The sequence below is a fragment of the Epinephelus fuscoguttatus genome, linkage group LG19 (assembly GCF_011397635.1).
Source record: "Epinephelus fuscoguttatus linkage group LG19, E.fuscoguttatus.final_Chr_v1".
Lineage (NCBI taxonomy): Eukaryota > Metazoa > Chordata > Actinopteri > Perciformes > Serranidae > Epinephelus > Epinephelus fuscoguttatus.
Window position 1 is genome coordinate 11,138,862 of NC_064770.1, and position 59,032 is coordinate 11,197,893.

General features: G+C 41.3%; 1 long non-coding RNA gene across 1 annotated transcript; it reads right to left on the reverse strand.

Moving 5' to 3' along the window:
• Nucleotides 1-13,733: 13,733 nt before the first annotated feature.
• LOC125878983 (uncharacterized) lies at nucleotides 13,734-45,996 on the reverse strand. The gene is made up of 5 exons (XR_007447821.1): nucleotides 45,802-45,996; nucleotides 23,838-23,942; nucleotides 17,592-17,675; nucleotides 16,368-16,495; nucleotides 13,734-16,261 (listed from the first exon to the last, which is right to left on the reverse strand). It is a non-coding gene; the product is annotated as an uncharacterized LOC125878983 (long non-coding RNA).
• Nucleotides 45,997-59,032: the final 13,036 nt, after the last annotated feature.

Sequence of the window (59,032 nt, forward strand, 5' to 3'; positions counted from 1 at the left end):
AAGCCTCAGTATGTAAAACTGGTGAGTAACAGTGACATCAGTGGTCAAATTCTAGATTGCAGTGCTCACTCGCGCTCACTCACTTACCCCTCCCGCCGGGTAAGTGACGGTGGCCTGGTGTAAACTTTTTCAGGAGTATCTAGCGACAAGGTGAATATTTATTTAGGAATCTAAACCATGTTACGATATGTTATAGCTTACCAGTGAGATATAGGTTATCTGTGAGATATATGTTAGGAGTGTTTTATTTCTAATTGTTTTATGAGAACCGTCACCTTAGCGTGGTGGAGGAGTTTGAGTGCCCTAATGACCCTAGGAGCTATGCTGTCGGGGGCATTTTGCCCCTGGTAGGGTTTCCCAGAGCAGATTGGTTCTGGGCGAAGGGTCAGACGAAGAACGGTTCAAAAGATCCTTCATGATAGATAAAAACAAGGATTCGTGTACCCGGCCCGGAGGGTTACCGGGGACCCACCCTGGAGCCAGGCCTGGGGTTGGGGCCCGTGGGCGAGCGCCTGGTGGCCGGGCCTTTGCCCATGAGGTCCGGCTGGACCCAGCCCGAACCGGCTACATGGGCTCGTCCCCCTGCAGGCCCACCACCCGCAGAGGGATCCAGAAGGGTTCAGTGCTATGTGGATTGGGCAGCAGACCAAGGCAGGGGCCTTGGTGGTCCGATCCTCGGCTACAGAAGTTGGCTCTTGGGACATGGAATGTCACCTGTCTGGCGGGGAAGGAGCCGGAGCTTGTGGAAGAGGGTGAGCACTACCCGCTAGATATAGTCGGCCTCACCTTGACACATAGTTCCGGCTCTGGAACCCAAGTCCTTGAGAGGGGTTGGACTCTCTCCTTCACTGGAGTTGCTCTGGGTGAGAGGCGGAGGGCCGGGGTGGGCTTTCTGATAGCCCCCAGACTCTCTGCCTGCACGCTTGGGTTTACCCCGGTGGACGAAAGGGTTGCTTCCCTGCGCCTTCGGGTCGGGGAACGGGTCCTGACTGTCTGCGCTTATGCACCGAACAACAGTTCAGAGTACCCGCCCTTTTTGGAGTCCCTGGGACAGGTGCTGGACAGTGCCCCGACCGGGGACTCCATTGTTCTGCTGGGGGACTTCAACGGTCACGTGGGCAATGACAGCGGGACCTGGAGGGGCGTGATTGGGAGGAACGGCCTGCCCGATCTGAACCCAAGTGGTGTTCAGTTATTGGACTTCTGTGCGGGTCGCAATTTGGCCATAACTAACACCATGTTCAAACATAAGGATGTCCATCGGTGCACGTGGCACCAGGACAGCCTAGGTCACAGGTCAGTGATTGACTCTGTAGTCGTATCATTTGACCCGCGGCCATATGTTCTGGACAATCGGGTGAAGAGAGGAGCAGAACTGTCAACTGATCACCACCTGGTGGTGAGTTGGATCAGATGGCGGGGGAAGACGCCACGCAGACCTGGCAGGCCCAAACGAACAGTGAGGGTCTGCTGGGAACGCCTGGCGGAAGAACCTGTCCAGATGATCTTCAACTCCCACCTCCGGGAGAGCTTCGGAGGAGGACATTGAGTGCGAATGGGCCTTGTTCTGCTCTGCCATTGTCGAGGCAGCGTTTGCGAGCTGTGGCCACAAGGCCGCTGGGGCCAGTCACGGCGGTAATCCCTGAACCCACTAGTGGATACCAGAGGTGAGGGGAGCTGTCAGGCTGAAGAAGGAGGAGTCCTACAGGGCATGGTTGGCCTGTGGGTCTCCAGAAGCAGCTGATGGGTACCGGCGGGCCAAGTGGAGCTCAGCGGCGGCAGTCGTGGAGGCAAAAACTCGGGCGTGGGAGGAGTTCGGTGAGGCCATGGAGGAAGACTATCAATCGGCTCCAAAGAGGTTCTGGCAAACCGTCCGGCGCCTTGGGGGGGAAGGCGGCAACTTGCTCACACTGTTTACAGTGGGAGCAGGGAGCTGCTGACATCAACTGAAGCCATTGTCGGGCGGTGGAAGGAATACTTTGAGGAGCTCCTCAATCCCACCAACACGTATTCCAGTGAGGAAACAGAGACAGGGGTCTCGGGGGCGAGTCGTCCAATTTCTGGGGCAGAAGTTGCCGAGGTAGTGAAACAACTCCGAGGCAGCGGAGCCCCGGGGGTGGATGAGATTCGTCCTGGATATCTCAAGGCTCTGGATGTTGTAGGGCTGTCCTGGCTGACCAGTCTACTGCTGGAGAAGAGGGTCTGGTCGATAGTTGAACCTCAGATTGAGGAGGAGCAATGTGGTTTTCGTCCCGGACGCAGAACCGTGGACCAGCTCTTTACCCTCGCCAGGGTGTTGGAGGGGGCATGGGAGTTTGCCCAACCAGTCCACATGTGTTTTGTGGATTTGGAGAAGGCTTACGACCGTGTCCCCAGGGGCATCCTGTGGGGGTTGCTCCGGGAGTATGGGGTTGGTGGCCCCTTGCTAAGGGCCATGCAGTCCCTGTACCGAAGGAGCATGAGTCTGGTTCGCGTGGCTGGCAGTAAGTCAGACCTGTTCCTGGTGAGGGTTGGACTCCGCCAGGGCTGCCCTTTGTCACCGGTCCTGTTCATAACATTTATGGACAGAATTTCTAGGCGCAGCCGAGTGGTGGAGGGTGTCAGGTTCGTTGACGGGAGGATCTCGTCCCTGCTTTTTGGAGATGACGTGGTCCTCCTAGCTCCATCGAACAGTGATCTCCAGCTCTTGCTGGGACGGTTCGCAGCCGAGTGTGAAGCGGCTGGGATGAGAATCAGCACCTCCAAGTCTGAGGCCATGGTCCTCAGCTGGAAAAGGGTGGATTGCCCAATCCAGGTCGGGGGGGGAGGTCCCTCCTCAGGTGGAGGGGTTTAAGTATCTCAGGATCTTGTTCACTACTAAGGGTAGGATGGAGTGGGAGATTGACAGGCGGATTGGGGCGGCGTCAGCAGTGATGCAGGCGCTTAACTGGTCCATTGTGGTGAAGAGGGAGCTTAGCCAAAAAGCTAAGCTCTCGATTTATCTACGTTCCAACCCTCACCTATGGTCACGAGCTTTGGGTAGTGACCGAAAGAATGCGATCGCGAGTACAAGTGGCCGAAATGAGTTTCCTCTGCAGGGTGGCTGGGCTCAGCCTTAGGGATAGGGTGAGGAGCTCGGACATCCGGGAAGGACTCAGAGTAGAGCCGCTGCTCCTCCACATCGAGAGGAGCCAATTGAGGTGGTTCGGGCATCTGGTAAGGATGCCTTCCGGACACCTCCCTTGGGAGGTGTTTCAGGCGTGTCCAACTGGGAGGAGACCTCGGGGCCGCCCCAGAACACGCTGGAGGGACTACAGGGAGATGAGGGAGAGGGAGAGGAGGAAGACCAGGGAGAGGAAGGGGGTGAGGGGGTAGAGGCAGTGCAGGAACGGCCAGGTGAGGAGGTAACGTTAGTGTCTCGGCTACCCAGAAGGAAGAGGAGGAGAGAGCGGCAGCCTTCGCAGCAGCTCAGATCAGGCTGTAGGCTAGGCTAACCATTTAGCTGTAGCTCTGGGATAACGTTAGCTAAGGCTAAGATAACGTTAGCACGTAAACGTAGCCGTCACTCGAACTTAGACAAGAGGGAAAAGTAGTTGCAAACATGAAGCCACAATGATTCTAAAATAGCAGATTGAATTACCTGTCTAGCATCATTCTAAGCCTATGAGAAAGCTTCCATTTGTATGTGAATTGCATTACACTTTAGTAAATATATATTTATGAAAGCAATAGTTGATATTTGCTAATAAACCACGTAAATTACACATTGTAACTTTAATCTAAATACTCATGCTTGTTTTGATGGTGCTGTTGATTTTTACTATTGCTGCATGCAATAGTCATGCAGCACACAAAGGAAATGAAGGGAACTAATTGTGGAAGATTGCAGACAATAAGGTATTAAATACATTTTGTTTTCCTTTTTTGACATTTTATTAGCAAGTGCATTTCAAGCTCACACTCTGGGGTTTTATGTTTGTGTTTTGTTATCTTCATTGTAGAAATCTTCATTTACAGTAAGTGGCAAAACAGAATGTAAGGCATCATAGTGAACAGGCATCTCTCAATAGGACGACAGGGTCAACATGGCAGCAGGACAATCCCAGTCATATCAACATAGCAGGATGGTTAGCATGGCGGCCATGAGTTGAAACGTGGAGCTGTTTAAAATATAAAACTATAATTTATATAATATATAAAAATAGGCCAAAACGACGTTGTCAAACTAATGAGTGTGACTGACTTTATGGTCCCACTGACATGTGCTGTCACCACAAACACTAACAAAAATCACATATTTTGTCAAATAACATGACCATGGCAAACAGTTCAGTGTCCTTTCTTCTCATTTTATTTCTATGGATGGCGACCCCTAGTGGCCGTAGTAATTATTACAGGGGAAAATGAGGAAGTCAGGCAATGTAGTTTAAAGAGTGACAAAGTCCGCTAGGATGGGAGCTGGGTGGGTAAAGCAAGCACCAGATTTTCATCCTGGAAACTGGTGTCCGTGTCCAATGTGGAACCAAAAATAAGTGTAGAGTCAAAACGTAGTATGTCAACATGCGTGAGGTGACAAATGTCATGTGAGTAATTTTGTGTGACATATTTTACACGAGATATATAATGTTACCTTCAAAACAAACATACTTAATTCAAGCCAAACCATTTTTTTTAACCTAACCATGTAGTTTTGGTGCAACTGCAACTATGACTGTTTCGTAACATTGCTGCCGTGTTTACTGCTCTATAATTTAGGAAACGCTCCTGTGGCTCATTTTCAGCTATGAACATACAACTTATGTGCTCAAATAGGTTGGAGGACTTGTTGGAGAGAGGTCACAGTTTGTTTGATGCTTGTCAGTGCTTATGTTTTCTGTAAGTACAAACAGAATTTGTTCATACAGTACACTACTTGAATTATGGACACATCTAACCTTGCTGGTCTGCTTTTACACCTGCTAACTCAAATGCTGTTTCCTTTACAGATTTGGATTTGGTTGTGTTTACCTACTGTATCCAGTCAATGGGTATGAGAGTCGGGTTCACACGGCTGGTGAACAATAACACAAAGCATCAGGAAACATTTCTGCTAAAGAGCTCAATGGTTAAAGAAAAATAATCTGACCTTATGGAACAAGTTTGTTTTGGTCTCACTCCCTCTAATTTCAGCTGTTTGTTTTTTCTTTCTTGACTTCCTTTTCTCTTCTCATGTGCTGAACTGGGGAACTGCTCTTTGGTCCGACAGCCCATTGGTTCGACATCCCATTGTTCCGACCATATTAAACTCATTGTTCCGAAGTCCGTTCCGAAATCATCATGATGCCCTGTGGTTAAGGTCTGGTTAGGTTTAGGCACAAAAACCACTTGGTTAGGGTCAGGAAAAGATCATGGTGTGGGTTAAAATGAAAAAGAAAGTGACAAACTCATAAGCCGTGAGCCTGCTCCACCTCAAGCCGGTCACGGCGCACCATACGCCCACCACGAGCCATTCAGCACCGCGGACAGTCGGACTAATGGGATGTCGAACCAATGGGCTGTCAAACCAATGACATGGACCCCTGACCTGAACCACCAATCAGTGATTTCATTCACCAGCAGGCTCTGCCATCTCCCACTCAGAATCAACATGCTGAAAAAAAAAGCAGACGAGGGCCGATGAGGGCCAGTGGTGCAGGACACATCACAAAGACTAGGGTGACAGACACTTACGGACGGCCAACATCTGTCGACCCAGTCTTCATGGTGTTGATCGGCAGTTCAGCTCAGAAAATGAGAAGAGGAACGGAAGTGAAGAAAGAAAGTAAACAGCTAAAGTCAGGAGGGCATGAGATGAAAACAAATTTGTTATTATTAGGTAAGATTTTTTTTTTTTAATCCATTGAGCTCTTTAGCAGAAACCTTTCCTCGTGGTTTGTGTTATTGTTCTCAGGTGCATATAAATATGCTCTGTTCTTTCAACATTGGATTGTGGAGTTAAATAAACCCTAAGCCTATTTTATAGGCCTCTGCTCGAAAATTGCATATCAAAGCAGGAAAAGCTAACACCAACGTTAACTTAATTGCCTCGTTCACTCTTTGTAAACCTTGACAGGAACAAAATGAATCTCACTGTCTCAGTTAGTCTTGTTAGTTATCTACCAACAATCACCAGTTCTTGTTAGGCTGAAATAAATATTTAATTCACGAAGCTGGTTTAATTCCCAGAAGAATATACATGGGCGAGTGATATCCCAGTTGGCTAGCACATATGGAAACAAGATGGGTCCCAACTGGGCCATAGCCTATTGTGAAATGAGCTGTAAATTAAATTGTTTTAGGTAAAATAATATTGTTATATACTGCTGTATTATTGACACTTAAGGTGTCATCAAAATGTTTTGGTATTTAAGCCACTATAATGTGAGGTAAAAGAAAAAAAGGGAAAAACCTGAATAAAATCAACCACAGCCGTAGATAGTCTATCTGCTGTTTAAAATAGTCATTGCATTTTTTTTATAAACAGTGTGTGTGCGTGGCAGGGGTTGTCATGGAAATGAGAGAAAGTAATCTCCCAATAACCAGCGATGACTCATTCATTCTGGAGTTGCCGCTCAGGATCAGCGCCTAAAATATTTCAGTGGTTGAAGAGGAGTTTTGAGTTGGGCCAAACAGTGTCGAAGATAAGTCCTGACTAACAAACAACACTAAAAAACTATAAACTATAAAACTGAAAAAACCACTGTGTAAACCTAAAAGTTTGTTCAACTACTTTTTTTTCCCTTTAGCGATGTTCTTGGCTGGCTAAACATCCGTTAGCTAGCATGCTATGACTCAAATGAGTTTAACATGTAATGTCCTAACTTGCCAATGTAGACTCACTAATTATGTTAGAACTATGCAACTGTCAGACGATCGACACTCATATCTAGAGGTTTTTTGACAACAATTAATTTTCATGTAGTCACAAAGAAGTACTACATTACCCATAATCCCAACATCTGCCAGCAGGGTCTGATTGGCTAAACTCTTTTTTTTACCCGCGAACGGTGTTTCCGTTTCCACTAGGAGGCTCGCATGTTGGCTAATGTCATGACGATTCATAATGCATTTTATGGCACAGTGAGTATGATTTCTTATGCTATATGTACACAGACATAGAACAACACATACTATAACACAGTGCCACGCATGCATTAGCAATGTAGATGTGCCATCATAATGCCGAACGTTTACCTTTGTGACAGTTAGTGAGCAACTCTGTATGTTGAATCCGTGTATGGTTCGTTCTTTCATTATTCCATTTCAAAACAAAATCAGAAAAATAAGCAAATGGGTCTGTTTTTACGTCTTGAAACCAAAATGGAAAAACTGAAAATGAAAAAACGGCGTTTTTCTGTAGGAGAACAGAGTGGAGACTAGCAGAGTCACAAGCAGCTGCAGTTTTCACAGTGGGACTGTTGAGTCACATTATTAACATTTAACATTTTTTCAGGCGAAAAAGCAACCATGTAGATTCCCCATATGCGGTCAGTTTATCCAAATAACGCCTGTTTGTAAATCTGCTGCGACGTTTTCAGACATATGAAAAGCCATGACCAGCCTGAGTTTCAGGTTAACAGGTGACTGGTTCATGTACGCATGTTGTCATGGCAACGGCAGAAACAACTGCGCTAGCTGTCCAACATGCGGAGTCTGAAGCGTAATTAACACCATAAACTTACCCATCTCCAAATAAACATTCCATAAACATCATCATTTCATTTCCTATATTGTTTCCCCCGTCTTCCGTCTATATCTAAAAATCCAAGTTAATAACAAACTGACACGGTTGTGGGTTAGATCATTTAATTAATTACTGAGAAGTGAATATGTGCACGGAACATTTCTAATGCTATTTATTTATTCTCAACACAACATCAGTGTTGTTTTGAGCACATTGTTCATTGATCATCAGTGTCATAAAGCAACTGCGTTGGGAACACTTAAAGGAGCTATATGTAAGAAATCTAAAGCAAATAGTCGGAAAATCCTCCTAATATGTCACAGAGATTAAGGAATAATGTTCATATAACATACTGATCTCACTGACAACAATAGTACAGCCAGAATATTCGTATTTAAAAAAAAAATTACAGTCTGCAAATCATGTTTATGTTTTGAATTTGTGTTTTGGCCTGTTGTGCCACCCACCGCCGTCTACCAGTCACGCAGTCAGTAGAGTCTCAGCATCAGTTACAGTTACGACTGAGCTACAGCAGCACGGCAAGCAGCATTAGCAGTGTCCCAGTACATAGCATTAGCAGCCGGCTCCTCCTCAGCTGTATCCCGGCAGCAGCGTTAGCAGAAGAGAAGCCAGACTTGCTCGAACAGTCCGCTGGAAAACCGAAGATCAAGGACGCGGCGACGCGGCCCTGCCACAGCAGCCGCCCGTGGGCAAACAAATCAGTCTCCAGCGTGCCGCTGTCCAGCAACCTGGAAGCTGTAGGGGAGGAGGGGCGGACACAACTCGTGGCAGTATTTTGAATTTGAGTGCAGTACCTGTTTTGGCCACATTCTTACATACAGCGCCTTTTACACTCGCTCCTGAATATAATCTTGTGCCGCTTTGATTTTTAATGATAAAATAGCAAAGACAGCTTTGAGTAGCTTGATCTTCATTTCTGATCCATCACCTAATAAGTTCACCTTAACAAAGTGCCTCGAATTAGACAATAACAAGCTTCACTCTTATGCTCTTTCTGGATGTCACTTACAGGGAGTTTGAAAAAATATTCCCTAACCAAAGACATAACAAGGAAGGATGCAGAAAAGGCAGTGCCAAAATGGCTGATTGGTGCCAGGGACAGGGGATGCAACCGTGCCATGAGAGCACATGGAGGAGAGCAAAACCAGTAAGTCACAAAATATGCAAGATATAAATGACAGACACAGTGCTCAGGGGCCTACTAAAAGTTGACTTGCGCCCAAAAGCTGAAAATGGCGTGCGCCAAAAAATAATCGGATTTATAAAACCGTGCGCACGCACACTTGCACGCAATGTCCTCGTTATAAGTCACAGACCTCCTGGAGTTGTGCGCACCCAGATCCGCCTCATATTCCACCCTCTACACGCCCTAGTTCAACCATAAATGGTCATGCAAATCACCTCATGAATGCGATCTGCATATAAAAAAGCCGGCATGCGACGGGTGAGAAACAAACCAAAAAACACAATTTCACCGAGAATGAGCTAGAAACCCTTGAACAGGAGGTGGAGGACTGAATAAAGATTTTATTTGGTGGCCACAGAAGCGGGATCACGAATAAAAGAAAGCGAAAAAAAGTGGCAACACATCAACGCTGCTGATGCTGTCAGCTGTGTCTGTGGGAATGCACGGACAGTGACAGAACCAAAAAAAAAAAAAGTGGTCTGATCTAAAGGTAGACCAAATATTTCTACTCCTTTACCAACATGTAGTTAATGTGTTGCTTTTAAATTTGAGGATGTTTGACATGGATGTGCAACATAAAGAATCACATTTTTTAAAGGTGGAGGCAAAAAGGAGTATGTGCCAGTGCCATCTTGCGCAATTACGCACGAGGGTCACCGCAGTATTTATATGTTTATGGCAATTAGTCTGATCAGACACCCGGCCTGAATTACAGCATGAACCAGTGGTATCCCTGTCCCAAAATACAATGTGTAATTTGAAATACAATTCAAAGATGAAAGTGTAATAGGCGAACACGTTTCTTCATGCCGGTTTTGTCATGAACAGCACATGTCTAAGTAGGGCTGATGAAATGAGTGTAACGGTTATGCTTAATGGCTGTATTTCGAGACATGATAAATGCGCTGGAAATATTTAGCTAAATAAATAAATATATTCCATGCAGTCGCGCCATCCTCTCCCCCTCCCGCACTCACAGAGTGGATAGTGAGACGTTAGAGGCAGTGCGGATTAAATACGTATTTAGAAAGAATTTCAATTCAGGATTTGAGTTGGATTTTACAATGTTTTTATGAAACAATTATCACTCACTCCAAGCGCAAAATAAGGCTGCTGGATTTATTTTCAATGATAACATGGATCTAAGGTGGATATAGCGTGACATTAAATTTGTGTGAGACATCAATAAAAATCTGACTCCACTTCTCCACCTCACCATCGGCGTCGCCACTTCCCAGTGTCTCCAAAATGTGCGCACACATGACTCAGAATTTGCTTACAGGTGCACACATTCTCCCGCCAAGTTTATTTTTATAAATCACAACCTTTGCGTGGTAAGTGGCGTACGCCACTTTCAAGCCCTGTTTTGTGCGTAAGCAAGCTTTATAAATGAGGCCCCAGTGCTTTTTCTACACTCTTTACTTTTTATTTTTTTATAGCGTTTGCTGTGTTCATGATCATGGTGTGAATTTTGGCATGAAAACAAATACAGCACTTAAAGGTTTAAAAAATATAAAAATTAAGGAATATTTTTTATTTATAGTTAGGAATCATGTTTGTTACATGTATGATCACCCCAACCCCTTCCTATCTGTTGTTTTGCCATTTTGGGTTTAAATTTCATGACAATTTAGCTGTAATAGATTCATATCACTATATAGGGTCTATAAAAGTCGTAAATTCAATTTGGAGCACCTTTGAGATACTTAATAGATCACAGTAATCAGCTATCTCAAAGTACTATTAAATGTGCTAAGGTCTGGCTTCATCTTTTTTTTCTTTTCAAAGGGTCATTGGAACAGGATGGACACAGGAGTAGGCCAAGTACAAGAAGACCATCCACACATGCACACCCACACAACATTCTGTGCATTACTCCGTTTTTGTTATATTTACAGTTGTTGAATAAACTGTTTTCCTTAGAAATTTGTTTAGCCCCCCCCCCCCTTTTTTTTTTTTTTACAACCTTTGACCCAAGGCTCCTATATTAGCTTTTTAGTCTTCTAATCACTGTTTTACTCTTCAATTAGACGTCATAATGTATCATCACCCCTATTTAATACCAATCTCATTACCATTGCTACTGTATTGAAAAAAACATCAACTGTCTCTGTTCATTGAATATATAAAAACATTTTAGTTTTACTTTTACACACCTTTCTTTACTAAACTAAATATAATATGTAACACATGTATTCATATATATATATATATATATATATATAAACATGTATGTATTTGTAATTAGGAATCCACGTGAATGTGATTTAGTCCATATGCATCTGCTGTGGTCCACACAAGCACTACATAAAACTGAGTTGGGTCCTATCACCAACCCATGAAAAACTCCATAGCCTCCACATGGGAGAAACTTGTTTTGCCCACATGGGACCTGTATGAAGCCCAACAAGGGCCCATCATCAACCCATGTAAGGGAAAATCTGTGGGACCCACATGGGGAAAAACAGTTCTGCTCATGTGGGACCCGCATGAAGCCCAGCAAGGGCCCATCATCAGCCCATCAGGGCTAACACATGTGGGGCCTCCATGGAAACTGAGGACAAATTTAGCTGGGCCCCAATTGGGCAGCCAGACTGGGCCCCACATATCAGCCCTGGTGGAGCCCATCTGGGCCCCACATTAGTGTACTGACTGGGGAAGCAGGAAAAGCTAACACCAACGTTGGCTTAATTGCCTCGTTCACGCTTTGTAAAACTTGACAGGAACAAAATGAATCTCACTGTCTCAGTTAGTCTTGTTAGTTATCTACCAACAATCACCAGTTCTTCTTAGGTTGAAATAATTCACAAAGCTGGTTTGTAAGTTAACTTACTACAAAGGTACACCAACTCATGGCCGCCACACTAACCATCCTGCTATGTTGATATGACTGGGAATATTCATTTTACTGTCATTTTATTTCTATGTTGCGACCTAACAGAAAACCAAACTACAGGTTGTAATTTCTGCTTGTTAAAATGCTGTGTGGTTGATTGGATTTTGGAGGAGGACAGCCTCCTTTTTTTTTCTTTTTTTTTCTTTTTAATATAGTGTTTTTTACCCCTTTTGACTGTATTACATTTAACATATGTCCTGCTGCCATGTTGACCCTGTCGTCCTATTGAGAGATGCCTGTTCACTATGATGCCTTACATTCTGTTTTGCCACTTACTGTAAATGAAGATTTCTACAATGAAGATAACAAAACACAAACATAAAACCCCAGAGTGTGAGCTTGAAATGCACTTGCTAATAAAATGTCAAAAAAGGAAAACAAAATGTATTTAATACCTTTTATTGTCTGCAATCTTCCACAATTAGTTCCCTCATTTCCTTGGCTCTGATTGTAAGTATAGTATAAGCATAGTCAACTTATTTATTATTATTATTTATGTATTTCTACGTTTCTACATTTATTCATTTATTTATTTCTGTATTTATTTATTTATTTATTTATGTCTACATTTATTTATGTATTTCTACATATATTTATTTATTTATTTATTTCTACAAGGATAATACATAAGTATAAATAAATAAATATGTAAATAAATTAATGATGAAATAAATAATTAAATACATGAATAAAAGAATAAATAAATATATTTACATTTATTTATTTACGCATTTTTACATTTATTTATTTAATTCCACATTATTTATTTATGTATTTTCTTTTTTTTTTATTTCTGCATTTCTACATTTGATTCTGTATTTATTTCTGTATTTCCACATTTCCACATTTATTTATTTCTACATTTCTGTGTATGTATGGTAATGAGGTGGGTGGTCCTAACATCAGTCTAAAGCTTGATTGGTCACATCAATGTGCTCTACTAGTGCTGTCTTCACTGTTGCTACTAGCCACTTAGCTAGGCTGACGTTGGTAACACTGTGGAGTAATGGAGAGTTGTGTCCGGGCCATTGCCAATGATTTAAGATCATTAGCTGACAGTGTCGAGAACAGTGAAGCTAAGGACTATATTGAGTTTCGTCTGGGGAGAATAATGGAGGATTTATGCCAACTGTCTGCTGATATGGATGTTGAAGTTGACCTATCAGTGCTAAACGGTCTGCAAGAAGTCGCCCGCCAGTTTCACTTAATCTCTTAGACAGAGGAAGCATCGGCTGGACACCCTCCCTACATTTTACCTCCAGATGAAATCCAAGCTCGGCTCCTTTTGGCGCTCACAGCTCGAGATATTGCGGATTTGTTTGGGGTGAGCGAGAGAACCATTCGTCAGAGAATGGAACAATATGATATTAGGTAATTTTAATCAAATTTTGGCTTGTCCTGTCTTGTATTTGTGTGTAAAACTTTATTTTGGTAAAAGTCATAGACTGTATAGCAAAAGTCTACCATCCTTTTTGCAAATTTGACATTTTTGAGATTTTTGTTTGACTTATTTATGAAATGTTTTGATGTGTTTGGGGAACATTTTGTGAAAATTTTCAACTTTTTATAAAGAAATTTTACTTTTTGTGAATTTTTGGCCGAAAATTTTCAACTGTTTGACTTCTTTTGGTGAAATTTTATGATTTAGAACTTTTCTGAAATTCAAAACATTACTTAAGTGTAAGAATGTAAGTATTATCAACCAAATGTACTTCAAAGTATCAAAAGTAAAAGAACTCATTGTGCAGTAAAATTATCCCTGTCAGTGTTTTACTGAATTAATATTACTGCTGCATTAATGTGTATGTTGCATTTTACTGCTGCAGATGTTTAATATTGAGCAAATTTGAACTACTTTACACACTATTGTGTAGTGTATAGTATACAACAGGCCAGTTAGGGTTTGTTCAACCTTTATTTAAGTCTTAAAGATCATTGAGGTTTCCCTCATTTACCATGATGTTGAGATACAGTTGCAAAGACACAAGAAACACAAGGTTAAAAACAAGAGAATATTCATTCCAAACATTTACACACTTCACTGAGGTGAATATGTTCTTAGTGTTGTTGTCCTGTGAGAACCGTGCATCTCTAAAAAGTCAACAAGCTGTTTTCAACTTTGTGATGATGCATTTTCCAGCTGAGCCATGAGGGGTTTTAAATAGTTCATTCAGCTTAAGAAGTTTGGAGCATTTTCTAAACCCATGAAGAAACACGTTGATCCTTCAATTTATCACAAACATTCAAAATCAACATATTTGGAGATAATATGATTTTCACTGGACAGGAAAGGTATGAAGAATTGTCATCTCAAAATGAAGTAAAACTGTCAAATAAATGTAGTGTAGTAGAAAGTACAATAGTTCCCTCTGAAATGTAGTGGAGTGGAAGTATAAAGTAGCATAAAATGGAAATATTCAAGTAAAGTATAAGTACCTCAAATTTGTACTTAATTACAGTACTTGAGTAAATGTACTTGGTTACTATCCACCACTGGTTTTGGTTGTACTGTGGTTATATCTGTGTCATATTAACTGTTTGTTTTTTATTATCAGAGTCCACAATCTACTTACTCCATTGGACGACAATGATCTGGATAAAGGTGTGACCCAGATTCTGCGGAACCATCCCAACTGTGGATACAAAATGATGGTTGGGCACTTGAATGCACAAGGCATCCGCATACAGCGTAAGGAATTTTAGTCATTACCTATTTATAGCATCTGGGGATAATTTACCAACAGGTTGGGATTTGAGCTACTTGCTGATCTACTACTGACAACAGGGCTTAAAGCAAGGAAAAAATTTGTGCCTTAAATGTTTTTGGGATTTATTTCTGTGTCTGAAGTGCTTTCAGGATTTTTTCTGGGGCCATTACTGATTATTAGTGACCAAGGAGACAGATAACCAATATTTGGAACGGATACAGGCTTACTTTTGCAGTAAATCTTGGTGTCAAAATGCAGAATAACACAGGGTGTTTTATTTTGAAAACTTTCCACATTTCTCTATGCTGTTTCTGTGTCTGATGCCCTGTCTGCTCGCTGCTCGCTGCTAAGCTCGTTGCTCGCAAAAACAAATAGACCAGAAACAATCGCTGCAGAGTACGAGCTAGCTGTAAGCCGACATGGAGCTGTGCGGCTGGTCTGAAAACTGCTTCTGGCATCCTGTGTCAGTGCCATGCCAGTATTCCGTTGCTGTGCCGGAGAACTTTAAGCCCTGTGATAATGTGCAAAAGAATATGATTTAATTTAGACTGGAATTGGTCTACTTATGAATTTACAGAGAGATTGGGAAAGGGCCAGCTTGGTTTTGTAATACACCTAATTCTGTTAGGTTCTGTTTTAATAGGACAACATGTGCAGGAATCCATGCGGCGTGTGGATCCTCATGGGGTTGTGATGCGCACCCTTCAGCTTAACCCACGGAAGCGCAGGAACTACTCTGTACCGGCGCCCAACAGTTTATGGCATATTGGCGGAAACCATAAATTGATTAGGTATCTGAAGAATATTAATGATCTCAACTAGTTTTACAAAATATCATATTTTTATTATGTTTTGGCCCTTGCTGCTCCTTAACTCTTACACTCTCTCAAAAATGTCTTACCTGGTAAGCCATGTTTGGGCATTAATATCTTGAAAAGACTTAGTCCTAGCCTCACCAAACTTTAAAGGATAGAAGACAAACCTATTATCAGTATGACTAACCCATTAAGTTTGTACTGCATGCCTACTGATTTTCTATAAGGCGCCACATGTGGAACCTTGCTCCTCCCACTCTGCTGGTGGGTTCTGGCCATCCAGCTCACTGGCTGCTGTAGCAGAGTATTTATCTATGAAGGGAACACAGTAGCATATTGGCACGTGCTACAATAAATGATACATATATTAAGCTATTTTCATGTTCCTGCAAGCAACCACAAAATGAAAATGTAACCATGCTATTTTATTTTTATTTTTCATCGTCATCCTATCTAGCTTATTCTTTAAACTCTTTCTCAGCGGTGTGAGAACTCTTCATGCAGCCTGCACAACTAACTGTTCATTTTGTATGCGAATGTCAACACACCAAAACCCCTGTAGACATCTTTAATCTTCAGTCTGATACTCAGACTAACATTTTAGAGCTGTAACCGCAAAACCGTGTTATTTTTGTTTACGATTACCATACCGCCAGAATCTCATGCTTATGTCTTATATTTTTATTGTGTCCTGCTTGTGGATGGATGACAGATTGTGAGATGGAGAAGCAAGACAAATTTTTGTGCAAATAGACAAAGTATTATCTTATCTTATCATACCGGCATGCCGACACATGCAATGTGCTTAAAAATGTGATACTTCAGCTCTGTTGAGCAATACCTCATGCATTCGTCACTGTGAGCTTTGATACTGGAAAAATGAAATTCTTCTCCGCATGCCACACATTTCTGCGGCAGTCCAACCAGCTCACCACTGCATCCTGGTTGACATATCTGTTGAGGAGATCATTTGAAAATTCAGCATAGAAAATAATGATGAGACTCATTCATAATCTGTAAATTTAAGAATGGAACAACAGTTTTAAAGTGAGAAACTTACAGGCTCCAGATCGAGGTTCCTTTGAAGTGGATGAATAAAAATGGTGGCATGACCAATCTGTGTTTGTGGGTCGCTGCCTAGACATTGGTCTTCTTCGCCATGTGAGTAGGGACCAAAGAGTCTTGACACTTCCGGTGGGATGAAGTGATGAAAACAGGCAATAATCAATTTTAGGAAATTAAAATAACATCAAAACAGAATAAACCCGTCATCACCATCAATAGTACATATCAGTCTACAGAACAGATCAACTGCCAGTGGTGGACAGTAACAAAGTACTTTTACTTGAGTACTGTACTTGAGTAATTTTTTTTAGTATCTGTACTTTACTTGAGCATTTGTTTTTTGTGTGGAAACTTCTGACTTTCACTGCATTTCAAAATCAAATCTTGGTCTTTTGACTCCACTACATTTCTAGGAAAGTTGTCGATACTATTAGTGTACTTTTAGTCTAAGCAGAGCTTTCTAAAAAGGCAATTGGCCACACACTTTGTTCCTCACAGAGGGAAACCAACCACAGTAGCTGTTCTCAACTGGGATTGATGTAAAAGCAGAAATACATCAGGCTTTGTGTAGCATAGTGCTTTTACATGCAAGTCAGCGACTTCATTAGGTGATTTCACAGAGTTACAAGCTTCTGAAAATGACTTGTCAAAATAATACAGCAATGTATTGATATTAGAAACTATACTTTGTAAATTGTGCTATTTAATAACATACTGAAGTATTTCTGAAAGCATGTACTTTTGAATGCTTAAATATTTTAAAAGCAAGTACTCAAGTACTTTAACTCGAGTAAAATTTTGACTGAGCAGCTTTCACTTGCAATTGAGTAATATTTGACGAGGATTATCTATACTTTGATTTAAGTACTGTGGTTGAGTACTTTGTCCACCACTGTAGCTCGGAAACATCTTGGTCACAAATCATTTTAATCAAATAGCATGTGGCTGTCATTATATGACAACCGTGGCCAATGAGCTGTGGCATTGTGCCATATTGTGTGACAAAAATGTTTTGAGAACACTATGAATATGTAGTTTGTAATCAATTACCTAAACTACATGATGAAAAGTAGTTCAATACTGAAGATGTCACTGATATTTGAATATAGTCAAACTACCACCAACTACTGTAAAGTGTAGGTGAATTAGTAATTGAACTACATGTAGTTAACCACTGTTACTCCCCAACATTGACCATATGTTCACTGCAGAAACCTACCGTCCACTGGGTGTCTGTGTTTAACTTGTGATGATGTCGATGGAGCAGGAGGATGTGGTGAACTTGGAGACATGGCACCTGATGCTGCACAAAACAACACAAAACATTACGTAGGGCCCTATAAAATCTGTTTTATTTTTTCCAAATTACGTTCCGTTTTTATTTTTGGGAACTCCATTTTTTGCCTTTTATGCTTATTATAGTGTGCTATTAATGTGTACAAATAAGATATAAACAATTTAATTAGAACTATATGTAAATTTAATAATTTTACACAACATGCCACTGTTTTTCATTCAAACCAAATGCTGCATAATGCAACACAACATTGCACTATTTCTTGCTTCAAGTAAACACAAACAAGATATTGCTTGTAAGTAGGGATGCATTTAACATTTTGGCTCATACCAATATCTGATATTAACACTGCTGTTATAGCCAATAGCCAATGTTTACTGATCCCGTAATGATGCATATAGTACATGTTTTTATGATAATCAAACTTTGTACATACTGAAAAACACATGTAAACATTTAATTTGAAAAAAAATGTCTTTCTTTATTTCCAAAACATTAGGAAAAGCTCATAAATAGCCCATAAATTTTTTTTTAAATGTTTGTAGCACGAGTTGATTAAGTTAAATCGAAAATTAGCATCAGGGATAGAGGACATTTTAGCTACATGCTAAGTTAGAAGTTGACATTGTTGCTTTGAGATGTGCACACACTGTGTGACAGTGTGTACAGTTTAGACTATTTGACAGCGAATACACTCCTCAGGACCTAAGCCAAGTTCAGCAGCACATCACGCACACACGCAAGCCCGCACGCGCTCGGGTGTACCAGTGTGTCCCCATCGTTAGCATCATGGCTAGTGGACATTTTCTCCAATTAACTGTCTAGTTAATAGTAGAAGTTGACTCTTTTGCTATAGGATAAGGAAGCGACGCACACATTGCACTCACAGCTGTACTGTTAACTTCATATAGTAAGTTCATTCATTCATTCATCTTCTAACCGCTTCATCCTCTTGAGGGTCGCGGGGGGGCTGGAGCCTATCCCAGCTGACATCGGGCGAGAGGCAGGGTACACCCTGGACAGGTCGCCAGACTATCGCAGGGCTGACACATAGAGACAAACAACCATTCACGCTTACATTCACACCTACGGACAATTTAGAGTTATCAGTTAACCTAGTCCCCAATCTGCATGTCTTTGGACTGTGGGAGGAAGCCGGAGTGCCCGGAGAGAACCCACGCTGACACGGGGAGAACATGCAAACTCCTCCCACGCCCGGGATCGAACCGGCAACCCTCTCGCTGTGAGGCAAGAGTGCTAACCACCACACCACCGTGCCGCCCTCATATAGTAAGTTATTAATTAAAATCATGCAACATATCGCTTCCAAAAAAACAACTGAAGATGGACTCAGCCAATGGCCAACATATTGGCCTACCCTATATTAGCGAGCGAGGTGAAATTGCTTTCATATTAGACATTCGCTCGTTTTTACCATGTTTAACCTCAATAACTTCATGAAAACCGCCAAAGTTATTGATGTTGACATGGTAAAAACGAGCGAATGTTGAATATGAAACCAACTTCACTCCGCCATATTAGCGCAAAAAAGACGTGATCGGGGCATACCTAACTAATACAGTAGATGATACATCAGTTTTTCATTTAGCTAAATATCTGCTCTTCTCATTGACCCTCCAAATAAAAGTAGTAGAAACTTACTGTTTTCAAGCTGTTCGGCAACATCTTATTTAAGTTTAAGTTAATTTCAGAGGCATAATTACTCAACTTGTTTTGAGAAAAGCCACAATAAACGCATTAGAAATGCCTAGAAACTTGCATCTGTTTAGAGATTTACATTCTTGTGAAGCATTGTAGCAGAGATAAAATGAGTGTCACTTATTGAATGACCACATAAATATATGATGACAAGAGAAATTCAAACTGAAACTATCTTCATCCTGATTTTCACTCTTTGTAATAAGAAAAACGTCACCCATATTTGATGTACATTGCCACTAGTCATTCTTGGTAATACAGGTTGAACATGTTAAAAACTTTTAGGGCTACTGTATTGAGAAGGGATGCTGTTCTAAACATTATTATAATTATTAAATACATTTGACCATGCCGGTTCCAATTAAATGTGTTACAACAGTAAATTTGACTGCAACTTTGTTGGTCCCCCCCAAAAATTGCTGTTGAGAAATATTTCTCTTTATTGTCCCCCCAACAACTAACCCCAGATTAAAGTGCTTGGTTAAGGTTAGGAAAATGCTACTGTCATGGATAAAAGAGACCAATGTTGACTGTTGGTGCAAGGGCCGTCGTGACCTCCGTCAAAGTCGAACACTCTGGTGACCCAACCATCCACCTCAACCTCCTCCCTGGAGATGTTTTGCAATGGTGTGGCATCATGTGACTTCTGCCCTTGCAGCTGAGAGAGGACAGCTGTTACACTCCCAACTGCAAGAGGTTACATGTCAGGAAAACGCAGTCCTGCTGTCATGGTGTTTGTCAAGTACATGTCAGATTATTCCAACCTGTCCACACCAGAAACTGTCATATCTTTTGCATGGAAATTAAATCTAACAGTATTGAATACTTGTAAAGAAAGTATCAATCCACTGACATCTTCAGGTCAAAGCTACTGGGTATTGGTCGAAAACCAAAGTGTCACTACAGCACAGATCAATTAAGTCAAAAGGTCTTCGGTATGTGTCGAGCTGATGAGCAGAGGGAGGGCTGAAGTTTGATGGGGTCAATGTGATAACTAAAGCAAAGCTCACATCACCCAGACGATCCAAAGCCAAGTGAATATTCATTAAATTCTCCACAATAAGAGAGAATTTAATCTGCCAATTTAATTATGAGGCCGGCGCACAGGAAGGCTTTGGTCTAGATTCTGTTTCCCCGGGAGATTCGCCCTCTATCCCTGACTCCCACAATGAGAAAGACAGAGAGAGAGGAAGAGAGAGCAGCCATTTGACCAGCAATGAAGGTAGACATGGCCTCGCTGCACATACCTGAGAAAGAATAATGAGTGAAGGATGAGAGGAGAAGGAATGCAACTACACAGCAGTGTGGCCATTACTCCTCTGCATGGCCTATTATACTGAGAAAACAAGCAATATCCCCACACCCCAAATTAGGACACCAGAGAAACAGGAAGTTATTGAGGATGGGAAATGATATTCCTGAGCGGGATGCAGTGTCAGTAATAGCATTCAAATAGACTTTTTACAACATGGGTTCATCTCAGCTTCTTTGCTCTATAATGTGTAGTGAGTGGTTGGACAATAAGAGGGGAGGCTGGCTCTGAAGCAGGCCAAAAGGGACTGAAGTACAGCGCTGTTGCTGCTTTGAGAATGTGTAAACATATGTAGCAAACAAATTATGCAGCAGCAATCTGTCTTGCCAAGTCTCATACAAATAAAGGTAACATAAAAACGAGAAGTAAAAGTACATGTGTGAAATGAGGCAATTTTACTACTCAAAATTTACTGCGAAGGAATGTGAAAGTAGTTCAGGAAAAAAAAAACCCACCATGACCCTTTAGGGGCTCCGTAGGGATCAGATAAAAGCTTCAGCAGCTCAGTGCAGCTTCTGTATGATTAAATGTGTTGAAACCGCTGGAGCTGCTTTTCTCTCTGTCTCAAGTGACAGAATGAGCAACGGCTAATTTCAGTGTTTAACTTTAGCTGTCAGCTATCACTGCAGATAGACCCTGTAGAGGCTGTCCACAGACCCCTGACTGACACAGTGGTGAGGATTGTGCGCCAACATGTTCTCAAATACGGCTGCTTGGTCAGTACACCTCTAACATCAGTTTTGGACGGGTCAGTTTCCGTGTTAATTTTCACTTGTTAAGTGCAAAATTGTCAAAATAAACCTCCATCTGCACCATAGACTGTAGAAAATAATGATCATAGCTACCATGACCTCACCCCCTGGTTTATGGACTCCCATTTCGAAGCCTCGACTTAGGCACTTGTTTTTTTGGAGCCAGAAGTGACCATTTTTGGACGAGAGGGTGGACTGTGGGTGAGTGAGGGGGAGTAAAGAGTGGATTTGGCACGTTGGCTGTAGCAACGCCTCACAGACTGCCTGTCACTCAAGCAGACATGCCCCATAAATATGTATAACTTTAAGCCTTAATAAAATGTAAATGAGGGGGGAAATTAACTTTAGAGAGCAAAACTGTTTTTGTACCAGGCTATACATGTGTTATGTCTTTTCAAAATACACTTCCATTTTCACAGGAAATGTACAGTTTCTGCTTTTTAGATGCATACAGTCTTTTTCAAAGGACTTTCGCTGGTAAAACACCTCGTATTTATTTTTATTTCCTTTTGTTACAAAAGCACGTGGTTAGGTTTAGGAAAAAACATCACGGTGTGGCTCAACATTCATACAGGAAGCAAACACCGGGCTCCTGGATGAAATCCGCCTCCTTTCCTGCCCACCCTATAGAGACTTTCCAGCTCCTTCAATTCTGTAATTATCCGGCAGCATTTCAAATTGATGCTGTCCAGCAGTGTTATACACTGATGCTGCGTGGTGGCATATCATACCAATGTGAAAGGATGCCTTTTTGCGTCTGTGTCTGACACCGAAATCGCTGACCAAGCAGCGGTATTTGATGACTTCAGAATAAGAAATGGGTTGCATTTTAACATGGGGTCTACGTGAATGGACTTGATTCTGGAGCCAGCCTCAAGTGGCCTGTCAAGGCACTGCAGTTTTTGGTACATCTACGTTGGCTAACTTAACAAGTACATCACTTGACGTTTATGTCACACCAGTAACTACATTACGTGCCTGAATAAACTTAAGTTCACTTCTGGTTTCACACAGGACGTGAACACAGTCTCCTAGATGAAAGTCAAGTGTGTTCAACCTACACACTGTATATAAAGATTAACAACATGACAGCACCTTGGAAGTGAAGCCCAAGGAGTTTGATGTCATGACTGATAGCTGTGTGTGCCAATTAGTGTGTTCGTGATCAATGGTTGATCAGTTGATTGGTTAGATGAGTATATGGGTGGAAACTCGATATTGTGGAGATTACTACAGTGCAGACTCTGACTTAGACGGCAGTGGACATGTGTGGGATATTTTGGTTTCATTTTTGTACAGATGGAGAAAGTAGAGACATGTCGTCCAACTTAATATTATGTCCGACTTTACTTTTTAGTCTATGGTTTGATCCATCCCCCATTCGTCGCTCCTGCCGTAGTCAGACTTTCTCATTCTTGTTATTATGCTACTGCAGCGAATGGGATGACTTTGGAGAAAGTTGAAATCCCAGTGCATCTCAAACCGACACTGTAAGGTGCCTTTTGTGTTAGTAACAAAAGCCAAGGGTCACTGACCAGGCTGCTGTATTTGAATGAGAAGGGGTTGTGTGTGTATCTTGGAGAGATAGCCAGTCTGGCTCATATGCTTATTGGATACACCAAAGATGCAAGACTTGGCTACAATGAAGTCTCTCAGGCAGCACAGTACATTCTGATAAATATGGGTACGAAATAAAATAGACATTATGACACAGCATCACATCACTGAATCCTTAGTTAAGTATATAATTACTACAAAGTGAAAATAAAATCCTGCTGAGTAGAAAAGGCATCAAAGATTTTTGAATGGGTAGCAGCAGCAAGATCATTCTTGGCTTTTATGTGCCGAATGTTTTTTGCTCATACCTAGACCTCGAATACAAACCCCTAAAACATCTCTACCCACCAGTGGGCCAGTGAGCACTAACTCATGCTGTGCAGCCAAACTTTGTTCAAACACACAGAACTTTGTATTTAATTCACGTGGAGCTCCAAAAGTTTCCAAAGATACCAAATAAGTCAGGCTGAATTATGGAATATTTGATGGAATGATGCAGCCATAACATAACCATAACCAGTCTAGCATGTTGGCTTTTTAATATTTTTCAACGTGCATCTTCATCTCAAGACCAAACATATCTTTCAGTGCCACACAACTAACTGCATGGGGGTGTTTTTTCCTCCACCCTCTCTTCTTCTTCGGTTTGAACTCAGCTTGAAATTTATCTTGAATGTGTCTGTCATATTCAGCCTCCAGTGCACATCCAGGCTTCCTGTGCTTTGAGACACTTCTGTGATTACACTGGACAGGCAATACTCTGCGTGTGCTGAGCTGCTGATTGTGAGAAGCGAGAAGAAGAAGATATTTGTAGCAGAAGTGATTTACTTCAGTTGTCTGTCTCTGTGGATTTCTGTGGAAGTTGTTCTCTCACTTGCTCGTCCTGATCTGCGTCCTCTGCAGGAGTCCAATCAGTGATTCCAATCAAGGGCCCTATACAGCAAAACACAGGGCATTATATTGTATACACACACTGTCATTACACTTACAGCATCACCTTGGGAATTTAAGACACAGTGGAGATGTAATGCTCAATACATAGCAGAAAACTTTGTTGTTCTCCTGTTCTTATCATTAGTATGGCAAAATATGTAAAGTTTGAGTAAAGTTGCATCATGCAAATGTATTTATAGAGTGCATTTAAAAATATCTAACACTGACCAAAGTGCTGTTATAAAAACACATTTATAAGACTAGAGAGGCTATAGTCATGCTAGCAGCCCTGTGAGACTGTTTTTAGGCACAGTGGTGCTAAAAGTTAAATGCTAACATCAGCATGCTAACATGAAGGTACAAACTCTACCATCGTCACCATCTTAGTTGCTTTTGCTAATTAGCATTAAATGCAAAGTGCAAATGAGACTGATGGGAATGTTATTAGTCATGGTGGAATCTGGTCATAAACTACTTGAGTGAAATTGATGATGGCACTCGATGAAGACTGCAGCCCTGTCGCCAGAAGGAAATGTTGGCATCGTACATTTCTGCAAACCCCAAATAGGTTACATTTCTACGTTACATACCTAGCATATTAACATTTCTTAAGTGGCATAATATATACGCTGACTTAGTCTTTGGGAGGTGGAGGAGATGGTGGATGGGGTGACACCCAGGTGCAGGGGCGGAAATCCCGGGGGGGACAAGAGGGACATGACTCCCCCTTCAGTAAAGTTGTACCCCCCCAGAATCATTTGAGACACAATTAATAATTTTTGAACAATGCAGTAGTATTTATTGAAAGCACAATGTAAGAGGTGCTCATTATAATCGCGCAATAATGTGCTATTTAAATCTTAAAAGATTTAGTCCCCCTCTCCCATTCCTAGTAGTGGTATATCCCACACTCTTTCCAACTGGCGGGGCTGCTTGCTAGCAGTAGCAGTGTGTGGCTGGACCCGCTGTCCACATTGTGTATCGCAGGGTAAGATGTTCACTCACACAGACACAGTTTAACTTACACAAGTTACAACACATCCCATTTACTGTTACAACAAGCCCCAGGCCCAGGCTGATAATATAAACTGTCTGCAACATTTCTCCTGCATTGTTCAAAAGCCTACTCAATTACGAGTGCTGCTAAGCTAAAAGCTAATGATTAAGCTCAGAGTTTAGTGATAGTCAGAGAGGACAGGAGAGAAAGAAGAGGGAGAGGACTGGACAAGAGCAGTCAGTGGTGGAGCGGCTCGTAGATAATGGATACCTGTCTGTAGGCTCTCCACCTGTCAGTGAGACAAACATGAGAGACGTGCAGTCTAACTGTGGTAATTACGCGCGGCTATTACGCACGGTTGTGGCGGCTCGTAGCTATGGGTACCTGTCTGTAGGCTCTCCACCTGTCAGTTAGACAAACATGAGAGACGTGCAGTCTAACTGACGAGGAGCGGTCATTACGCGCGACTATTACACACGGTTGTGACAGAGCGTAGCTAATGGGTTCCTGTCTGTTGGCTCTCCACCTGTCAGTGAGACAAGCATGAAAGAGGAGCGGTCATTATGCACGACTATTACGCACGGTTGTGAGGTGCGCAGCGGCAGATCTCACAGCACACTGTTTATAAACCAGTTTACCAGTTTAATTGCAGGAAGTGTTTAGTTGTTAAGCCATTTCTCATAAGTAGAGATATTCACTCTGCCTGTTGGAGAAATAGAGAGAAGATTAAAGCGTCAAATTGCGGTAAATGATGTTGTATAAAAGACAGGCTACAACTTTTTTTCCTTGTCCCCCCTGGAATTATTCTCTAAAATTTTACTGTTTATTGTCCCCCCCAACTATGAAATGGGATTTTCGCCCCTGCCCAGATGGGAAGCCTGCCAAGTGGCAGACCCCTGCAGCTGTTATCACCCACAGAGTAGTGCATTCGACAAATGACTGTAAAAAGGAAGATGTCATAATACACACTTATTGACAACAATTCAGTGTTTAACACCTTGGTTCCCTCCAGAATTGTTGTCATAATACACACTTATTGACAACAATTCAGCGTTTAACACCATGGTTCCCTCCAGACTTCTCAAAGCTCAAGGAGCTGGGATTAAACACCTCATTGTGCATGTGGATCCTTGACCTTCTGACAGGCAGACCCCAGGTGCTGAGAATGGGCAGGCATGCCTGTTTAACCCTCATCCTTGACAATGGAGCACCCCAGGGCAGTGTTTTGGGTCATCTGCTGTACTCCCTGTACACACATTACTGTGGAGCCATTTTAGACTTCAATACCGTCTTCAAGTTTGGTGACTGCACAGCTGTGGCTGGCCTGATCACAGATAACAATGAAAAGGCCTACCTGAAAGAAGTAGAGGATGTAACCTGCTGGTGTCAGAACAACAACCCGCTACTGAACATCAGCAAAACTAAGGAGATGATAGTGGACTTTGGGAAGAAGCAGCAAAGGAACTACGCCCCCTTATTATCAATGGGTCCTCGGTGGAAAGGATGGATAGCTTCTAGTGCTTTGGTGTCCCCATTATCATCGGCCTGACTTGGGCGTTGCATACTGACTCAGTGGTGAGAAAGGCAGGGCAGAAACTGTTTCACCTCAGACACCTGAGGAATTTCTACTCCTGCACCATCGACAGTGTTCTGATAGGGAACATGACTGCCCTGGTATGGAAACAGCACTAAACAGGACTGCAAGGCCCCGCAAAGAGTGGTTTGTTCAGCTGAACACACTATAAGCGCTGCTCTACCCTACATAAATATTTTTTACACCAGGTGCTGCAAGAATAAGGCCAGGAGAATCATTAAGTATCCCAGCCACCCAGATAACAGCTTTTTCACCCTGCTGAGATCCAAAGACCGTACCTGTTACACCAAGCCAGCACTAAGAGACTCAGGAAGAATTTCTACACTCAGACACATATTTATTAATATTGCACTGTTATAAATGCACAAACTGGTAATGATATGATTTCATGTGACAAATAAATTGAACTGAATTGAACTGAAATTGATTTGAACTGTAAGAGCTGATCTCATTCAGCTGATGCAAGTGCAGCTTCAGTGAACTAACTCCATGCTTCATTTCTGATCATTAAGCAATCGTTTAAGTCATTACTTGAGCAGAACCAACAGACACTTTAATACCAGCTACTAAAATGCTGCTTTTCTCCGTTTTATATTATTACAAATTGAATATGTTTGGACTTTGGGGCTGTCGGACAAAACAAAAGAGTTGAAAATGTCACCTCTGGGCTGTTTTGATTGATCAGTAAAATACATAAATGAGACATTAATCGATGATATTCATTTTTTCTCTAGAAACCACAATCCCTAGACCAACACTGCTAGTTTGGTTAAAACCACTACACAGATTTATTGTTATCCTATGCAATCTTGTTGTGAAGAAGTGTCAAAATCAGCTCATCTGTCTTCTTCCCATGTGAGAGGCTCGAGCATTAAGAGATGCAGAACGTGTCTATTTCAGCTCATCTTAAGTCTTTACCAAACCTAAGCAGGGCAGCAGAGGAGCTAACGAGCAAAAAAGGAGTTCAGATCCCAGGACGCTAATGCTTCAAACTCTGAGCAAATCAGCATTAAAACTGCATCACTGCTGTTGTGTCTCTGAGCTGTCTTCTCATGATGTATATGTTTTCTGTTGTTGGTGGAAGATTTTAGACGACCTCCTGTCCAGTTTGCTGCTGTGACATCAAATTTAAAGATCTTATCCAGGGTTACTCGCACAATTGTATAAATAGAGCAACTGCAAAGCTATGTAGGCCTACTGGAGGGAAATTAATGTCTCCGCTCGGACAGGCTCAGGTCCCCCAGGTCTGCCTCCACTGTGGCAATCACTGGAAATAATTCATAATAAAAGAAACTATATCAGATCTACAGTTGTTAGGATATCATGCTGATACAGCCCAGATTAGAGAAGGTAACAGGATGACCTACTGTGTGTCTGCTGGCTGTCTCCAGGGATTACACAGGTGAATCTCTCCCTACTGTTTGTCTTCCTCAATTTTAACAGCAGGAGGTGATTTTTTTATTATAGCTGCAAACAACTTACCAAAAGGAGATCATGACAGGCAGCAGAGAGATGAACAACTGACAGTTGGATTATTTCTCCGTCTTCTCTGTCCAGTGTCCATCTCAGCTGTTTTATGGTTTTATTCTGTTTCTCACTGTTTGGTGAATGTGTGATACACCGCTTCAGGGGCAGCGAGGCCAACAACAACAACAACTTGGAGTGTAGCAATATCAAGGGTCTACGATTTGATTTGGATTGTGAGGCAATGAGGCAAAACGATCATATTTGCTCTGTGGCTGTGCAGAGGAAACGGGAGGATTTTAATCAAATGCAATGAAACTGTTTTTTACAGCCTCTGGTTAGGGAAGAACAAATATTTAGAGAAGTGAAAATAACAACCATCTCACTGTATGGAATACCACAACTCTGTATTCTACATCAAACTGAACCTTCTAAATACATTTTTGGATATTTTACATTTATTTATTTATTAACATTTTTTGTTGTTTTGACCATTGCTCTACTTGCATGGAAATAAACCTTAAAAATATTTCTAAAAACATGATTCTAAATGTCAAAATTTTACTAAAAGTAAAATACCAAAATTCAAGACTTGACAGGGAAAGCGAGCTCTGCACAGCTCCTGTTTTTATGCCTCCACACCAGAGATAGCTGTAGTCTGGAGGCATTATGTCTTCAGTTTGTCCATTCGTCCATCCTCATTCTCATAAATGCAATATCTCAAGATTCCTTGAGGGAATTTCTTCAAATTTGGCACAAACATCCACTTGGACTCAACGATGAACTGATTGTGGTTGCCAAAGGTCACTGTGACCTTGTCTGTCCAATTTTTGTGGCACGGTAGTGCAGTGGTTAGCATTGTCGTCTCACAGCAAGAGGACTCCCGGTTCAAACCTAGGGTGGGGGAGCCCTTCTGTGTGGAGTTTGCATCTGGGTACTCAGGCCTCCTCCCACAATCCAGACATGCAGGTTGGTGACTCTAAAATGGTTGTCTGTCTCTATGTGTCAGCCCTGCGGTGGCCTGGCAGCCAGTCCAGGATGTGCCCCGCCTCTCGCCCAATGTCAGCTGGGATATGCTCCAGCCCCCCTGCTATCCTCAAGAGGATAAGCGGTTACAGAAAAAATGAATGAATTAATTTGATAGTCAAAGGTCACTGTCACTTTACAAAACATACTTTTTTGGCATAACTCTTATGAAACTAAGAATTCATGCACTTATTATGACAGCATTTCAAACAGATGTCTAATTGGATAAAATGATGAAGTGGTGAAATTCTATATCCAAAAGGTCAAAAGTCAGCTTCACTGTAACATCATAATGTTCTCTAAAAACACTTTTCCTGTTATTACTCAACATCATATCTCCGAAACAGAAGGGCAGACATTTGGTCACATACTGAATTGGTGACACTTATCGTGGGTATCCACTACCTGTAGATACAACTGTATAGATTGCGTAGCTCTTCTGTGCTGTCAGGTTGCCCATATGTGTGAAGCATCAGCATTTTCACAGACATGGATGTGAACTGTAAGTGCAACTTGACTGGTTCGCAGAGGCATACCACTGTAAGGCAGTAATTTTTGTTTTGATGTTAATTTTATAACTGACTAATTCTAGGAAAAAAACAATCCCATTTAGCATTACGAAAGTACAATGAATGAATGATATCCAAATTTTATCTAAATATCTAAAATCCTGAGTGTTTCTTTAATTAGCACCCCCACTAGTTGGGTTAAGTTTCAGGGGGAAAAAAACACAATTTGGGTTAAGATAAGTGCATTTTTTACGTAACTTAAAGGCGCCATATGTAAGAATGTGGCCAAAACGATTACTGCACTCAAATTCAAAATACTGCTGCGAGTCGTGTCCGCCCCCCCTCCCCTGCAGATTTGAGGCTGCTCGACAGCGGCACGCTGGAGACTGACGGCAAAAATAGAAGTCCTGCATATCTGTTTAGGAGGGCTCTGGAGTGCCGCAGCTGAGACGGAGCCGGAACACAACGCAGCCGCAGCCAGTGGAAACACACACATTGACTAGAATTGAATCCTATCAGCTCCGCTGCCGTGCTGGAGTGCAAACGCAACCAACACACATCTGGTGGAAATTGGGGGTGATTTCTTTGCCCATGGGTGGCTGCCGTGGCAGGGCCACGTCGCCGCGTCCTTGATCTTTGGTCAACCTTGATCCAGCGGACCATTCGAGCAAGTCTGGCTTCTCTGCTGCTAACGCTGCTGCTGGGATACAGCTGAGGAGGAGCCGGTTGCTAATGCTGCTGCTGGGATACAGCGGAGGAGGAGCCGGCTGCTAATGCTATGTACGGGACACTGCTAATGCTGCTTGCCTTGCTGCTAATGTTTGTTTCTCAAAAACAAACAAACAAACAAACTCCTGTATGCAGGAGTCAGTGAAACAGAGATGTGGTCAGTGGTACCACGGTCCTGCAGGGGGAAAGATCTGTGTGCTTTGGGAGCAGAACTATAACATAACATACTCTTATAGATGGCAGACATTCACCTGCTCCTCATCCATTGCTGTCTACATGTTTACATGTTCATGCTGCTGAACACGTGTTGACTAAGTATTGGCTTCTTACTCGCTAAGGGTTAATGTCACTTACGCTAACGAGTGTAGCTGCCATCAACTAATCAAAACACAAACGAAGTGAAGCTTGTAGAAATGAAATAAAGTTTGCAGCGGCAGACACATTGACACGGAAGTGTGGAACACAGCGTTCTTCAGCACACAGCCCCGCCCCTCAAGAATTCCACGTAATCGGAAAAGTCCTACCTCCCTACTAGGTAGCCTACTTTTTCCAGGGTAAGTTTGGGGTTGAGGGAAAGTTTTTTACCCAGGTTATTTCCCCGAGGTTTTTCAAAACCCTGGGTAAATGAGAATAGTTCCTGCGGTGGAGAAGGGGCTATTGAGACTAAACAAGCTCAATCTGAGAGCTAAAATTGACATAACCTGACAATGTAACCTGACGACGTGTTGATGTAAGGTGAGGTAACGTGACGTAACCTTTGTAGACAAGTTAAAATAACTCAATGTTGACTTGTGGTTTCACACAGGGCATGGTCAGTAGTTTCCTAGATCAAAGTCCTGTGTTTGTTTCACCCATTCATCCACCCGACCTCCTCCCTACGCAGACTATGACACTCTTTTTACTATGTCGTCTAATTTCCTCCTTTACTCCCATCATAATTACTACAGCATTGACAACAATAAATTCTAATGTGGGTTGTAATAAACTGCTTGTACAAACAAACTATGGTGCTGTTTGTTGAAGGTGGACAGTTTCGAAATACTGTATGCAATCTCATTTTTGGAGATTTTAATTTCAGGTGTAACTCTTTAAGAAAGATGGTGTATTAAAGTAATTTCATTGCCTGGGAACCAGATGAACCTGCTTTATTTGCCAACTGACCTGGCCCCAGCCGAGCCAATCAAGCCAGGTTTATCTAATATAGGGCGCTGACTGGCGATGACTGACAATTTGCAGAGCCTTCACGCTTAATACATGATGACTACATTTTTGGCTTATGTACCCCCATGCTAGGGACACTATGGGAAGCATAGACATAGCTTCTACAACTACTCAGACGTCTGCAGCTGATGTGAAACTCTGTTCAAGTACTATTTTCAAATTCTAATGGCATGTTGTAGTCTATTTACATTTGTGCATCACTCAGTGCTACATCATGTTTCTTTGCTCTGATTGGTTGCACGTCTGTCCACTTACATCAGGAGGCATTTTGATACAGCCGGTAATGACACCCCTTAAATTGAAAATGAACTGAGATGTGATCTGGCAATGTCAGGCTAGTTATTTCAGGCTGGCATTATCCTGTTTGAATGATGACACCTGATCACAGTCCTCTGCTTTTACAACTAGCCTTAATAATAGTCCCTCAGAGTCAGTTGATCTTCAGCTTGTTCTGTACTCAGATTCAGGAAACCTTATTGTTGAATAAAAAAGTTGAATCACATCCTGTGTAGAAACAGCTCAGTGCTCAAGTGAAATGACTGACATAATGCTAGAAGCAGTCACCTCTGTATCAGTAAATACTGTACAGTATAAAAACAACCTTTAGCCATTCAAAATGACATGTCATGTCCAACTTCAAAATTCAATCAGGCTATGTGTCAGGAAAATAAATGCGTGCAACCCCCAAAAATAGAAGCTTTTTTCTGTCTGCCTTTAACAGGTGTATTCCTCTGAGATGAGAGTGGGTTGATGAAAATGAGAAACTAAATGAATCCCATTTTCATTTTTTATTTGACTGCATTTTCTTTGTCAACGAAAACACCAGTGAATACAGCAACAACCCAGACAGGACACGATTCACAAATGTAAGCTGATGTTCAATTTAAAATCTTTTTTTCTTCCCTGAAGGGGGAATTTGAAGCAAGTAAGAAGTACACATATACAGTTCATTTACTTACATAAAACAAAAGACAATTGAGAAAAAAAAAATATTACAATGCAAGAAAGATTTTTTTTTTGCTTTTTTGAGGACTTGTTCATTATTGAGAAGAAGTTAATAGCCTACATGACGAAAATACCTACTTGCTGATTAATACCCGAGCCTCGCTCAACCAGGGCATTCCATCTAGTGCATGTTATTCTCTGACCACGCCTTAAATGTTTTAGTAGCAGGTTTCTCTCTTTAAAATAACTGCTTGGTATGTATGCAGGAGTCAGCGAAACAGAGATGTGGTCAGTGGTACCACGGTCCTGCAGGGGGAAAGATCTGTGTGCTGTGGGAGCAGAACTATAACATAACATACTCTTGTAGATGGCAGACATTCACCTGCTCCTCATCCATTGTGCTTCACAATGAGCATACCTTTCCAAGGATACACTTGGAGGGTGTTTCCTTTTAGTGTTGTGCTGTTCACTGCTGTCTCAGACCACTTTTCTTCCACATCCTTTTAGTTTGCTCGTAGACAGGCAAGTCATGAGTCAAGTCCTAAATAAAGACCATAGACTGTAAAAATAATGGATGTAGCTACCGTGATGTCACCCATTGGTCTGTGAACTCCCATTAAGAAGCATCAAGTTTAGCATTTCGGCTGTCTCCACCTTGATTTTTTGGATCCAGAAGTTAGGGCGAGAGGCTGGTACTGTGGAGGAGCAAGGGTCAGCTTTGACTGAGAAGCTGAAGACGCTAATGGCAGACAGCCTGTCACTCAAAGCAGCCTGCCTTTAAATGTGCCTAACTTTAAAGGAGCTATATGTGAGAAATCTAAAGCAAATTGTTGTAAAATCCTCCTAATATGTCACAGAGACTAAGGAATAATGTTCATATAACATACTGATCTCACCGACAACAATAGTACAGCCAGAATATTCCCATTTAAAAAACGTTTTTACAGTCCACAAATCATGTTTATGTTTTGAATTTGTATTTTGGCCTGTTGCGCCACCCACCACCGTCATTAGCAGTGTCCCGGAACATAGCATTAGCAGCCGGCTCCTCCTCAGCTGTATCCCGACAGCAGCGTTAGCAGCAGAGAAGCCGGACTTGCTCAAACGGTCCGCTGGAAAACCGAAGATCAAGGACGCGGCAACACGGCCCTGCCACGGCAGCCGCCCGTGGGCAAACAAATCAGTCTCCAGCGTGCCGCTGTCCAGCAACCTCGAATCTGTAGGGGAGGGGTAGGCGGTGGGCCGAAGGTCTCCATCTGCTTTTGTTTTTGAAATGATCGATCCTCAGCGATAGAGTAGCTGCTTTTTTAACATTAACTTAATGTATTTTTTCTGAACACGTTTCCGTTTGTTGGCAGTCTCAATTCGATCATATTTTTATGAAAACTAAACTTATGTTTGATAAACTAATCAGGCAAACGCTATGGCGTACTATACCGCAAACCAATCAACAACAAGTTCCAGTGTCACCTGACTTGAAGTGTGCCAATGATATTTGCCCAAATAGGAAGTAAACACGGCTCAGAGGAGTTGACCGGAATTGACCAGAGTTAACCGTAAAAAGTATGTAGTCTGTGTCTATTCATGGTCTTTATGCTATCTAACCGACAGTATTCACCTGGACCTTTTCTGCATATCTTCCGTGAGAAGCTGAAGACGTTTCTAACTTTAGTTGAAGTGTTTTGAACAGTTATTCACGTTGTGCATTAGCTCATTAGCCACCGATGTGTTGTTAGCATTCATCACTAGCAAAGTGAATGGACTTTTAGCCGCAGTACAGCCTCTATGAGTGCAGCTAACTCAGCTTACTAATGATGCTGCAGTTCATAGTTTCCGATGAAGAGAACCTGCGGAATAAACGGACTGTGCTGTGAGTAACCCAGCTAACGCTCAGAGTATCCTGACTGCACTGCTCGGGCCCCGCTGTCATGGACGACGATGGGCCGTCTTCATCTTCGCCACTGACTGAATGAATGACTGAAAGGCTGATACACATCATCTGGACACATGTGTGACATCTTGATCCTCGCCTGCTGGTTCGAGAGACCATGGAGTTGACAGGAAATCAGACACAAACTATCTACTATCTACTACTAAACTATCTAACTATCAAACTATGTGATGACTATGGTATTAGTACTTTTACTGAACAAAAGGATCTGAATACTTCACCACTGTATGATATATGAATAACAAAAGGATCTGAATACATCACCACTGTATGATATATGAATATTTATGATATGAAGGCTGAAATTGAATGTACTGTCCAAAGTCAAAATCACAATGTTGTACAAACCAATCTGCTGTATTGCCCTATCTTTACTCTTGCGAGCTCTCTCAGTGTTTCTTCTGTTGGCATACTGCATATAACATTCTCGGTGGTAGCCAACATTAGCTGGCACACAAAGACATTTTCCTTTAAATCATATTTTTCTACAGCTATTGCTGCAACTTGGCTTTCTTTAGTATCAAAACTGACCCACTCCAGAGAACTTCTTACAAATGCTGCCCAACTTTCGGCTGAAAACCGTATGATATTAGGAGTTGTGCTGCCTGCTGCGTGCATACAGCACTCCATATTTTCCAGGATGCATCCTTAGCTGCAGATGTGCTAGCTAAGGTAAACACGTGTTTGGGTTGATGCAAATGAGATGACATTTAAAAAAAAAATCAAATCAAGTGGAGAAAACGACTCAGACTCATCACTTGTTGTATATTGTAGTTTATTAGGTCATTCATTAGACTCTAGAAGCTTATAAACTACTCAGTTTAGGGTCTATTATTAAGAAATATATACATATATATTAAAATTACTCTTTTGTATAGTATTAGAACAATATGAGAAGCAGATGTAACATATGCCTCTTGCATGTTACATTAAATACATCAGTTGAGCTTTAAATGGTCACTATGTCGAATAGCAAAATCTTGTAATACAGAATATAATTTTGCCAGTAATTTTACCTTTATTTAATAGTTGTAAGGTGTACATATTTGTGTTATTTTCATATTTTTATGCTGTTATCTTGTATTTCAAATTTAATACTTGGCTACACAGTATCCAAGGTAACGATGCAGCTATAAAGCCCATCACCGGGGAAACAAGTCAGACCGGGCTTGTATCCCCCAGGTGAATGTGTGACTGTTAAATGGAAACCTGTAAATATTAATGTATAGCTGATCTGAGAGAGACTTTATTACTAATTATAACTATATTGACATTCAGAGTGATTATCAATGTGTACTGGTTCATCTGTATCAATAGTGTCTTTTATGTAATTTGTAATATAGTAAGTCTTTGACATAGCTGTCAAGTCTCCCGTTCTGGCCAGGAAACTACCGTATTTTAGCCCTCTTTCCCGCTGTCCTCCCGTATTAGTATTTTCCCGTAAATCTCCCGTATTACAATAACATAATAACCCTGTATTATAACGTAGGAATGTTCACAGCATTTCAATGTCAAGAAAGGTAGGCCTATCAGATTCTGATCACCTAAGTGTAGTTAGTAAGTGGTTGACAAGTGGTTATTTTAGATTTCCTGTACACCTGTCTTAAAATGTAAAGGATACTGGAGCTTGGTTGGGGTGGTGGGACAGCTTGCGGCGGGCGAAAATTTCCCTTATTTTCAGATCCAAAACTTGACAGGTATAGTCTTTAATCCTGGTCAAGGTTAGACTGTTGACCATGTAATTTGTTATTTAACGGTTATTAAGCTTCGTCATGTTGATCATTTATTAATATTGTAAGTTTCCTTTGATTATGATACCGGTATGATACTGAGACCGGGCTTGTATCCCCCAGACCCCGAAGTGCTTGTAAGCAATAAACAGTCATCACTGAATCAACATCGGAGCATCTGTGTGTCTTCGTTGGAGTCAGCTGACGTTACTAACTGTTAGCCGTTAGTCCACCGTCATTATCACAACACAACGCAGAGACTGTAGGCTGTCGCTATTATCAGCAATATGAAAGAAACTTAACGGGGGCATACATAGAAAAATAAATCACAACACTGACCATTTTTAGCACCTGCAAAGGGATTTGTGTAGACCCTAAGATTATACAATCATGTTACATACATATATTAATGATGATGGTGATTATATACCATATATTTACATTAAATTGTTCATTTTGACACAATAATAAGTCAAAAAAAGACGGAGCTGTCAGTTTTCCCTGTTTACATTTTCGGGTCCTAAGGCTGTCTGCCATTGGTTGATATTCTCTAAACTACAATCTGATTGGTTCATCAGCTAGAGTTATCCCACAAGTTGCCTGAGCAGAGTGACAATTAAAATACAAGTCTGTGAAAATATATGATCAAACCAGAGCTGCCAACAAATTTTCCCGGACTCTATAGAATTGCTCAATATCACACACAAAAAACTGTGTACTCTATCGATGGAGATCGATCAACAACACGAAAAACGCGTTCGGCCCACCGTCTAGGGGGGTGGACACAACTCGCAGCAGTATTTTGAATTTGAGTGCAGAAACCGTTTTGGCCACATTCTTACATACAGCGCCTTTAAGTCTTAATAAAATGTAAACAGGTGAGTAATAAAAAAAATAACCTCCTGTACAGTTGTCATGGAGGGAGAATTTACCTACAGAGGCAATAATCATTTTTTGTACCAGCCTGTAGACATGTTTATTTCTGCTGTAAAGGTGGGCATTTAATATGGGGGGCTATTTGGATTGACTGGCTTCTGGAGCCAGCCTCAAGTGGACATTCAAAGAACTGCAGTTTTGGGACTTCTGTGTTGCCTTCATTTTTTCAAGGAGGTATGGCTGCGGCTAGAGGAGGTACATGACTCATCCACTAGCTACATGACTCGCCCACCATATCAGTCCACGATCAGCCCCCCCCCAAATCTTGTGACTTATAAAGTGAATTGCGTCCTTATGTATGATGAATTATAAAGTGGATTATTGCTATGTTTTGCCCCATATATATTCAGTACAGTGCTGTGTTGTAGCAGGGTTGTTGTGATGATGAGTTTCTTGTAGTAGTGGTGGGCATACTTTGCAGAGGCATGTCATAAACACTACAAATGAAAGGTGTCTACAGCTTTATATGTCTCTCATTTTCAGCCCTCGTGGTTGCAGCATAGTCAAGACTGACAAGTCCTGAGTCAATGTCCACATCCTAAATTTTGAGTTTCGAGTCATAAACAAGTCATAATGTGCTCTTCACCAAATGCCATTTTACAATAGAATATTACTATATCAAATCTACACAAAACATAAATGCTTAATTTTTTTTTATCTATTAAAACAAGTCTGTTGGAAGTTGTTGCCTCTCCTTCTGTAATATTTGACCCGCACGTTTTGCACACTGCCAGTAGTTTTTTGTCGACTGCTGTGTAGTTTGTGTAGGCAAACAAAATTATCTTTGGTAACATATCTTTTTTTCCAACTGATGATCATGTATTAGTATTAGTATTAGTTCTTAAAGGTTCTCTCCTGCAGCTTCACTGGATGCTGTCAGATTGGTTCAAAGTGGATCTTGGAAATTAAGCTTACACTTGCCAGGAGTGAATAGTGTAAATGTGGGATGATTCAGGATATGAAGGAAAATGAATTGATTCTTGGCACAGTTTATAACATATTCTTTAACTTTTGGGGTTGGGGGAAGATACTGAGTATCTTCAGGTCAGAGGGTAGCCTACAAGTCTTAGTGAAGTCACGAGTCATTGGTGTTAAAGTCTTTCTTGATTTTGTCATGTCCAGTCAAGAGTCATCAAATTTGTGACTTAAATTTGACTCAAGTCTAAGTCATGTGACTCGAGCCCACACATCTGGTTCCTCTGTGTTGCAAACTGAGATAAAAGTCCTGGTTTATTATCGGTAGCTTTGTTCCAAGCTGTTGGCCATTTTCCAATCCAAACAGTGGATGAGGACAAGCGTAAACAATCAGTGCAGTGAGAAGCAGCTTGTCTCCGGTCTTATACAAAACTACACAGGTCAAAGTCTTAGCAATGACTATACAGTTACTCTCACAATATAATAAAAAGAAGATCATGAAAAAAAAGTTACCAAAAAAAAAAAAAAACCTACATAAAACAACAGCTTTATTGCTTCCACAGGCCACAGAGCAGCATCCTCCTCTTCACTCTTAAGACTGATACAGAACCTGAGTCATCAAAATGCTGTTTCAGCAAATATTCTTTCAATAATGTGACATGAGATTAGACGTGCTCCTCTGTCTGTGTTCAGAAAATTGGGATGGTTTCCGTTTGTCTAAATCCTTTAAAGCTCAGAGTCTCTTACAACCACATTTTCTGAGCTCTACATAATCTTGCAGTTTTTGTGCTTGTTACTGCAGCTGCATTTAACAACTTCAGCAGCTGACCTATAAAGAAGCTTAAACCTGAAGGGTTTCTTCCCTTAAGCAGATTTGTCACATTTGATCTGGTGGAGTCAGATCCTGTCAATCACACAAACCAGTCATGGCAGTATTGTTACTGTTGTGTTTACAATAAAATATGGACTTCAGATAAGTAACTAAAGATGAACAACTGAACATCTTCATGCACTGATGACTAGTTTCTCTGCAAATCCTTATTTTAACTTGTTCGCCAATCTACAGTAGGAGCGGGTGTGCTGGGAAGCGCTGATTATCTTTCAGTTGTTGCACAGTAATCCATCAAAGAAAAACAAATTCTAAAATCACTTTGAAGACCACACATCCATCAAATATTAACATAGATTCTCTAATGAATAAGAGCTTGAAAGGCAAACTGACAAAGACAGCAACCCTATTTGTTATGTGTCTAGTGAGAACAGAGAAATCCAGTTGTTCCTGCTGATTTTGCCCTCATAAAAAGGAATCTTTGTATCTCACATCAAATCAGTAACATCTCTACACACCTGTGGTCCACCCACACTGGTATTTTTCAATGTTTTTGATATGGCAAGACCTCATTTCAGAATTGTGTGGGAGTGTACAGCTTGTCTCCCTTCCTTTGTCCTTGCTCTTTTGTTCTAATATTTGTGTAAAATGTGGTAACTCAGAAATGTTTTTGCCAATCTGAAACATGCTTACACCAAAACATAGGCCAACACATTCCCCCTCCCAGCTCATCATATACCAACATGGCCCTACATGTCAAACTATGACACTTTTGGTACCCCTCTAGCATCAATTTTGGAAACTTACGGATAGCATTTTTTTTTTTTGCCATGTCAATTTACGCTCATTTTCGCTCATTTCTGCTCATAAAATGCATGCAGTCTTTTCTCAAAATTAACTAAACCCCCCCTCATACCAATGCTAAATCATGCCTCGGTGGCGTCAGTATCTGACGCCAAGGGCCACTGACCAAGTCTCAGTTGGCGAGTTGGGAGGGAGACCGGGTTAAATAGGCCTGCTTGGGAGCCAACATGACCCAGAAACAATCTAAGCCATCATGGGAACAAGAGCTCGTCAAATGTGCTGTTATAATGTCAGCAACATAAAGTTAGTGATACTCTTTTTTGTGCCCCTGTAGCTCACATTTGTTTATATTGTATTAAACTGACACCATTAAAAGTATGCCGAATTATCTATGAGCAGTTCCTGTTTGCGGTGTACCCATGTATGAACGGACACCTATGATAAGGTTACTATGATACCAAAAAACTTAAAAACATGATGATGCTAAGGGAAGTTGTGAAGCATCTTTTTCTATGATTGTCAATCAGATGTTTGGACATTTATTCAAAATGGAAATCAGAGATAATGACTAACTCAGGAAGTGGATGTCACACTGAGTGATGCCAATATGAGTTTCATATTTGTGTGTTATATTTGACTGGGCTGGGACTCCAAAAAAAGAGTACAATTTTCGTTTGGCAAAACTTCCTTGCAAAAAGTGTCAAAAATTATATTTATGGAGAACTCTTTTTCCATGTTTCTTTTTCAGGACCAGACTAAATATATCCAGGATGTGAAACACACACGAGGAGCTTTGTTGTCATTAAAGTTACTAATGATTATTTTTCTCATTTTTGTCATTTATGGATTTGCAGAACTGTTTCATTTTTCAACAAAAATGTCAAACACAATAAAAAACTCACATCACCAGTAAGCAGAGTCCAGACTTATGTCTGAATATGCTTATTGATCAACATCTCTGATTTGACTTTAAAGTTATTGTCAGCCTGCACAAGGCAGAAAAATATTTATTCCTGTTCCCTAGTTATACATAAACACATTTACATACATATGAATTTCTTCCAGGAGGTCAGAGCACAGGGAAGCAACTTTGGAGTTCAGAATTTTTGCTCAAGGGCACACAAGAGATCTTGAATACCTCAGGTGAAATAACAAACCACCCTCTAGCTTCAAGCCCGCAGCTGAGACTCACCTGCCAGTCAATGCTGAGGGCCAGAAAGTCAATTTTCAGGCCACCCTGCAACGCCAAGCGGATTAGAGCCAAATCAACAAATGTATAATTAAAGAGCTCTGAGGTTCTCATGAATGTGTGCAAAGCCTATACCATATGTGTACTTGACTTGCACATGCAGAATCTCCTCTGTGTAAAAACCACCTTGTGTTGCTCTGCAGCAGTAAAAGTTCTTGTAGCATATAGTAAACTTAAACCAAGGACACAGCCAGGGATTTATGGAAAGGCTGAGATTATATCACCACACTGTACGATGATAATAAGCCTCCACCAATTCATCACCACAGCCAGGAACCCTTACCTCAGCTAAAGTCTCCATTCATTTCTCCTCAATAGAAACAGGGTTTTTTTTCCATTTCTGATTCTTCCTCATGATAAATGAAAACTTCCCCGACTCAGAAACACTTGGCTTCCCTGATGATTTGTGTGTCTTTTCAGAAACATTTGACTGAGTTCATTTATTTGTACTGTAAAACTGACATTTCTCATTCAGTTGACACAAAAGGCAAACTACGCTGTTTGTCCTGACTTAAAAAATGAGATCTGAATGCTGTTATCAGGGATTTGTCTCATGCAAACATGTTTGTGCTTGTACTGAGTTGGTGAGAGCACGAGCTCAGCTCATTTGTGTTCAGTCATACATGTGAAAGGCTGGCTAAATTAAACAACAACCTCTCCATTTCTCACTGACTGAGCATTGCAGAACACTAACAACAAGCTGACGTGTTGTCAAAGGGACCCCCAGTCAAGTAAATTAGCCATGAGTATGGAACAATGGCCATGTAATTGCAGGATCCCCCATCTGATTTGTATATAACCCACTTAATCAGGAAGACTGCGATCACGTGACCAGTGCACTGTCAGGAGTAGAAAAGGAAATACACTGCTCAAAAAAAAATTAAGGGGACAATTAAATCACACATCAGATCTTATTCAACTTGAATATCTTTACACATGTACATTGTGTAATTTGCTGAGGACAAAACAACGTTAACAATGGTCAGTGGAAGCCAAAATCATCAACTCGTTGAAGGCTGGATTCAAAATCACACGAAAAATCAAATTAAAGGGGATAGATATAGGATTCATGCTTCTCGGCCAGTAGGTGTCGCACTCTCACTCGCCCACTCTCACTCCACTCTCCAATTCTACAGGTTGCCATGTAGCCAAATCAAAACATTGACATATTTTGGGCCCATAAAAATTTCTAAAACAATTATTTCTCTACTGTATTTTTTTTTTTAAGGAAAATATAGACTATAGAGTTTTGATGAAACAGCTATACATATGACCTTTAAGTAGGCCAGTCAAAGTAGGCCAGAGAGGTGCCACTCTGCAGACAGCAGCAGACCACTGTTCAACCAACAAAAGTGGGCATTTTTTAACCAGGGCTCAGGACATTTCCAGCTGTGTCTGTAGTGAACACACTGTGCATTTTAAGCCAAGACACTGTTACAACCCAGTATGTGTCTAGGGGTAAGGGAACCAACATAAAACCAAACAATGAAGTGAATAAGGCAAACTGCCGTTTATTCATATACAAAATAAATAAACAATACAAGCTATGCTTTTGTAAAAAGCGGCACACAAAAAGAAAATCGCGCTCGCAGGCTCAGCAACACAACCCGGAAATCGGGCTTCACGAAAGGAACCTCGGCGGTACATTACATTTAAACATACTCAGGGAAGGGCTGTGGGTGACGGCAAACCATAAAACAAATAAAACAAAAACTCTGACCTGTCACCAACAAAATAAATACCCCAACTAACTTAACTAATGGTGGTGGAGGGCCACCCAGTATAACAAAACTTAAACAAATCTGTCTGTCTGCTCTATGACTTACCTCACAAACAAAACAACACTCAAACCGACACCCATAAAGCTAGTGTACTATACATCAAGCAATCTACGTGTGTGTACAAAGGATATGTGGCTAGGCTACAAAGCTAAATCCTAAAGCCCATAGATTCCCACATAGCACAACAACAACAACGAACAGATTACAGCAGCTGAAAACGCAAAACGGAGCGAGGCGGACTGCTCAGGTTAAATCACAGCCGCCATTGCTCTTGACTCCGTGCACTTTTTAAAGGTTCAGACGAGGGGCCGGTGAAGTGGTGATTGGCCGGAACCGATGACGACAGCGAGGGAACACTGAACAGCAGCAGAGGAGAGCGGGCTGGAGGCATGGTCCGCCGGGGATTCCCTCCAGAAGAGCAGACAATTAGACACACATATAAATGACTGACAAGTGCTGGCCGAATAATTCCCATAATGACATGCACAGCACATTAAACACAGAAAATAAATGTACTAAGGTCCGGAGACCGTAACAACACCGTCTTTTCCTGACCCCGACCAAGTGGTTTTTGTGCCTAAAGACCACACGTAAAAACAGTGCTGTTATGACATAGAAAGTAGAAGTAGAAAAACAGAAAATATAAAGTTTAGACATATTTCTAATTTCATTTATTTACACAGGAATCAGGTGTACATAAGCAGACAATGCCAACATTTTTTCTGGCAACTGTGTTGAGCCTTTGTCATCTTTGCTTTCACTATCCAATACAAGCCATCTGCCAAAAACAATCATCTTTTGAAAAACTATGACGTGCATTGATTTCTTAGAGGTATACTTAAAACCTGTTAAGCCTGAAAGTCTCCCAACTGGGGGACGTTGAAAACGACTTTGCAAGCACAGTGTGAAACAATGCACTGTTCATGAAGAATATAGTGATGTTGCACATCAAATTACACAGCAGAACCTGGACTACAAGGCTGTAAAAACCCTTTTTACATGCCCCAAACACAGCTCAAACAACAACTAAATAAACAACAACATACAGCACCAATATCCCGACCCACTCCGTATATTTCGGGCTCTAACTCGACCACGCGTTATGCAAAACACACGCTGTTCATCTCAAATGAAAGCTGAGACTCCGCTGTTTCCACACCTACGCGCCAAAGCACTCTACCCCAAAGCATCAGAGAGCTAGAGGCCAAAGAACAACAACAGGAATCTTTTTGCCAAAATATATTTATAATATCTCTCTTACCTTATTGTTTTTGCCGTGAAAAGCTCATTCTGCCGTTAAATCACGCTTCATTCCCATTTACCGACTTGTTGTCCATCATTCAAATGAATCCAGGCAGAAAACTTGATGGCTGGAGGTTCCGGGGGAAGCATAACAATGACCACTCACAGCAGCCGACATCTCCCCACAATGCGTTCTGCTGACTCTGACTGGCTTACAGTGCTATCAATCTCAGTTTGGTGGGTTTGGCGTCATTCTATTGGCTCTAACGAATCAAACAAGGTGTCATTCACTCAAATCGGCCAAGCCATCGCAGAGATACGAGCCTCCAAATCTCAGAATAGAAACTCAGGTTCAAATGTAGTAGGTGCATATTGGTCAGTGTAGACTGGGAACTAGAGTAAAAAAAAACAGACAGTTGTATGTGTATACCCTAAACATCAGTAGGGATTTACAGAAACAAAAAATGAAAGAAATAGGATTGTACATGACAAAAATCACATGCAAACATGATGCAGTTTTGGAGAGCTCGCCTGAATTTTCTGTACTGAAACCTCTCTTATATTGTTCTGCTTCACTTTATCAGAATCAACCTTTGCAGAGTAAATGTTCACATATTGTGCTATGACGTGATAGAGGTTCAGAGCTGCAGCTGCTGTGTTCCCTTTACCATGACACCAAAAGTATTCAAATAGACTTTGTGGTTGCAGGGATATATTCATTTCATTACTCAATTTTCGAGCAGAGGCCTATAAAATAGGCTTAGCTTTGAAAAGGTTAAAGGTATAGGATTGTCAGCTACTGTTTGTAAACATGGCTGCCAGTGAAAGTAAAAGACAACCCCACATTCGTTCTCATTTGGCATTTTGCCTCGCTATATTTGCAGATTTTTGGCACTGTGTCTTTTGGATGCCTGCTGCTCACGGTCTGGCACCTGTTTGCAACCTTTTTATAAAACCCCGACCTCACCTGAGTGCTGTGGGTACGTGCCCATAAACATCCCAAGCACAAAATATTATAAAAAAAATAAAATACCCCACCACACACTGAGAGTGGGTCATAAGTGATAATTGAGGGGAAATACTTCTGTATGAGTCCATACATTGTTTTTTAGGAAAATCCTTCACAGAGTGTATGCATTTTATGTCTGTCAGGAAACACTAAAAGGCTGTCACAGTGATAAAGTTACTCTTTGTCTTTTGCATCTCAACCTCTCACCTCCTGTGGATTTCTTGTATGTCTTTAAAAGGTTTGTAGTTTGTTTCTTTTCAAACAATTGCAGCTATGACCATCTTAAATGTATTTACAATGAATTCCCAAAGTGACCCAAAAAAATCTAAAGAAGTTTTTCAAAGAACTTTGTATGCACAGTAGGTTTCTGTCATCTTTACTTTAAGTACTCCTCTGTGTCTAATATTTATCATTTACCAGTTTTGATGTAACATGTGAATCATGGGCCAGTTAGAAGAAAAGATCAACTTTCTGGTTGTTGAATAAACGTCAGTAACTTCACTTAAATGTCATCTACTGTATCTTCATCAAATTCTGGTTTTAAAACTTGTAATAAAAGCAGTGTTTTCATGCTTCAGTTTTCACACTTGCCATCTGAAAACACTGGAACACTAAATCCCCGTAGTAATCTCTTTTTGTCTGACAACTGCACCAAATCACAGTCTTTTATTCTAAAATGGTTTGTCAGATCAGATTTGTAAACACATTCCGAACAACTTTAGCACAGTTGAGAATGATCCAGAACGCAGACACGCTGCTCAGATGAAACTGTAAAGGAGTGAATATTGAGGATTTTTATGTATCTGTTCTGTCCTGTCGGAGGAAAGGGGGCTGACATCAGGCTGAGGTCTTCATTATCTTCTTAAATCAACCTCTCACGTATGTCGCTGTTAAAGAAGATAAGACAAATCCGTCTTTGTCTGCCTACCTTCCCCCGAGGGAGATGTGTTTATCTCCTCACTGCATCTCCACACCGAAGCCACTGCAGAGTGTGATTATCCTTTCCTTCTTCTGCTCAGCGGTAAAGAAATGTTGTCGCTCTCTCTCCCTGGCTGCTGCTCACTTCTCTGCTGATTAGCTTTTGTTTGGAACATTTTTTTTTCACATTCCTGCTTCTGGAAAGAATGCAAAGCCCTCTTACTTCAGAGAGGCGGGAATGTTCGTCTAACTTAGCATAACAAGGACACAGTGTGATGAAGCATGGGTTTTCCTTCTTCTTATCACAGGTGTGAAGAAGCATCAAGAAGCGAGGGAAGCCTTATTTTTTCTGAAGCATGAATACAGCAGGACTGCAGGGAAATCAAGGAAGCCGAGGCCAGTGGTCGAGAAAACTCTGACATTTGACACGAAGAGATGTGAAGTGTTGGAATAACCGGGGTAATTGGACAATGTGCTGAAGAAAGGACGTGTAACATTCCTGATAGTACTAATGGCACCAGCGCTCTTCACTCAGACTCATCTGCATTTAATGTGGTTTAAAGAAAGATCATCCACAAAAATTTAGCGATACTAAGACATTTTTGCACATCGAAGGCCCTGACACCCCAAGGTGACGGTCGGTGAGTGTCTGTCACCCTAGTTTTTACACTGTGTCCCGCACCGTTGACACTAGTGGGCTATTGTAGTCGGCACTGAAGCCAACTGAGCCCGTCAGTGAATGAATTCACTCAGACTGGAGGTTCAGCTCAATACACGAGAAGAAAATGAAAGTGAAACTTTCTGGCAAAGACACAGGCAACATGAGGAGACGTAAGAGGCGGCCCTCATCACCACGACTTCTTTGATGTCAGTGTGTCTGGTCCTTCAGACAAGAGGTACTTTAAAATTATATGACATTTTGGGACCCTGAGCAGTGTTTGACCTCGTGCAAAAACATTAAAAGAAATAGGATAAGTTAACCCCCTTAATATTACAAGGTATAGACTTTTAAATAAAAAAACAACAACACAGTTCTTACTATAAATGTGTCTTCTCCATTGACTGAAACAACATTTAATAGGCTCACAAAAGAGTCTCAGCAATAATGTCAAAAATTCTGTCATCCATATAAAAATGGATATTTTCTTCTTCAGTCTGAATTCTTTTATGTTAACGCCAGGAAATGAACACAGTGTGTCACATTTCATCATTTCAAGTGAGAAAATTGTCTCTCTAATTTTGGAATTTCATACTTTGAAATCATTTGTAAAATTATGTGCTTCTTCGTGGCCAAGACAACATTTTCTCCCCTGACATGCTCATATTAGCTTGTAAAATCTTAATAGCAGCAAAAATGCTGTCATCCAACCAAAATACTGCAGTTGTTTCAAAAGAAAATCATTTTGAGGTTAAATCCTTCATCATGCTATGTGACAATATTTTATTTTCAGTTTTGGTGACTTTCATGCCTTTAAATAATCTCAATAATCACAGGCTCTCCGTAGACTGAGACAAAGTTTTAACGCCCAATATGCTCATAAAAGCCTGGAGTCAATGCTCTTAATAATGACAAAAAAGAAAAAAAATCTGTCATGAAATTTATCTAAACATGTTTTTCTTAGTTTCTAGTTTCCTTAGTTTTGTAAGTTTTAGGCCGTAAGGGGTAAAAACTGTCCAGTTTAAAGACACTGAACTTAGAAAATGGTAAAATGTTTTCCAGAAATCACAGAATTTACTGTCATGTTTTATTACAATTTTATGAAATTACACACTAGGTGTACAGATGAGATGTGAAGTTTCTCCGGATGTTTTGATGCATGGTGAATGACCACATCAATTTTCAGTACCATGTCAGGTTATGTCACCTTGCATCTTCAATTTTGGGGAATTTAATAATTGAAAGATAACAGGTTCCTCTGTTGAGTAAAGTAAATGTTTAACCCCTGATGAGCTCATGTACTCACTCCCTATCAGTCTAGTTTTAGGCCTATGCACCATATCTGTAACCTCCCTGGTTACGAATTACATTACACTAGCCCTGGATAGCGAAATGTCTCGTGCTGCTTTGTTAATAGACTTATGTCAGGTTTTTGACTCAGGTGACCATTCCTTTTGAAGAAATTTTCCTGTATTGGATTTGGTTGTGTCAGCTGTCTGTGGTTTGAAAACTGTCTCTCTAAGAGGCTGTAGTGTATCACTAAAGGTGTCCCACAGGGCTCAGTGTTGGGGCCTATATTGTTTTCAATTTACATAAATGATATTGCCCTAAGGTTCATAACAGGTTATTCTTACAGCACCTATCACTGTCTACTACCTTTACTGAAAAGTTGTCTGGCCACATTTGGCTGTAAGGTGGGAACAGCATTGGTATTTGTTATTTATAAAACTTTGATGCAGATGCTTCCAATCTATATTTCATCCCTTTTAACTGTGACCTCACATAATCTTGGTACTCGCTCACAGAATGGGTTGTTCACACACATTCACATTCCCTTAATCAGAGCTGAACTAGGAAGAATGTCGTTCTCTTAGCGTGCACCTTATACATGGAATAATCTGCAAAAGGTCTTAAACTTGAACACTCCACCTTTATGGCTGTTTAATGCCTCTATTTTTTGTTTTAATTGAGTGTAAATGCTTTTAACAATATATCTTAGGTTAGCATGTTTAGCGATGCTTAATAATGAAGCGTCATTCAACTACAGCAATTCAACTTTAAAGGCTAAATTCTCTTATTTGAGGCCAACAAACCAATGTAGTAATCTTACTGAGCTACTCTGGAGAAAAAAGAAAATAAAACTGTATGATGTATCGTGTGAAACACATCTGAGAATAGTTGACGTTACTTCTTGATGATGCAGTTAGGGACTAACTAAATAAGGTTAATTTCATACGCCTGTACTCCATGTTAGTGAGAGTGCACATATCAGTAGACTGAGGCTGCTTGTAGAAACTGGAGCAGATGACAGTTTGTGTTTTGTTAGACTCACAGGAGTGAAACCAGACAGTAAAAGAACACTCATTTAATTTGCACATGTAAAAAATTGTCTCATAAAGTGATTTCATCACAGTGACTGAGTGGGTTTGTGTTGCTGTAGTGGGAGATGCTTTAATGTCTCCAGTGACATACCTGCTAACAAGCTTCTCTACATGCTCCCTCAATGTTTAGCATAATGGATGTTTTCATTATATCATGCGTAGCTTCCCTGACGACACTTTTAGAGTCGCCTCTTTCTGCTGAGTCTCGTCTCAGTTTTCCCTGTTGATCAGTTCAGCTCATCAGATAAACCTCACCAGCAGCAGAACACTGGATTCTGCATTTAGTTTATTTTAAAATACAATGGAAAAGGAAACAGTAAATACCTCCCCAATGACTCATTGTTGCCTGAGAGAACACAAAACTCAGGTGTTTCCTAATGAGTACAACAAAAAACCAATTCAGCTTTTTGTCAAGTTAATAACGTGCAATGACAGAGCAGACGCTATTAAGAACACATTGATAAATTTGTCTCAAAGCGTGCAGTTTGGTAAACATTTATGGCCAAAACTTTTGTTTGCCGAGTATTTTAAAATCATTTTTACCCTTTTCTTCTTTAAAACTCCCAAGTCTCCCAGTCAGGGTATAAATTAGTGAAAGGTGTGGGCGTTAGGCCTGGTGACATTGTGATTACCTGCAGGGTGAGTTGTGAACTGCTGTAGCTGGCGAGCTAACCATGAGCTCAGTCACAATAGCTCCCAGGGCTTCTCTCTGTGTTCTCTCTACTGTTGTGTTTACTTCCCCCTGGTATTGTGTTCACCACTGCACACCATTTAGCTCAGCATAAAGTTATGTAAGAGAGAAAATAAAGCTCCAACAGGACAATATGTTCACACAGGTCTTTCAAAAGACATGTGTATCACTGACTGCTGTCTCATAACCTTTTTACAACCTTTTTAAAGCAACAGAGAAGGTTAAATAAAACTAATGAATGGTGCAAAACAACTGACAAGCTACTTTCCTCTGTTTTAGATTCTCCAGTTCTCTGTCTTTTCAAAGGTCAGGATTGTCAAAATAGCTTGCTATTGGCGTCATGGTTCACCAGAGTTGAACATTTGGGCAGATTAATTTTGATGATTTAATTGCAATTAATAGATTTAGCCACAAAAGGTCTTCATTTTAAGTTCTTGTGTGTCCTGGTCTTGTTGTGGTAGTTGCTTCTTGATGACATAGTCCTACACAAGCTTCATTCTAACCAGTCATGTTAACACTTGTTAAAGCTCTTACAGGACAATAGCTACTGTTATGATAGTTTTATTGGTAGTTTAATGAATGTTTCATGGGTGTGGTTTAGGCAGGTGGTAGGAGGCAGGGTCAGCACTGGCATCACACTTGGGGGTTGGTGGTAATGACTCATTAGCCACTATTAGCCACACCTGGAGGGAGAGCTGGAGAGGCCTTTGAGGTGAACAGACACGCCATGAGGGAGACGAGAGAGGCAAGACATTCTGAGGACAAAAGAGACTGAGAAAGCATTTGTCACGCCACCACGAACTATCCATGGAAATACATATTTATTTAGAATAACCACAAAGCGCGAGCTGGCTGACTGGTCCAACAGAATGGCACCTGAGGGGTGTCCAGGGGAGTCGTCCAGTCCGAGTGAGCTGGTCACAAAGAGCAAGAGCAATGGCCTGGTGGTGAGTCAACCACACAGCCCCCTAGACAGGAGAGGCCACTTTCACCCAGGGAAGTCCAGGCACATATGTTACATCTAATTCAACATGTATGGAGAGGCACTAGTTATGGGCTTACTAGCCTTAGTTGATGAGGTTTCACAAGCCAGGTTTAGCGTAACAGCGTAACAATACCTACACACAGTTTATTTAAATAACATTTGTCCCATCGACTCCTGTCTCATTATCATTCCACAAAGCACTGCTTTTTTGTGGGCTCTCCAGTCCTCAGTTCCCTCCAAGATCAGCACTGTCAAGACAGCTTGCAATTGGTCATAGGTACAAATTTGCGCACCCATTTCACTAAAGTTGGAATTTGGGGAGATTCATTTTGAGGATTTAATTTGAGTGAATTGACTTTGCCACAGAATGTCTCTGTTTTAAATCCTAGTGTTTCCAGGTTCTTGGAACTAAAATAGTTAACTCCATCTTGTGGCTTTCAAGTTGTGGTAGTTACTTCTCAGTGGCATAATCCTGGATGAAATGAGCTTCATTCTAACCATCTGTGTTAGTCCTCATTAGTGAGAGTCTGTGCACAAAGTAGTGGGCTGTAGGATACTTGGAGAAACTGAATCAAATGACAGAAAATCTGTTATTTTTTTTAATTGTACAAGTAAAACCAGACAGAGCCCTGTAATAGTATGACAACCTGTCCAGGATGTACCCAGCCTCTCACCCAGTGTCAGCTGAGAACGCACCCTGGACAGGTTGCCAGACTATTGCAGGGCTGACACATAGAGACAGACAACCATTCACACTCACATTCACACCTACGGGTAATTTAGAGTCACCAATTAACCTGCATGTCTTTGGATTGTGGGAAGAAGCCAGAGTACCCGCAGAAAGCCCACGCTGACACGGGGAGAACATGCAAACTCCACACAGAAGGGCTCCCCCTCTCTTGCTGTGAGGCAACAGCGCTAACCACTGCACCACCAGGCCTGAGGCCTTTTAAAAAGTGAAACTAGATAGGTAGCCTAATTTTAAAGACAGCTGAAAGCTAAATGCAGCTGAAAGCCACAAACTGGGCGGAAGTCAGAAAAAGGAGACGGACTAACTCATTGCTGGGTTTTGTCCTCTCAAAGTTAGTTGACTTGAAGAAAGTATGAAAGAACAGCTGTGTTATTGTGTAATTTCTTCTCCACCTTGTCTTGTCATAGCAGGAACAGCACAGGTGTAACCAGTAACATTTTCATTTAGGTGTGCCAGGAATTTGTCCCAGGAAGCCAGCATGCACAAAAGCCGGACCTTTTTTTAACTGGGAAAATCTAGATGGACTGCAGTCATCATGACTGTAATTAATTCCACTGGTGCTTTTCCTGCTGCGACAAGTCAAAATGTCTTTTGTTGTGCAGATGTATTCTCTCTTTTCTCTTCCCTGCTCCCTCAGGATGGACACACTGACATCTCTTCTGTTCAGAGCACCTGGATTGAGTGCAGATTGACTGACTGAATGTTTTTGATGTGCAATTTGCCATTATTCTACTCCTGTCTGATTTCAGTTCACAGACACATGTCCACAATGCTCCAGCTAATTGCTACACGCCAGCAGGCAGTCAGGTGCTGGCAGCTGTGTGCAGCAGTGTCTTCATCCAGGTTTTCAAAGCCTACTTTTATGGAATCATAATGCACAACAAGATGCATTATACACATTGTTTGCATTACATTCACCTTTAGTTTCTATAGGCTGTAACAAAAGCTTTTGTGTTTTTCCACCACTGTGGCCAACAGGGTGTGAAGAAGTCTTAATGATATTCCAACCCTAACATATAACTCAGTTTCTTCACTGTGTCTTCTGCAGGATACTTCTCTTGTGTGGGCTTAATGCACATTTCTTATCTCTGTCTTCTATGTTCTCTTAACAACTTTGCCCAATTACTGTACATCTTTACCAGTGTGTTATTAGAGCTGATTCTCAGGATCAGAATGTGTGTACTCTGACTTTACTAAGATAAGAAACTTTATTAATTCCACACCAGGGAAATCCACTTGTTATAGCAACTCAAAAATCAAAAGCAAATGAACAAGGAAAGGAAGTGATTGAGTGATAAATGAAAGTGAAGCAAGATTTTAAAAAACATGACAAAAATACAAATAAGATCAAATAAAAATTATATATTCTACACTATATTTACCTGATGAATAATTGCACAGGATATTTGTAATTCACACATAGGTGTAGCATTGTACTGGAAAATATATTAACATTTTTTCACAAGTAGGAATACCACAGGAGAGTTGCATGCATTAAAATCTTAACACGTATGAACCATAAACTGTGTATAAAGATGCAAACCGTGTCTCCACATCCTCCCATTGAACAAAAATGAAGCCAAAATATCACAGCCGTTTCCATCTCTGTACAGTAGGAGGCCTATACATCCATCCAACCAATCATGAGATGCACCATTGATCGTGATTGGCACACACAGCAGTCAATCATGATGTCACAACCTTTTTATATCATCAAATAACTACTTAAAACCAAACTTAGCAGAAAAATGAAATGAAAGAACTAACTAAAACAACAGAAACCACTTTTGGGAATAATGTATTTAATGTGTACTTTGATCTTTTAGTTTGGCCCATCCACAACATAGAGAGAGTGGGGTTCATGACCTGTACTGCAGCAGCCACCAGGCAAGATGTTAAGGCTTCACTATATGTAGTTTCATAACTAGGTTCGGGAACAAAGACCATGTCTAGAACACATACCATTTACGCCCAACAGTATTTAAGCACACATGATGCATTCTCTTTCCCTTCGACACATTTCTCACATCCCACCCACCCAATCCCATCTTGCCTCTTACATCTTTTTCTCTGCTCCTTTCTGCATACAGGAACCAGTTGGGGCTCTATCCGAAGCCGAGCTCACAAAGAGACAACTCCCCCACTCAGTCTCACTCCCGGGATCCCTCCTGTGTTCCTTCCTTTGACTCAACGCGTTCATCACCGTGCTTGCCTGCTACCCTTCATCCCTCATCCCTCCATCCCTCATCCATTCCCTCAACCCTTCATCCCTCATCCCTCAACCCTGCATCCCTTCATCCTTTCGGCCCTCAACCCTTCATCCCTCATCCACTCGACCCTTAGTCTCGCTCACCAGACCTTTCTCAAGAAAAGAAAGGTCTGGCTGGGCTGACTCTTACTGTGAGATTGGAGAAAAAAACGCCCCGGCTGCTTGTACTTCTTTCAACCAATCACAATCGTTCTGGGCAGTGCCACAGCAACAGTGCACTTGCAAAAATTTTGCCGGGGGGAAACAGGTTTTGGTGTAACACGCCCACAAAAATATCACCTACAGGACGCGAACCATGGCAGAAAAATGGCTACATCCCTGCAAGATCAAACACCGCAAAAGTTAGTAAAGGACATGTTGAAAACGGTTGAAAACTGCTACACAACCGGAGGTGGTAGGGCGGGACTTCAGCAGGTGGCTCGTTCCACCCAATGAGAGGCTGATCTCTGCAGCGAACTTCCGCCCACTCAGACTAATCGACCCTCATCCCTTCATCCATTCATCCCTCATCCATTCGACCATCAACCCTTCATCCCATAATCCATCATATGCAATAAATCATTCAAAATCTTTATCTTATTGGTGTGGTCTTTGTTAGTGAAAGGGGAGCTATCATGCTGTCCATCTTCATATTGGTATGTACAGTATGTATGATCAACTGTATGTGAGGTGTTAATGAACAGCTGGAGGTTCAACCTCTTGTCTGGTGCAGGTGGGTGGTAGGACTGGAAGGGAGAGATGATTGATGCATAAATTAAACTATATAATTAAATTAAAGGTCATCACTCGGCTAGCCGGTGAGAAAACACCTATAGTATGGATTGGCACAAAATGTAGTACAGACAGTCATGGTTTCCAGACACTGAATCATCATGACTTTGGAGATCCACCAGCATCTCCACTAATGAAGCCATGAGGTTAACAGTTGTAGTTCAAAGTAAAATATGTCAACAACTGTTGGATGGATTGCCATGAAATGTGGTACAGACATTCATGTCCCTTTCAGGATAAGTTGTGATCACTTTGGTGATCTCTTGACTTTTAATCTAGCATCACAACAACAACTTAAGATGGTGAGCATTACGCCTGCTAAACATCAGCATGTTAGCATTGTCATTGTGAACATTTGAGCATGCTGACATTTGTGTCTAGCTTAAAACTGCTAAAATACAGTACGCAGTGCTGCAATCAATTTTCTGTCTAACAACCTTTTGCAGCATTCTTGCTTTCACTGTAGTGATAGTAGAGGCAGACCTGAAACAAAGGGATAAAAAGGGGGCATAACATGCAACAAAGATGCCAGGTTGGTTCTTGACCACTAAGCTATCATGACGTCCAAGCTAATCTTCTCTGGAACAGTGTCCAAGTTATTCCAAAAAACAAAACACATACATGAATACATGATATGTCACCACTATGTTGTGTAAATAGGAGTTTGGACTGATGCAATAAACAAATGAAGCTCAGCGTAAGTTCAGTCAGGAAGACTTTCTTTTTGCTCAACCATTCACAATCCTCTCCCTCTCATTCCCACTACTCCCTCTAATCAGATGACTTTGGGTGTTCACTCTTCTAATTATCCGATCAAACTTTGCCCCGATCTCTATCAGCCAATCAGGATGCTACTGCAAAATTCTAAATCTGCTCTTTCCTCTGCTGCTGTCAGCCGTCATTTTAGGCAGAATCTTTGTACCCTCCTCCACCCGTTTATCTCCAGAGTCCAGGACAAGCTCAACAACGACTCATTCCTCTACTCATCCATACCATCAGCACTTCTCGAACTTCTTCGCATCGCATCTCCACCACCTCTATCACCAACAGTATCTAGACTTTAAGTGACACATGCCTAGAAGTTTATTCACCAGGATTAAACATGAGCTTGTGAGTCACTGAGGACCATTATGGGTTTTTATTAACAGATTTAGAGGCATAATTGGAAGGGAAATGTGAAAATCAATAAATTGGCACTATGTTGAGCAGCAACAAAGACGTTATATGAATGAGTCACCGTGGCCTGATTCAGGCTTCTTTCACAACACATTTTATTAATTAGTACATGACTGACTGACTGACTGTCTGACTGGAGCAGGAAGTCAATTACTTGATTGAAGCAGATATTTAAGCACACTGTTCATTATTGTAATATTGGTTTAATAAATACAATAAATGGATCAGGAGAAAAATTGTGTCCTATATGATTTCTTATGTTGTGTTGGTGCACCTAAACAGGATGAAAATGTAATATGTGACTTCTACAGGAAGGCCAGCAGGCAGTGGGTTATATCAAGGACCACTAAAATAAAAGTCTGACTCAATGAGGGGTGTAAAATATGCTAAGCCAATAATATAATGATCACTTATATCCTGTTAAATGATTCCAGGCCTGAGAAGAGAGGGCTCTTCTCCTCCATCTGCAGGACATGAGTGCTCCTTCATAGTTTTGTTGAAGGAGTCAAAAGTAAATTTAAAGTTCACATGTTTTTGCATCATATAGGACACTTGAAACATAAAGCGGCACCTCACCTTCCTGTCACCTTTGTGGAGATGTAAGCACGAGGCTGTTACATCTTGTTCTTTATCTTTTTCTCCAGTGGTACACGTTGCCTCGAGGTGGATGGGGGTTTTTATAAATGCTGAAATTCATCAGTATTCCCCACAGAGCACACCACATCTGTGTCAGTCACCACATCTCAAACGCAAAAGTGGGTGATTCTGGAGTAGCAGCTATGATATTTTCCTTCATGAACAAAGCATCAAAAAATATGAGAAGCTTGACCCAAAAAAGCTGCCTTATAATCCTCAGCTTGAGTGATATTTTGAGGAGAATTTCCCTGATCCACACATTGCATACAAACTCTCGTGGGAACTTTATTTCAGAAGTTAAGAATAATGCATGTCAAGCATCTTTTTATTGTCTCACTACAGGCTCCTTAATCCTCAGTGAGTCTTTATCTGAATGTCAAAACAACAAACAAACAAGAAAAAAAATCAATGTTAGTTTATTCAGCTCACCATGTTAAAACAAAGATTTTCAATGCTGCCTCCTCTCTTCTTTCTGTCTCCGGTGTTTTTTCCTACGAAGCAGCAGGCAGGTGTGATTTGTGTGACGACCACTTGTGAATATCAGAACAGCTGATTGTTTTCTTGGGCGGGGAAAGATCTTTACTTTATTCACACGCAGGGCCAGGTGGCTGCCAGTGCTTTCGAAGCCTCGGGGGGGGGGGGGGGCTAACCCAAGAAGAACTACATAGAATATTAATGTCCCGTGTCGCACCGCCTCTTCTTTCCCTGCACAAAAGCTGCTTCAGAAAAAAGACGTTTTCACAATATTCTGAGAGTTATCAAAGGTCTGACTTGGATCTTTGATCTCAATTTTATAGTCTTCTTTTTGTGCTTTGCAGCAGAGGGATAAAGGTGTCTGAGTGACCTGGATGAAGATCTAGATGTGAGGTGGCAGCTGACGGACAGTAATGCAGGAATCCTGCTCAGATCAACGGGGATAGATCCTATGCCCACAATTACCGACCTGTCCGTGTGACAGTTCTGTGCCGACCAGGACTGTGACCTCCAATCTGAGAAGCTCAGGGCCCCGGTGCCTCCCTTTTTTTTCCTTCTCCACACACAAGTCCCCTCAGATTACCTCACACTTTGATTCCTGCCAGAGCAGAACGGGGCTGCTCTCTGAATCAGCAGCCAGGCAGAAAATGTGAAGAGAGGCGAGCAGGGCTGCATAATTGACTCTGGATTGAAGCGGAGGATTCAGGTGGAGGAGGTGTATCTGATTGGTCGCGTCCCGCTCTGTTCAGATCTGTCTCCCTTCATTCCACACCAAATAAACAATGACAAACATGAATAACGCAGGTGCCAGTTAGTTTGATGATGTTATATTTTAATGACTTCTGCTCCCATCCACTGCTATTTTTGGGTAGTCAGTCTCAGGATTAGATGGTGAATCCAAAGATGGCAGCAGAGTTTCTTCCCCTGTTTTTTGCCAGTAGCCTAAATTTAAACAAAAGAATCCCTTGAGGAGCTAACCCATATTCACAAATATCTGCAATAGAAGAAACAATACTTCATCCAAAGTGGTATAAATGGTGGGTTTTTTCCCCAGGGAAAGACTGTTCACCATCACGGGGCCATTCACCAATATTACAAAAGTACTATTTCCTCATTCACCTTTGGGGATGTTGTGCAGATCTTGTGATATCTGCCTACATCCAGTACAAAGGAGTTTTAAGTGTGGAGCTAACTTTATAATTCAGTTGCAACATCTCTGGCCACAGATAATGCCTTCTATTGCAGAGGAGCCTGGGATCAGTCCAAGGTCGTCAAAATCCAGCGCCTGGGCAGTGACTTGCGGCAATGATTAATGGCGGCCAGTTGCCATTATAGTTAATAGTTAAGGCGGCGAAACGCCAACTGGGGCGGGCAGAAGGGGTGCTGCATGGGTCCAACAAACACTGACTTTCACCTGAGTGAGCGGTGATCATGTCGGGTAAGATTCTAAAGCCAGACGCTGTTCTTTTCTCCAAAACCAAACCACATGTTTTTGTTGCCTAAACCTAACCATGTGTGTTTGTTGTTGAAGGGAAAAAAAGTTCAGTTTGCATGTTGTACCAGCGTAGTGCATTTATTTTGAAAGAGACAGTATGTAAATGTTAAATTTCCTGTGAAAACGGAAGTGTATTTTGAAAGACGACAATGCATGTAACAGGCAGAACTTGACATGGTGTCCCAGAACATAAACAACCAACGCACCCAGGGTACCTTGCATGTTGTATGTGGACTTTGGAAAGTCCATGACCAAACATAAATATCTGACAAGGTCGGAGTGAGAATGTGTTGTATACAGGTGTTCAGTAGCCTATGTACAAACTAATCTTCAAACTACATTACACTGAATCATGATTGTTACTGATTAATCAGTAGCTTTTAGCTGCAGAGCTCAGATGTGACATAGAACATGTTACATGCTGGTTAAAAACCTGTTTAAGTACATGAGATCCAGAGAAACAACATAACAACAACTGTTTTATGAGCCTTTGAACTTATCAAGTTAAAGGTGAAGTATGGAAGCTTATTTACAGAAAAAAAAATCATTAAGTAATTCATTATAATAATATAATAATAAGAAACTTACTTATTCAAAATAATGAGTTACTTATCTTAAAATATTTGTTTAGTATTAGTAATAGTAGTAGTAGTAGTAGAATTTTTCTCACAATGAATTACTTCTCTACAAATAATGAGAAACTTTCTCATTAACTCAATATTTCAAAATACTAACTTGTTATTTTGAAATACCAACTTCCATTAAAAGCCTGGTCCCAATTAAAAGCTTAGCTCCTTTTACTAGCCCAGTGTGGCTACAGATTTCGGACAAATAAAGGCCTGTCTCAATTAGAGGCCTGGTCTGGTTGCTAAGCAGCTCATTTTTTTAATAGAAGGTCCTCAGATGTTTATGAAACCGGGCTGTTGGCTACCTCAAATTATGTGTCCATTCCTC